The sequence below is a fragment of the Perissodus microlepis genome, chromosome 18 (genome assembly GCF_051167445.1).
Source record: "Perissodus microlepis isolate ML-2025 ecotype Zambia chromosome 18, ASM5116744v1, whole genome shotgun sequence".
Taxonomy (NCBI): Eukaryota; Metazoa; Chordata; class Actinopteri; order Cichliformes; family Cichlidae; genus Perissodus; species Perissodus microlepis.
The window spans coordinates 34,419,353-34,473,408 of record NC_140478.1 but is presented as its reverse complement, the minus strand read 5'-3'; the positions used below and the strand labels follow the sequence as shown (position 1 = coordinate 34,473,408).

At 39.9% G+C, this 54,056-nt stretch overlaps 6 protein-coding genes across 6 annotated transcripts; 1 reads left to right on the top strand and 5 right to left on the bottom strand.

The window, feature by feature from the left end:
- Positions 1-513: 513 nt before the first annotated feature.
- LOC146368739 (tripartite motif-containing protein 16-like) lies at positions 514-2,651 on the bottom strand. Its single transcript, XM_084911408.1, has one exon. It carries the CDS (start codon positions 2,614-2,616, stop codon positions 955-957), a length of 1,662 nt encoding a protein of 553 aa, XP_084767534.1. The 5' UTR covers positions 2,617-2,651; the 3' UTR covers positions 514-954.
- Positions 2,652-13,273: 10,622 nt separating this feature from the next.
- Positions 13,274-19,549, bottom strand: LOC146368738 (serine/threonine-protein kinase pim-2-like). The gene is made up of 11 exons (XM_084911412.1): positions 18,589-19,549; positions 17,919-17,993; positions 15,938-17,433; positions 15,316-15,552; positions 15,065-15,190; positions 14,847-14,941; positions 14,661-14,708; positions 14,358-14,576; positions 14,088-14,268; positions 13,831-14,001; positions 13,274-13,741 (listed from the first exon to the last, which is right to left on the bottom strand). Exons 3-11 carry the CDS (start codon positions 15,996-15,998, stop codon positions 13,650-13,652), a joined length of 1,230 nt encoding a protein of 409 aa, XP_084767538.1. The 5' UTR covers positions 15,999-17,433; positions 17,919-17,993; positions 18,589-19,549; the 3' UTR covers positions 13,274-13,649.
- A 6,133-nt stretch (positions 19,550-25,682) lies between these two features.
- LOC146368737 (tripartite motif-containing protein 16-like) lies at positions 25,683-27,830 on the bottom strand. Its single transcript, XM_084911407.1, has one exon. The coding sequence runs from the start codon at positions 27,783-27,785 to the stop codon at positions 26,124-26,126; it is 1,662 nt and encodes a 553-aa protein (XP_084767533.1). The 5' UTR covers positions 27,786-27,830; the 3' UTR covers positions 25,683-26,123.
- A 10,580-nt stretch (positions 27,831-38,410) lies between these two features.
- Positions 38,411-43,827, bottom strand: LOC146368736 (serine/threonine-protein kinase pim-2-like). The gene is made up of 11 exons (XM_084911413.1): positions 43,720-43,827; positions 43,050-43,124; positions 41,068-42,564; positions 40,446-40,682; positions 40,202-40,327; positions 39,984-40,078; positions 39,798-39,845; positions 39,495-39,713; positions 39,225-39,405; positions 38,968-39,138; positions 38,411-38,878 (listed from the first exon to the last, which is right to left on the bottom strand). The coding sequence occupies exons 3-11, from the start codon at positions 41,126-41,128 to the stop codon at positions 38,787-38,789; spliced, it is 1,230 nt and encodes a 409-aa protein (XP_084767539.1). The 5' UTR covers positions 41,129-42,564; positions 43,050-43,124; positions 43,720-43,827; the 3' UTR covers positions 38,411-38,786.
- LOC146368735 (uncharacterized) lies at positions 43,783-45,983 on the top strand. Its single transcript, XM_084911415.1, has 4 exons — positions 43,783-44,289; positions 44,559-44,646; positions 45,181-45,268; positions 45,369-45,983. The coding sequence occupies exons 1-4, from the start codon at positions 43,835-43,837 to the stop codon at positions 45,497-45,499; spliced, it is 762 nt and encodes a 253-aa protein (XP_084767541.1). The 5' UTR covers positions 43,783-43,834; the 3' UTR covers positions 45,500-45,983.
- A 2,503-nt stretch (positions 45,984-48,486) lies between these two features.
- Positions 48,487-50,625, bottom strand: LOC146368734 (tripartite motif-containing protein 16-like). Its single transcript, XM_084913339.1, has one exon. The coding sequence runs from the start codon at positions 50,576-50,578 to the stop codon at positions 48,917-48,919; it is 1,662 nt and encodes a 553-aa protein (XP_084769465.1). The 5' UTR covers positions 50,579-50,625; the 3' UTR covers positions 48,487-48,916.
- Positions 50,626-54,056: the final 3,431 nt, after the last annotated feature.

Sequence of the window (54,056 nt, the reverse complement as noted above, 5' to 3'; positions counted from 1 at the left end):
TTCCAACCAATGTCTGATAAGAGATGAGACACAGCAGCTGAGCAAATGATCATTTCATGCTGAAGACATCCTCAGACAGAATTAAATACATACATAAACACAGCCTGGTGCCAATAACACAGCTAATGACACTGCTGTATCACTGGCTTTACTGATTAAAGACCATATCTGAAGGAAATCTTTGAACACAACAGAAAGTGACCTTTTAAACCTGCGACACTGATGCTGCATTCAAGGACCATTAAAAACATCTGAAAGGACTTAAGAACATCAAGAAAATGTGACTTGTTTCTCTGTAATGAAGCTGTTTTAGTGAAGAAAGTTGAAAGGTCACAGAGCGACTGCTGAATCTTCTGCTCTAAACATGAACTCTGAACTTTGTGATGCTTCAGGAGGAAAACTGCTTCAGTTATTCTCTCAGATTAGTTTCATATTTTCTGCATCAGATTTGAGTGAGATCCTGGAATGAAGACAGAAGAAAAGACTTTGTTCAAAGTTTGATTTATAGTCAAACCTTCCAGTTTATTCACACAATAAAACATCAACACAATATATGAATTCATTCATTAAAATCACAGTTTTTCCTCATTTCTTTGATGATTTTGACAAAAACAAACACAAACACACACACATGGTCTGCCATACTCATAAAGAGAAATGTCGACATTTTTCAATACAAATATTCCAGAAACATTTAGAGGATAGAGAAGTTTACATTTTCATGTGGAGAAATATTTTAGTAAATCAAAATGATGATGAGCAGTGATAGCCTCCATAAACAGTCACAGGAAAGATCTCCTTTAAAAACTCAGAAACATCAAGAGAACAACTAGAAGATGTGGAGGTACCACCCATAATGTTTGACTGACAGCTGATCTCTGTGCAGAAATGATGGAGAGAAAATAAAATGAAACTAAAATACAGATTTAAACCCACAATATGAAAGACTTCAGTCTATTTCACTTTAATCAACTCAGCAGTGGCTCCAACACAATAAACCAACAGTCCAGCATAGAGCGGCTGAGTGAATGTGGTCTGGACTCTGTGGAGGAGAGTCATGGTTTCAGAGACGCTGTAGAAGGACAAAATACCTGCTCTGTGATCCAGGTACACTCCTACTCTGGAGGAACAAGGACCTGAGACAGGAGTTTCAATGTTGTTGTACCAAAATGTATAACTGTTGTTGTAAAAATTTAAAGACCAAGATTTGTTATTACATCCAAATACACATTCATTACCCCCTCCTTTTCTGCTGATATTCTTGTATGCGACTGCTACATAAACTTCTCCCCCTCTCCACTCCACCTCCCAGTAACAACGTCCAGTCAGACTCTCTCTACTCAGGACTGACCACGATCCAGTGAATCTGTCTGGATGATCAGAATAAGACTTTCCAAATAAATTGAATGTTGCTTTTCTGTTCCCCTCTGATAATAACAGGTGTTTGTTTGCTGTGTTTGGATCCAGTGTGATTTCACATGAATATTTTAAGAATCCTTCTCTGGTCTTTGGCTCTGATTGTGACAGTAAAACATCCACTTCAGTGACTGTCAGTGAGATGTTTGTCCATTCCTCTCTCAGAATGTCCTGTAGTTTATCTCTGACCTCTGACACAGCTGCTGTCACATCCTCAAAGTAGCTCAGAGGACGGATATTGATGCTGGATGAGTCTGTAGACTCACTGAGTGCTGACAGTGAGGGGTAGTTGTGTAGAAACTGGATGTGATCCTCTGTGTGTGAGAGCTGCTTCAGCTCAGCATCTTTCCTCTTCAGCTCAGTGATCTCCTGCTCCAGCTTCTCCTGAAGCTCTTTGACTCGACTCACTTCAGTTTCCTGCTGGGATCTGATCTGCTGCTTCACATCAGAGCTTCTTTTCTGGATGAGATGGATCAGCTCAGTGAAGATCTTCTCACTGTGCTCCACTGTTTGATCAGCAGACTGATTGATGGCCTCCACCTCCTGTTGAAGCAGCTTCACATCTTTCTCTCTGTCCTGGATTCTCTGCTGGATGTTTTGTCGACTCACCTCCAGCTCTCTCTGCCTCTCAGTCCTTTCTGCTGCAGCTGAGACTGTGTCGTGGCCTTTATGTTCATCCACAGGGCAGAGATAACAGATACTCTGCTGATCAGTACGGCAGAACATCTTCATCACCTCATCGTGACGAGAGCAGATGTTCTCCTGGAGCTTCTTGGAGGGCTCCACCAGCTTGTGTTTGTCAAATGCAGGACATTCATAATGAAGCTTAACATGTTTCTCACAGTAAGAGATCAAACACACCAGACAGGACTTGAAGGCTTTCATTTTTCTCCCAGTGCAGACATCACAGGCCACATCTTCAGGTCCAGCATAGCAGTGTTCAGCAGGAGCAGCTTGGAGTCCAGTCTTCTTCAGCTCCTCCACTAAATCTGCTAACATGGTGCTTTTCAACAGGACAGGCCTCGCTGTGAAAGTCTGTCTGCACTGAGGGCAGCTGTAGATTTTCTTCTTTTCCTCTTCATCCCAGAAGCTTTTAATACAGTTCATGCAGTAGCTGTGTCCACAGGGAATAGTCACCGGATCCTTCAGTAGATCCAAACAGACTGAACAGCAGAATTTTATTTGATCCATTTGATTCATGTGCTGTGCCGTTTCACCGTCTCTCAGTGACTGTGAGACAGTTTCACTTCCTCTGAACAGAAACAACCTCTGTGCTCTGAAGGGAAACAGATCTCTGCTCTTGTTCACCTCCTACAGGAAATGAGGCTCACCAGCAACTGCATTTACACCATGTTGTTTAGACCCATCCTGATACAGACACATCTGTGAAGGGAGGCACTAAAGAAATATTCTTACAGAGCGACCAAGAGCCAATCACATGATGCAGGGTGTGGTATGTTTGGTTACAGCATGTAGTAACAAGTCTGACACAGTTAAACTGGTGTAACTGGTTTAAACTGTTAAAATTAGTTTCAACTGGGACAGCCCAGTTTAACTTTTCTTGAGTTATGACAGTCAACACTCAGCGAGTTCATTTTATATTTGAAAAAGTTCAGCAAAGTTTAGGATGTTGTGATGAATAAAAATAAATCAAACTTTATATTTTGACATTTTCTAATCTTAGTTCATTCTCACACTTACAGAATGATGCATGGGAACAACTGACTCCACTAAATCAAACCTATGTTCAAATGAGATTATGATCATTAAATAGTAACAAATATTTAAATTTAGCAACAACAAATGCAGATCGGTCCACAGTGTTTAAAAAACAAACAAACAAACAAACATTATTTTGTAGTTTTTCCTGTGTACACAGTCACTGTGGATTTTCAATGAAAACATCAAGATGTGCTTGAAATTCAAACTTTCAAGTTTAATTAAAGGTTTTAGTAAAATTTTGCCTGAACTGTTTAGTAATTTTTCACAAAGTGTCCATGTCAGTAATTCATTCAAATGTATTTTGGTCTTAAACTGATCCAGTAAATGTAACTTTTTCTCACCTACTTAATCGAGTATTTTAGTTGTTTAACTGTCATTATAACTAAACTGAGCATCCAAAGCTTTTCTCACTGCAGTTTTGTTGTGCAGTTATAGCAGCACTTTGAATCAGCCACAGTTTTATAGAACTGTCTGTTGAATTGTTGTTTTGTTTGGTGCGATGGTTCATTTATTTAAATAATTGATGATAATTTGATATATTTGATTATTTATTACTGGTGCAAAGAATTCATTTCTTCATGGTGCAAATATATAGTAGACTCAGGAGTTTAACTCAGTTTTCTTGGCCTTTGTTTATCGTTTCATTTAAAATCTTAATGGGTAAAGATCATCATAATTACATATGAAATTATATGTACAAATTATATGTTCCATTACACTATTAACAGCACAGATTATACAGCAAACATCGGATTCATGGATGGAGCCAGAGGCTGAATGACTGTTCAGTCCTCTTTAGGAAACGATCTTCATATGACGACAAACACGACAACAATCAGCTGTCAAACTGTACAAGAAGTTCACAGTAATGTAAAAGAAGTTATATCACTTTATTTTTAAATGTACGCACTCAGGGTCAGGACTGAAGACACTGATCGAGAAAATACTCTAAATATAAATATTCACCTAAACATTCAGAATTATTCAATTGCATGAAAAGAAATATGAACTCTCTACAATACTGGCTTCTGATTGGTTGAAAAAGCAGGTGCTGAACTTCAGAAGAGCTAAAGCTGCAAAACTGTGTAAAACCAGAGTGGATGCTGCCCTCTGACCTTTCAGAAGTACGATCTTTTTATGAAGACACAGAGGCAGAGTTATTATTCATCACTTTAAAGATGATATTCGTTACATGTTCTTCACTCGTTGTCTAGTAAAGTCCAGAGAATGAGACACATGATTTCAAAACATACAGCTGCATGTTAGAGATCACAGAGTTCTTCAGTCTCATGAGAACTCATGGAGACTAAATGTCAGACACATCAACAGTAAATGTCGTTCCTCCCCCCGTGAGTTTGTGTCCTCCACACTTGTTTACACAAACATCTGAGGTTTGAACAGTGTGCAAAACCACATGTTACAAAGCTGCTGAGCTACTGAATACTGGAATATTTCATTCAATATCACCATCTGACCAAAGGACAAACACAGAGAGGATTAGAGCGCCAAACTTTGTTTCAAACTGTTTCAGATTTTAGAGGCAAAAAGCAGAATTTCTACCTGGACAAAGAAATCAAAGCAGGAGAAAAACAAGCTTTTTACATTTATTCAAAGGCATTATGTGAATGTACTCTGAGCCACAGCCTCCTAAAGTAAAGACATTTTATCATCTAAACCAGACAGAGTCATGTTTTCAGCAGTGTCTGTATCCTCCATATAGACCATGCCATGGTCCACCTAGGGTGAGCAGGTGTCTGACTTTATGTGGGACTACACAGCGCTCAGTCCTTGTTTCCCTGTGCCACACACACATTGAGCCAATGTCCAGTTTTTTTATTGACTCTAGTTTCTGTCGATCGGTAGGCCCACAAAAAAACCCTGTACAGGAAGTAGATTTCATCTCTCTGATAAAAGGAGTTCTAATCCCTGATCCTATGAGTCTGACCCAGTAGATAATATTTATATGATCATATTTATGCCTTTGTTGTTTCACAAAGGGTTAAAAACATTCACAGGTTGGACTGTGGTTCTCCTTTTAGCGTCTCTGCTGGAATTTGAACTGTGAACCTCTTAGATCCAAACTTCTGAACTGCTCATCTCACAGAGGACAAAAGGGAAGAACCCCGAATCTCTTCTTCACCTCACTTTTATACCTGCTCACCCTTTCTCCCCCGTTCCCTCAGTGGACATCACATCTTCACACTTGGGCCAATCAGGTTGTTGACATTTGATCATCTGATGTCCACCCACACCTCATCTCTCTCTCTCTCTCTCTCTCTCTCTTTCTCTCTCTCTCTCTCTGATTTACAAGATTTAACACAAAGTTTAAACTTTAAAATCACTTCATTACATTTTCTTTGTTATTCTTAACACAGAAAATTCACATTCAAAAACTTAACACAGAATAAAACAGAGTAGCCAGTAGTGGGACATGGTTCCAGCAACTCTGATGGTGACGGCCCGTTTGAAGCTGAAGCTCCGGCACATGTGTCAAAAAATCAACACACTGCTTCAGAAACGCTGTGCTGAGGCTTGGTTTAGAAATATGATATACACATAATTATAATGATATAACTTATAGTATATTATATATAAACGTACCAGTCTGCTGGTTAATTACATAATCAGGTGGAGGCAGTGACCTCACAACCTCCTATAAGCTTTAAGTTAAGGTTACTTTATTTATACCCACAGGTAAATTTGCTTTACAGAACAATGATAGCATTTGGCCTCCCTTCACAAACACACACACCTAATGAAACCTGACAAAACACATATTTAGTAATTAAACAAAGTGAATCAAATCAAAAACAATTCTTATTGAGTTCAGTGACAGCAGCAGGGACAAAGCTGTTTTTATAATGCTTTGTCCTGCATCTTGGAACTAGAAACCTCCGTCCTGAAGAAAGAAGCTAAATCCACCCCGTAGAGGATGGGAACCATTTTTAAGGATTGATTAAGCCATCTGTGGTACCTGTTTAGAGTACAGGGAGTCTAAACAGGCCTGTGACTCATCTATCAGACGACTGGACCATCTCACTAACTAATTCAGTCAATTTTTCTCTGTGACAGAGGTCTGACTGAACCATGCCACCAAACAAAAAGATAAAACAGACTCAATAAAAGAACAAGAAAACAAAGTTAAAATCTTTCGCTTGATGTGGAAATGAGAAAGTTTCCTGAGGCAGTAAAGGCACTGGTGACCCTTTTTACAGACCGATTTGCAATAAAAGTTCAGTTTTTCATTGATTATGGTCCCAAGATATTTCTATGATTGCACTTGCTCTATTTTCTGACCTTTAATTAAAGTGACTCTGTGCCCATTTTGTTGTTTCCTAAAATCAATAACCATATCTTTTGTTTTAGATATGTTCAATTGGAGATAAGACTCCTCCCACCACTGAACAAAGTCATCAATGATTGGACCGTGGTGAGTTTCACCCTCTTTCAGTAAGCTGACAATAACAAAGTCATCTGTAAATTTAATGATGGCCCTGTTTTCATATCTGCTCTGACACATGTTTGTAAAGAGAATGAATAATAAGGGCGATAAGAGACACCCTGGAGGAGAAGCTGTGGAGGAGAACACTGGGTCAGACAGAACCCCATTTATTCTCACTCTTTGTGACCTGTCAGTTAAAAGATCTAAAGTCCAGCAAACCAGGTTTTTCCTGATTTCAAACTCTTCTAAAAGTCTTTTCATTAAAATATGGGGCTGTATTGTATTAAAAGCTGAATAAAAATCAATGAAAAGAAGTCTTGCAAAAGTCCCTTTACTCTCTGCATGTTTAAGAATCAGATTTAGATTCAAAAGCGCGTCCTGCACTCCTCTGTTGGGCCTGTACACAAACTGCATTGGATCCAGCTGATATTCAATCTCTTCCATAATCACATTTCTGATGATTTTTTCAAAGACTTTCATGACAACTCAGGTGAGGCAACAGGCCTGAAGTCATTCAGGACGTTTGGACAACTAGATTTAGGGACATGAACGACGACAGCTTCCTTCCAAAGCGAGGGCACATTTTGTATTTGAAAGGATTTATTAAAAATAACCTGAAATTTAGGACTGAGCTCTTTAGCACAAGATTTAATTAGGCGGCACTAATGTTATCAGGGCCCTGGCTCTTGTTCACATTAACTGTATGAAAGGCCTTTTGGACATCGCTGAGTTCAGTGATGAAGTGTTGAGTATCTTTCAGTTTCTGTTTCAGTTCAGAAGAACTAAAACGAGCATAAAGCATATTCACATCTCTGTCTGACTTAAAACCGTCTACAATGATCTGACTGCTGCTCTGGGGATTTTGAAACCCTGATATGGTTTTCATACAAGTCCAGGAGGACCCAAAATTTTTTGCAGCAAATTTGCTTTCAAGAAGGTTTTTGTAGATCTGTTTTGCTTTCAAGAGCTTGATTTTCAAGTCTTTGGTGACTGCCTGAAAGTCAGTAACAGCCCCCTCTTTAAAAGCCTGTCTCTTTTTCCTTAAACAGGATTTGATGCATTTGGTGACCCATGGCTTATTGTTAGGGTACACTTTAGCACGCTTAAGGGGTATAATCATGTCTTTACAAAAAACTGCATATGAGCTAACATCCACCAAAGCATCAAGACTGAATAAAAACTTCCCAATCTGTAAATTTAAAACATTCCTGCAAGGTAAGCACAGATTCTTCTGACCACATGATTGATTGATGATAACATAATTTTTTCACCCCCCAAAAATTCATGTTCAAAGCAACATATCAGCCCAATATCACACAGAACTGTCACATGACATCAAACACAAGCTGTCAGCTCTGCAGAGTGGGCAATCATAATGAAGCAGTTCATTATAAGCTGCAGACTCAAGCTGCTCTTCATATATTTGTCCACCAGATGTCACCAAAGAGGACTGTGATGAAAGCTTCGAGTAATGAAGCGTTTTTCATTACAAGCTTGGCCAACTGACTACAATCTACAATAAACTAATATGGCTTTTCAATCCTCTCTTCAATCACTTGGTACCACCAGGAACCTTTAAATGGGCACTCAAGCTGCCTGGAGACTGTTTTGTCGTGCACATCAGAGAAACCACAGGTAAGACAATCTTATCCAAAAGGTCAGTGTAACAGTATTGTTTTCCACCAGCTTAACCAAACTTCCCACACTAACTGAAATTTCTTTTCCCAGGCAAACATTAAACAGCAGCAGCTGGAAAACTGGAAAACCTAAAGCCAAATAATCAATAAAACATAACAACGGCTTCAACCTAGTCTTTAATGATTTGGAAAAATGGTTATGACAGTCCAGGAAAAGGTGATTCAGGAATAGGTCAGTTCATACCGCTCTGTTGGTGCATCTGTTTATGTAGCTGTGTGTGTGCATAGATAAAAGACAGCATGCAGGCTGAGATGCAGGTGAAGGAAAAGGAGGCTGAACAACAGAAGAAGAGGATCAGGGAGCTGGAGCTGACACAGCAGCAGCTGGAAGTTGCCCTTAATATGGAGATCCAGGCTCGGCTGGAGGAGGAGAGGGCCAGACTGGAGCTTGAGCGGTAACAATGGATTTCTAACTCTTATTATGGCCCTTTATTATTTTATTTGTGATGGAGATCTGATATATCCATGAGAAGTATTAACATTTTCAGTTGCTTCTTCCCTTTTTCCCCTCCTTCAGGTTGCTGCAGGCTGAAGATGAATAGAGGAAACATTTCCAGCTCCTCCAGGAGCAGCAACATACAATGCAAAACCTCAGCCCCATACAGGAGCTGTCAGATGGCAGTCCCGATGAGGACACCCCCTCAGCCCTCAACTCTGCCTCTCAGGAGCTCCAGGATCTGCAGGCATCTCGCCAAAGAAGCCACCAGCGTCTGGAGGTGAACAAGTTTGTTTTGACTGGCTTTGTGAGCAGCATCTTATTTAGTGCTCTTCTAAAACAACACTGATGAGGATGCCTGCATGATTTTTGTTTCCAGGAGGTTCAGGAGAGGCTGAGGAATGCCAGTCAACATGTACGGCACTGGAACATCCAGCTGAACCGACTGATGACCCCCATTACTCCTGCAGGTGCCGTATTCACTTTGCCTCTTTGCAGCACAGACTTCTGGAACAGAGTGTTAGTATAGTTAATAACAGTGTAGACCATATAATCTGTCAGATAATTGCATTAAAATGCTACAAAAGGCACCAACCCCCAAACATGTCAAGAGATTCATTCAGTGACTTGAATGAAAGAATCTGACTCACCTCAAGTTAATTAAAATGAAAACTAAATCTTATTATGATTTAAACACGGAAATCTTAAAACGAAAAATAACCGCATGCACAGTTGTTACAGGCTGCAAACATGTTTTATACTGCTTTGAAGTCTGGGACAGCATCATAAGAGGCATAACTGATCTCACCGTAGTCCCATGAAGACTCAAGATGAGTGTTTTCACGACTGCCATCTTGGTGTTTTGAAATCAGGTATGATGAATGAAGGGAAGAACTGTCTGTTAAGGTTCTCAGTCGTTCAGGTCATCGTAGTCTAAGGAGCTTGGAAAGAAAAGCATCTGGACTTCTTTAAGTTTCTTGAAGAGCGTTTCACCTCTCATTCAAGAAGCTTCTTCAGTTCTCTGAAGAAATTCTGAACTGAAGAAGCTTCTCAGATGAGAGGTGAAACATCTTCAAGAAACTTAAAGAAGTCCAGATGCTTTTCTTTCCAAGCTCCTTAGACTGTAGTTAAACTTCACACACTGGACTTGTCAGTCACACGTCCTTCGCCAGTAGGCATTCCCAGAATGATCTTTCCCCTTCTGACGCTTAGAATGACCAAATATGTGCAAAATGGACAATTCAACATGCCACCATGTCAGTCTTTTATTAAATATGACATGAAACAAATGACTGAGCCATTAAATTTGTCACAAAGGTGTTCACCTAATTCCAGGCAAATGGAATAGACTTCTATGGGACCATAAGTCTTTTTGCACTTTGACATTTGTTTTACTTTTCAGATCTGTAACCTATAACTTTTATACTGTATGTGTTTTGATCATAGGAGTCTACGGGGACTTACTTACTTTTAGCACGTTTAGCAGTTGATGTTGGCTTCTTTTTCAGTACTGGAGCTTCCTGCTCATTGAAGACTTTTCTAAAAGGAAATGCTTAATCCAAAATGGCGTTTTAAGGGCTTGGATTAATGTCAATTTCAGCAAATATTCTTTCTTATGTTAAAAGAACATGGATCTCTGTCAGTGATAACTTCTGACTTTATAACTCAAATTTTAAGAGAGAGCTTCACTGCTAAGCTCTCATCTGTGTAGGTGTCACGGTTCGCTTGAGGACTCACACGCAGGACTCAGAGGCACAGTCAGTATTTATTACAGTTCCACCAGGTGTATATACAAACAGTGCAGGGGATAGTGCTATATACAAAGCGGTGACAGGGAAAAGGCTCCGGGGAAATCCAGGTAGGGAAAAGACACTTGCTCCTCTTCTGACTCTCTCTCCAAACACTCACACAAAAAGGGAATCCGCTCGGGGAATGCAGAGTCGGGTCCAGGGGATCTATGTACAGAAGGAAACACACGTTAGAGGTTTTGCACAGGGAAGCAAAAGAGAACTTGCTCAGAGCCGGGCTGCACTGACGCGAGTCACACACAACGATCCAGCGATGAGTAGAAGCCACTCCCTGGCTTAAATGCTGGCTGCACTGATGAGGCCCAGGTGTTTCCTCTTCAGAGGGGCGTGGGCCGAGGGCGTGAACCCACCATGAGTTCCGCCCTGGCGAGAGAGCGAGAGAGAGAGCAAGAGACAGAGAGAGAGCAAGAGAGAGAACACTACTAGTCAGCGGCCTGCTGATCCCCTGGCCGTGACAGTGGGGTTCAAATCCCTTATTCAGATTAAGATTTTATGTGACATTACATTGGCAAAAATTAAATTTACTTGAATAATGTGACTATTGGAGTAAGTACTTGAGTAATTTTTGAATAACTTTAATTTTGTAATGTGCATATTTTATGAATAATGATGTTTCAATACTTTAATCTACTGAATAAGTAAGAATTAGACTTAATAATCTTTTTACTTTAAAAAGGGAAATTGTGTACAATCTTTTATTCTCCAAAATGCACATAATAAAAATGTTTTGGGGAATGTATATGCTTTTTAAAAACCAATTGCTTCTTACCTGATGCATGCTATAACTTTCAGCAAAACTGAACTAAAATTTGTTAACAAGTTTACCAAATAAGAAATGTTTTGTGAATTTTCTTTGCAGAGCGACTGGAAAGCCGGCTGTTATCAAAGCCCACATGCCCTAAAAAGGAGGGCGCACTGGCCAGTAATGAGTTCATCACTAAGTTTAAGATAAGAGTTGATCAGAATAGAGGCGATGATGAAAGTCTGGAGCATCAGCTGGAGGCTGCCAACCTGTCTGATGAATCGTTCGAGGCCCAGACAGAAGTCAACGGACAAATATGATCACAGACATTTTAAAAACGCGAGTTGAGAGTTAAGGGGGAAAAATATTGTAATAAGTATATATTTGAATTGCACACTAAGATATAAAGTGATGGCAGCGAGCACAGTGTTGCAGGATTTAATTAAAAACACATCTGACTAAGACCAACTGAAATTTAGAGTTGTGTATAATAAAGTTTATTCATGATTAATAAAACAAATCTGTAATATTTTTCTTTCTCTTTTGTCCATTTGAATCTCGCTACAGCTTAAATAAAAGAAAAGAATGTGTTTTGAATAAATCAAACTCTATTCTCTCTTTTTCTTTCTTTCTTTTTTTCTTGGTGGGTTTTCTTTTGCAATCAAACGCAACATTATACAATTATATAGTATAGTAAGAAATATCCTTTAACTTAATTTAGTATTTGTTTTTTAATTTTTGTTTTTATTGTTTCCCCTTCAGTTTTGTGCTTATAACATGTTCTAATCTGACATATTATGCAGTAAATTATTTTTGCAATAACTTAACAGGCCATTGTGGGAGCCAACATTCACTTATCAAAGACATATTTGTATATTCTGTGGGCTGCTTTATGGTTGTGTCATTTAGAAACATAAGCCACAACAGACTTCCACCGGAGAGTACTTAAAAATGTATTTTTATGTAAAGATATTTTAATTAACTACTATATTAAGAGAGAACCTATTGTTACATGGATTAATTGTACAAACTGTAGAGAAATAAGTTTAAGCGTGCAACTTTTTATTCATTTTTAACTGTATTAATGTTTTTATGTTGATACAGCCGCCTCATATCTGTTTCCTCAGTGTTTTTTAAACCATGTACTCCATCTATGAGTAAGAACATGAATAAATTCCTTTCCAAATTTGTAGTTCTTTTTTCCAACTGTTTTTAGTATATATGTAACATTTCTTTACACACAAATGCAGGTATTCTTTTGCACCAAGACGTTAAAGAAATGCTAAGAAAAAATGAAAATACTACATTGCAACCTGTGTGTGTGTGTGTGTGTATATATATCTGTATCTATATAGATATAGATATATATGTGTATTCGTACCCTTTTTTCATCATCTAGTTTCCTGTGCCAGATCTTCTACTGATCCACTGAGGCAGACATGTAAAAAAACATGAACTAAAGCATATTTCTGTATATAAACAGGACTTTAAATCTTTATCAACAGCTACTTTAGAGGAAATTCTTCAATAAACTGCAACCAAAGGCTCAACTCAGAGGACAAAACCCAACCTGTTATAAATAGTGTGACAGCAAACTTTCTCTTGTGTAAAGTTACAAATAGGAGTAATTATCCACAGGAGCTTTTATACATAATGAAGTTATAATTCGTCCTGTAGAAATTGTACACTTAAGCTATATAGTTCCCGCTGTGATAACTCTTATTAACTTTTATGCTTTTACAACCCACTATGAGCAAACACTCAGCAACAGTGGGAAGGAAAAACTCCCTTCTTGAAGGAAAAAACCTCTGGTAGAACCAGGAAATCTGTCTAAACTAGTTGGGGGTTAGAGCAACAGATGCAAGTCTTCAGATCATTTGCAGTGTGACTGTCTTTGTGCACACTTTAACCTGATTCAGTTTTCTTATTTGTCAAAATGCACCATGGGTAAAAAAAAACAAAACAAAAAAACAAAACAAAATAGTAATGAAGGAGAATCCTCAGCAAAGATGAATTAAACAAGTTTTATTTTGATCAAATTTTACTTTAAGTAAAACACATCTTTATTTGATGACTTTAATGTCATCAAATAAAGACAGTTTTGATGGAGCTCCTGACCCAGCCCAAGCTCTCTATGAAGACGAGGAAAAACTCCCCAGGGGGCCAGATCGATGGGAAGAAACCTCGGGAAAGCCCATTCAAAGAGAGATCCCCTTTCCTGGGATGGCTGGGGGGGTTACAGGAACTCCAAAAAAGCTACATTTTTATTTATTTATTTTTTAAGATTGACCCATTCTATCTATTCCTGTCCAACAGAAAAAAGAAAGGAAGTTACTACAATGTATCATACTTATATGATAAGGTGTGAATTGTGTGTTTGTGTGTGTTATCTTAGCCAGGGGTGAAGCTGGAGCTCCTCCAGTGTTGGGCGCTTCTCCGGGACTATAGCTAAACATGCGTCCAAGAAATTCCGGCATTCTTGAAAGAAAGAAAAGATCAAAAAGATGAAGATGATAGTTCTAGTGATCCAAGGCATCAGTGAATCTGGAAGTGTGAAGTTTTCTTACCTGTGGACAGACGCTTCTTGATGCTCAGTTTCTTTGTGAGGAACCTCGCGGTACTAAAGTATCGTGCATGAAGCGCTTCATACAACACCACTCCCATTTGCCACACCGTGGTGGGTCCACACCTGTAGCAGCTCCTAATGTACCACTCGGGAGGGATGTGAAGAGGAGTGCCTAACAAACAGACACAATTGCAATTTCTTCTAAAACAAAAGACACAAATTGTTACATCTGTGAAAAGCAGGAGCAGAATATGTTACCATAGAAGATGCGATACAGAGATCGCTGTTTAACAAAGCAGCTCAGTCCAAAGTCAATGATGCGAACTCGAGGCACATCTGAGCCGGTCTCAATCAGAATGTTTTGTCCCTTGATGTCCCGATGAAAGATGTGTTTATCCTCAAGTTCCTTTACAGCATCAACTAGTTGCTTCAGAATGACCTGGAAAAGATGAAAAACACAATAATGAGTTAATGCTTTTCTGCCTTGATTGAATGCTGTACAGTCTAAGGCTCTCCCAGTCAACCTACCTTGGCCTTGTCCTCTGTTAAAGTTCTTCCATTTTCTGCTTTGTATTTTTGCAGGTCCACAGCGGGGACAGGTCTCTCCAGCACCAGGATCAGCTCTTTGCCAAGGTCGAACCACTCCAGCAAGGACACAGGTGCTGATATTCCCACTGACCCTTCTGCTTCACCTGCAAGTTTAACCATAATGGCCACTTCCACTGAGAGCTTCTTCCCGCTTTCATCCTGAAATATTACAACAAAGTGGATGATGAGGAACGCCGCATTCAATCCAGTAATGTAAAACTGATTCAAGTGTTGGACGCTTACCGCCACTTTGCAGTAGACTTTATTTTTGGGAATGTGTTTGATGGCAACCTAGAAGACACAGAGCATTGGTGAGCATTTCCTCAGTATGACATAATGAAAGGTGGAAACACAGCAGACGTCTCAGTTTACGATATTATCCATTATCTGCGTTACTGCCTGTCTTACTACCATCATCTGAACACTTACTGGAAAACGATCTTCTAGCCGGTAGCCAGCAAACACTGCTCCGCAGCCTCCTTCTCCGAGCTGGTGCTCCTCCACATATCTGGCTTGGAATTCACCTGAACAGACAAAACAACAAATCTTGTTTTATTATAGCTGTGACACAAATTACTCTCCTCTGTAGCCTAAATGTTCCTTTTGCCCTTCCCCTGAATATAAAACCCAAGCTGCTTGCTACTTACGTTTTTGGTCTGCCACTGATTTTTTGTCCTGGTCCACATTCCTTTTTTTTTTCTTGGGTGACTCTCTGTTGTCTCCCGCGGCCTTTCTTTTGCCATTTTTTGCGCACACCTGTTTGTTGTTCAAGTCTGGAGATGTGGAAAACACCAAAAGCACATCAGCTCACTGGATGATAGACACAAACACTAAACACTAATATCTTAAACCTAGCAACCACACTTAATCTACCCCCTTATTCAACTAATTAGCCTACCTTTACCAGAGTCCAACGAGGAGGATGCTTGCTCCTTGTCACCGCTCATATGGTCGAGAAGTTTAGCCTTCTTTGCTTTCTTTGTTGTGCCCTCTTCATCTTGCACAACCTTGCGCTTCACTCCTCTGACCACATCTGAGCTGGTGGAAGGACCAGCCTGCTCAGCGACCCTCCTCCTTTTTATTGGGGTCTTCTTTTCAGGACTGGCCTTTCTTTTAGCAGTCCTCCTCTTACAATCTATAAACGACAACAACACAGTGGTGAAAAAGAGTCCCCGACATCAGGACTGGAAGCAGTTTGGCAAAGAATTTGAAATTGCTTTTGCTTAAATTATCACAAGTTTATTCTTGGGATAAAAAAACTGACCAGTGCGAATTGATACTAGGTTTACTAAGTCTTAGATCTTGATGACACTTGTTGGTCTGTTTTTACTGTTGAGTCCAAGAATAAACTTATTACATTATTTTACCAAAAGACCGGTAACCTTTCTTTGATTAGACATCTTGTATTAAAGCTATTTTCAATCAAACATATGATTCAATTGCTCCAAAAATGATTCACACAGTGTCAACATTTCTAGGATTTGGATTTTACCAGGATTTGATTTTATTATTTTACTTACCTTGATCTCCTGAATCTTTCTTATCGGCTGGAGTGGTAATTTTTCTTGTTTCCTTTTTCATTGTAATTTCGGAGAACTTTTAAACTCGGAAATGTAAACCGTAATGAGTTAATATTGAGTTAATATTCCTTCAAATGTGCGCCCTTCAAATGCTTGACTTTTCTAACTGAATTCTGTTAGTGAGCTTTATAAGTAAACTCTGGAAACTACGGCAACACAACATAGAATCTTGCCTTTCAGTGACTTCACTGACTGCCAGTAGTTCAAAGTAGTTTACAGAAAAACACTGGCAGACAAAGCCATAATATTTCATATAATTCAATCATTTCATATCAATTAAACAGTTTCTTTCATTATCTTTCATCGTTTGTATAAAGACCTCATGTATGGATGACAGTATGAAGATTTGTGGTTGACCACACACTAATAAACACAGTGTCAGCTACATTGTCATCTGATTTAAAGTATTTATTATGTACATTTAACTGTCATGGTACTGAGTCTGTGACCCAGTGTTTTGTGTTTGTTCATTTATATTCATTGATTATTCTTATGTATGTTTTTGGTTCTCTTTATTGTTTTCTTCTTGTGTTATATTCTTAGGCTTTAGGTTTCTGTTACTTTGCCTTGCCCCTGTGTCCCACGTGTCATGTCTAGTCACTCTTGTTTCCATGTTCCCCAATTTCTCCCCAGTCAGTCATGTCTCTGTGTCAACTCTGTGTCTTTGTAAAAGTCTCTTGTTTGCTGTTTTACTTTGATAGTCTTGTGTGCTATGTTAGTGTTTTCATGTCTGTGAAGGTTCTCAGTCATCTAGGTCATCGTAGTCTAAGGAGTTTGGAAAGAAAGCGTCTGGACTTGAAGTTGCTTGAAGATGTTTCACCTTCTTGGAAGAAAAGAACTTAAACTTTGCTTGAACGTCTTCAAGCAACTTAAAGAAGTCCAGACGTTTTCTTTCTAAGCTCCTTAGACTATGTTAGTGTTTTCAGTTTTCCTTCCCCATGGTCTTGTTGTTTGTGATTTCTCGCAGCTGTGCTCTCATCCAGTGTCTTATTCCCTCATTTATCCCTCTGTGTATTTAAGCCCATTGTTTTCCTCTGTTTGCTGTTGGGTTGTCTGTGTATCATCCATGACAATTAAATTAAATAGCAAATGCAACTACAATTTCAATGAGATTCATTCCTGGCATTCTACTGCGGTGGCTGAAAGTAGACACCAAGCATTATCACTGTAACTGATGTAAATATTGGACTTGGAGGGGATTCATCTGATAGACTGATGCAAACATTACTGTGAGGAAAATTTTGAATCTCCCAATTTTCTTTTTTTCTGAAAGAAAGAAAGTTGGTTACTGTATCACATTTGTATGGCAAGATGTGAATTCAGTATGCGTGTGTGTTTGTGTCAGAGAGGAGTTTATCTGAGCCAGGGGTAAAGCAGGAGGTCCTCCAGCATTGGGCACTTCTCCAGGACTTTGTTAAAACTTGTTTTCAAGACGTCTGAAATGAAAGAAGGACAAGAGATATCGAGATGATAATTCCAGTGATCCAAGCGATCACATTGATTTTCTGCAAAGTTTTCTTTTTGAGAGTCATTCGGCTGGGCAGGGGGTATAACACATCTGCAATGCAGCAACATCTGCTCTCTGGGCCTGTGTGAGAGTGTTATCTCAATGGCGGGAATGAGGATGTTGGAATTTGGCATCTCAGGCACCAACTCATCTCTTTCCTTAACCGGGCTCACCAGAGATTGGTTTCAGCCTCTCTCCATGCTTTAAGGAGGTTGAGTTGATAAATCTGACTGGCCCCTCCCCTGTCTGACCATATCTCTTCATAGTCAACACCAATGTTCTCACCGTGTGACCATGAACGGTCCTTACCACTTGGCAAGTAATTTCGAGCTAGAAGAAGGGAGTAAGACAAGCACTTTATGTCCCTGTTAAAATACAATTACATTTTATCAAATATCACTAAGCAGTCCTTACCTTTAAATACAGCCTGGTTTCTTTCTCTTTCTTTCTATATCTCTGAGTGAAGTTAGCTCTCATTCTTTTCTCTTCCTGTGAAATACAGCAAGTGGAGCTTTAGCTAGCAACACACTGTGACACAGTTAGTGTTTGTTGAGGTGATAGAAATGCTGCATTTGAAATTACCTGCCACAACATTTTACTCCCTTTTATGTTCACTCCTTTTTTTCTGAAGTACCGCAAATTATGGGCACGTGGGGTTGTTCTGGTGTTGTGCTAAAAATAAATAAATCAAAACTACGGTACATGGTTTGCTCTTTCATCTCTACTGATTAAAACGCGACTGCCTTTCATGTGTCACTGTTTAGGCTCAAATCTCATTGTTTGAAGGCCTGCAGTGACGTGAAATATTAACTTCCCCCAAATGCGTTAAACCCAAAGTAACGAGTTTGTTTTGAAAATATACGGAGAGGAAACTACAGATATTTGTTTAAAAATGTAGGGAGTAAAAATTAAGTACAGCAAGGAAGTTTTTTTTTACTTTTTTACTTCCTACCTCTGGAGCCAATTAAGCTAAATTTAAGAAGCGCATGTCTGTGTATACTTAAAAGCTCTTATAGTTATTTTCACTTTGTAGACAAATTAAAGCACAGAAAAGAAAAACACGATACATTAGAGCATGACATACTTTGACCTGAGGTGGCGCTGCAGCGTGAAAGAGCCTGAACGTCAACCGGAAGAAGACGAGAATAAACTCCGTATAAACAACATGGCGTCTCCCTGTGAGGTGTCATGCCGAGCAGATGTCAGAGTTGAGTTCAAGCAAAGTTGACTCTTTCGGTGATTACAGTTTGTCCGGGCGGGCTGTGCGTCTTATTTCATCCGCAGACACGTCGCTGGATGAGGAACAGCTCATGTTGGCATCAGTGGCAGTCAGGATGGCAGCATCTTCCAGAGGGAAGGTCAGGTCGCTGGTCTCTCTGAGCAGGACGCTGTCCACCAACAAGCCCGGTTCCACGGCTGGAGATTACCCTCCTCCGGCTGAAGCCCCCGCTTCTCCCCCGAACAGCGAGCCTCAGCGGAGACCCAAAAAAGACCCCAGCGGCTGCTCCGTGCTCCTCTTCCCCGGTCAGGGCAGCCAGTTTGTGGGCATGGGCAGAGGACTTTTGAAATACCCCAACGTTAAAGAAATGTTCACCGTAGCCCAGAAGATCCTGGGTTACGACCTGCTGTCTCTGTGTCTGGAGGGCCCCGAGGACGAGCTTTCTTCATACATTCTTATATAGTTCTATACTGTGTATTGTGTATTTTGTTGTACAGTTATTTTATTTTTTTAACTTTAATTTATATATTTTATCTTATTCTTTCCCAGTTAAATTTACCCCTTTTTAATTTTCATATTTATTTCCTATCTTATTCATAGCCTTTTCTTTTTTTCTTTAGGTCACGAGCAGTTGTCTAAGCATTTCACTGCATATCGTACTGTGTGTGACTGTGTACGTGACAAATAAAATTTGAATTTGAATTTGAGCTGCAGAAAACGGTTCACTGTCAGCCGGCGGTGTTTGTCACCTCCCTGGCTGCTGTGGAGAGACTCAACCAAGAAAACCCCAAAGTAAGTGCCAGATAAATGTCTGGAAAAAGGACAATAACTGCAGGTCCTGCCTTCTTAAATGTGGCCATTTTATCTTTTTAATAAAAAAAAAAAAAATACTGCTACAGTAATATTAATTTATATTTAAAATGTGCGCACATTATGTATGAAGGTGTGGATGAATGATGCTTGTTGTAAGAAGTCTGTGAAGGTTCTCAGTCATCCAGGTCATCGTAGTCAAAGGAGCTTGCAAAGAAAAGCGTCTGGACTTCTTTAAGTTACTTGAAGACGTTTCACCTCTCATCCGAGAAGCTTCTTCAGTTCTAAGGTCAAATGGTGGAGAGTCCCAGATATAAACCTAGTGGGAGTATCCCCCCACAGAGGGACAAAAGGACCCCCTGATGATCCTCTAATCGCCTGAGCCAAGGTGTGAAAGCGGGTGTGGGTCCCAATCAGCCAGAGTTTCGGGTGTGTTCATTGTGAAACCTGGCCCCACCTTATCATGCGAATTCCTGAGGTCAGATGGCCCAGGATGTGAGTGGGCGTTAAGGCGTCTGGGAAGGGATCTCAAAACTGGATTATAGATGGCAGAGAGTTGGTGTCGTAAACCCCCGCCTCTGTTCAAAGATGGTCGCTCACAGTGGACATAGATGGCTTCTTTCACTCCTCTTTCAAACCATCTGTCCTCTCTGTCCAAAATGTGAACATTGGCATCCTCGAAAGAGTGTCCTTTATCCTTAAGATGCAGATGGACTGCTGAGTCTTGTCCTGTGGAGGTGGCTCTTCTGTGTTGTGCCATGCGCTTGTGAAGTGGCTGTTTGGTCTCTCCAATGTAGAGGTCTGGGCATTTCTCGCTGCACTGTACAGCATACACCACATTGTTAAATCTGTGTTTTGGCGTTTTGTCTTTCGGGTGAACCAGTTTTTGTCTGAGCGTGTTGCTGGGTCTGAAATGCACCGGGATGTCATGCTTGGAGAAAACTCTCCTAAGTTTTTCTGATACACCGGCTACATAGGGGATGACAATGTTGTTGCGTCTGTCCTTCTTATCCTCCCTCGCTGGTGTCTGGTCTTCTTTTCTGTGCCTCTTTGCTGACTTTAAGAACGCCCATTTAGGATAGCCGCACGTTTTGAGTGCTTCCTTTACATGTGTGTGTTCCTTCTTTTTTCCTTCAGGCTTAGAGGGAACATGTTCTGCCCGGTGGTGTAGGGTCCTAATTACTCCAAGTTTGTGTTCCAAAGGGTGATGGGAGTCAAAGAGGAGGTACTGGTCCGTGTGTGTGGGCTTCCGGTAAACTTCGATGTTGAGTTTGCCGTTCTCTTCAATGTGCACAGCGCAGTCCAGGAAAGGCAAACAGTTGTCCTTTGTGTCTTCCCTGGTGAACTTGATGTTTTTATCCACAGCGTTAATGTGCGCAGTGAAGGATTCCACTTCTTGTGTCTTGATTTTGACCCAGGTGTCGTCCACATATCTGTACCAGTGGCTGGGTACTCTTCCTTTGAAAGAGCCAAGAGCCTTCCTTTCCACTTCCTCCATGTAAAGGTTGGCTACAATAGGTGACACGGGGGAGCCCATGGCACAGCCATGTTTTTGTCTGTAAAAGCCTTCGTTGTATTTGAAATATGTAGTGGTGAGGCAGAGGTCTAACAGTGTGCAAATCTGATCGGGTGTGAAGTTGGTCCTGTCCTCCAAGGAGCTGTCTTCTTGTAGTCGTTTTCTGACAGTCTCCACGGCCTCCGTGGTGGGTATGCAAGTGAAGAGAGAGACTACATCAAAGGACACCATGGTTTCATCTGGGTCCAGGGTAAGTTTCTGGACCTTGTCAGTGAAGTCGGTGGAGTTCTTGATGTGGTGTGGGGTGTTCCCCACAAGGGGAGCAAGGATGGTAGCAAGGTGTTTAGCAATGTTATAAGTGGCTGAGTTTATGCTACTGACTATGGGTCTGAGTGGGACAGCTTCCTTGTGGATTTTAGGAAGTCCGTAGATGCAGGGTATGGCATCCCCTGGGTAAAGGCGGTGATATGTAAGGCGGTCAATAATTTTGTCCTTTTCAAAGTCTTGAAGGCAAGCTATAACTTTCTTTTTGTAGCTGCTTGTGGGGTCTCGCTTTAAGGCTTCGTAGGTATTATTGTCACTGAGGAGAGTAGTGATCTTTGTATGGTAATCTGTAGTGTTTAGGACCACGGTGCATCTTCCCTTATCAGCTGGTAAAACAGTGATGTTGTGGTCTTTGCTCAGGGAAGCGACGGCCTTCTTTTCCTGTATTGTGAGGTTGGATGGAGGGACTTTGGCACTGGAGAGCGTGGCTGAGACTTTCATCCTGATTTGCTCTGCTTCTGTCTGTGATAATTTATTAATCCGTATGGCAGATTCTGTGGCTGTGATGAGGTCCACTATGGGCAACTGTTGTGGAGAAATGGCAAAATTGAGTCCTTTGGCTAATACTCTCTTTTCAGGTTCAGTGAGAATCCTGTCTGAAAAGAAGTCCAGACGCTTTTCTTTGCAAGCTCCTTTGACTTGTTGTAAGAAAGCATTTTGAGTGCCCAGTAGAAGAGCATCTTTCAAATGCAAAGTTTCTCATTTCAACTTTAATTACTGCACCTGATTAAGGCGACAGAGTAAATAAGGCTTCCAACAGTGGTTATTTCTTATTATCACATCTTGTTTTTATTGTTTTTATCAGTAGATTGTTGTTTCACTCCCACCAAAAACATCACCGTAAATAATCTTCTGATTCTGAATGACCATTTAAAAAAATAAACAAATTGTTCTGAGTTAATTTCAGTTACGGATGTATCAGTGACATAAATGATATATCGGTCATAATCGGGAGGCTGTTACATTTTTATTTTTATTTTTTTTGACTTGTTTCCTGCTGTACACAGGCCATTGAGATGTGTGTCGCTGCTGCAGGTTTCAGTGTCGGAGAATTTGCTGCTCTTGTCTTTTCTGGGGCGATGAACTTTGCAGAAGGTAGAAAGATTTCTTTTTTGGGTTTTTTTGTGCATTTGTAAAAGGTGTTTTAATCACAACTTTGGTTAATATTCTGTATTTACTCCTTATGCTGCATAAGGAGTAAATGCAGCTCAACTCCCAGTCCTACTGGGACTGGGAGTTGAGCTTGACTCCCAGTCCTACTGCCAGTTTCTGGAAGACACCTTCTTCAAGCAGTGGTACAGGAAGAAGTCTGCATCCTTCAAGAAAAACATGATTTTCATGCAGGACAATGCTCCATCACACGCGTCCAAGTACTCCACAGCGTGGCTGGCAAGAAAGGGTATAAAAGAAGAAAAACTAATGACATGGCCACCTTGTTCACCTGATCTGAACCCCATTGAGAACCTGTGGTCCATCATCAAATGTGAGATTTACAAGGAGGGAAAACAGTACACCTCTCTGAACAGTGTCTGGGAGGCTGTGGTTGCTGCTGCACGCAATGTTGATGGTGAACAGATCAAAACACTGACAGAATCCATGGATGGCAGGCTTTTGAGTGTCCTTGCAAAGAAAGGTGGCTATATTGGTCGCTGATTTGTTTTTGTTTTGTTTTTGAATGTCAGAAATGTATATTTGTGAATGTGGAGATGTTATATTGGTTTCACTGGTAAAAATAAATCATTGAAATGGGTATATATTTGTTTTTTGTTAAGTTGCCTAATAATTATGCACAGTAATAGTCACCTGCACACACAGATATCCCCCTAAAATAGCTAAAACTAAAAACAAACTAAAAACTACTTCCAAAAACATTCAGCTTTGATATTAATGAGTTTTTTGGGTTCATTGAGAACATGGTTGTTGTTCAATAATAAAATTATTCCTCAAAAATACAACTTGCCTAATAATTCTGCACTCCCTGTATACTGACTAACCAGCAGCAACACTCTGACTCAGTGTTTCCATCTGTGTTTACTTCCATCTTTACAGTCAGGCAGAAACATCTCACAGCAGCTGGAAAAACCAGTGAGCACACTTTAGAGGAAAAAAGTGAAAGTTTATGTTCAACTGTAAAATATTCTCTGTAATGTAAATTGTTCTGCTCTCTGACAAACCATCAGAGGTGCAGCACGTGTATCATTTGGTGTTTGAAGCAGAAACAAAAGCAAAGAGTTAAAGGAAGACACATTTGAAGAAGAAGGAAAATGAAAACAAGACGTCACTGAGCAACAACCTGACAGAACGAGAGCCAACAGTTTACTATCAGAACTGAGGCTGATCATTAACAGGGAGCAGCAGGTAACAAGGTCATCAGCAGTGGAGGAAAGTATGGAAGTAATACTCAGCTTCATATTTGAAGATACTCGAGTATCTTAGCTGCAGGTCTGGAACAATGGTTTTATTTCCTTTCCCATTAAACATCTCACACAGCCCCTCATCTGTGACCCTTAGCAAACCCACTGGATATCTACCTGTACATAAAGGAGATCAGATCAGTTCCATCTAGACCAGCTGTAACAGGAAAATGCTGCTTACACTTTGATGCATCACTTTCAGTTTGTCATATAAGACAATATATCAGATTGAGGCATTATTTTCCTGCAGTGAGTAAATCTACTTTGTACTTTACTCTTTTCTTTTAGGTAAAGGGTCTAAACAGTACTTGTACACTGTGGAAATCCCATAAGAACGTCTCCTGAACTCTGAAAAATAACAAAACAAAGACTAAAAGGAGGTCATGGGTGCTGATGATGATGATGATGATGAGGAGGACGAGCATGCATTTAAAAAGGTGACTGATGTCCTAGAATACAACAGAACAGTGTCTCTACAAACTTATGAAAACATGACAGTCTTGCATTAGTTTGTATTCTTATGATTTCAAAAAACGAGGGAAAAATCTCCTTGAAATCCACAATTCCTTTTTGTTATTTCTTAGTGTGTGACGTATTTTATTGGCTTTATGATTGGTGCAAACAGTTTCCTGATTCATAATGGAAATAGATTTTAGACACAGGAGGAACACGCAGTGATCAGCAGGAGCAGCTTGGAGTCCAGTCTTCTTCACACTGAGGAGGGACATATATGCAGGAACAGTTGTCATAACTGTTACAACCACCAGATGGCGAAAGAGTCCCACTGCAACTTTAAGCCATGAAGGATGTGTCTTGATGTTTGCTTGTGATAAATCTGCTTTATGTGAGTCTTTTTCAGAGAGTAACAGTAATATGTCTGATTATATGTCTTTAATCAGTAAAGTCTCGCTTTGCTAGAAATCAATCAATAAATAATAAAATTGTAAACATGCAGCTGTATGTTAGAAGTCAAAGGGTCCTTAAGTCTTCTGTAAATTGACGGGGATCAAATGAAGGACACAAGTATCTGTTCTTACTCTAATAAATGCTGCTTTAATATCCAACAGACTATTTTCCTTCCTCATCAGCAGTAAACAGCTCGACTGCGTCTGTGCATTTGTGTCCTCCATACTTGTTTACACAGACATCTCAGGCTTGATGCCACGATGCAGTGTAGAAACCTGACAACCCTCTGACTCATGTTCAAATGTTCAAGGACATTTCTCAGGATCATGTATGACCCCTTTTTGACATTTGGACTTTCGTTAATAATATTTGTGTTTCTGAGTCATTTTTGTGGAGACTTCTGTCCAACGTAGTGTCCAAATGAAGCCTGAAGCTTTTCTTCACCCTCTTCTCAGATGGTCAGCAACAAAACTCTGTTCCAACCAATGTCTGATAAGAGATGAGACATAGCAGCTGAGCAAATGATCATTTCATGCTGAAGACATCCTCAGACAGAATTAAATACATACATAAACACAGCCTGGTGCCAATAACACAGCTAATGACACTGCTGTATCACTGGCTTTACTGATTAAAGACCATATCTGAAGGAAATCTTTGAACACAACAGAAAGTGACCTTTTAAACCTGCGACACTGATGCTGCATTCAAGGACCATTAAAAACATCTGAAAGGACTTAAGAACATCAAGAAAATGTGACTTGTTTCTCTGTAATGAAGCTGTTTTAGTGAAGAAAGTTGAAAGGTCACAGAGCGACTGCTGAATCTTCTGCTCTAAACATGAACTCTGAACTTTGTGATGCTTCAGGAGGAAAACTGCTTCAGTTATTCTCTCAGATTAGTTTCATATTTTCTGCATCAGATTTGAGTGAGATCCTGGAATGAAGACAGAAGAAAAGACTTTGTTCAAAGTTTGATTTATAGTCAAACCTTCCAGTTTATTCACACAATAAAACATCAACACAATATATGAATTCATTCATTAAAATCACAGTTTTTCCTCATTTCTTTGATGATTTTGACAAAAACAAACACAAACACACACACATGGTCTGCCATACTCATAAAGAGAAATGTCGACATTTTTCAATACAAATATTCCAGAAACATTTAGAGGATAGAGAAGTTTACATTTTCATGTGGAGAAATATTTTAGTAAATCAAAATGATGATGAGCAGTGATAGCCTCCATAAACAGTCACAGGAAAGATCTCCTTTAAAAACTCAGAAACATCAAGAGAACAACTAGAAGATGTGGAGGTACCACCCATAATGTTTGACTGACAGCTGATCTCTGTGCAGAAATGATGGAGAGAAAATAAAATGAAACTAAAATACAGATTTAAACCCACAATATGAAAGACTTCAGTCTATTTCACTTTAATCAACTCAGCAGTGGCTCCAACACAATAAACCAACAGTCCAGCATAGAGCGGCTGAGTGAATGTGGTCTGGACTCTGTGGAGGAGAGTCATGGTTTCAGAGACGCTGTAGAAGGACAAAATACCTGCTCTGTGATCCAGGTACACTCCTACTCTGGAGGAACAAGGACCTGAGACAGGAGTTTCAATGTTGTTGTACCAAAATGTATAACTGTTGTTGTAAAAATTTAAAGACCAAGATTTGTTATTACATCCAAATACACATTCATTACCCCCTCCTTTTCTGCTGATATTCTTGTATGCGACTGCTACATAAACTCCTCTCCCTCTCCACTCCACCTCCCAGTAACAACGTCCAGTCAGACTCTCTCTACTCAGGACTGACCACGATCCAGTGAATCTGTCTGGATGATCAGAATAAGACTTTCCAAATAAATTGAATGTTGCTTTTCTGTTCCCCTCTGATAATAACAGCTGTTTGTTTGCTGTGTTTGGATCCAGTGTGATTTCACATGAATATTTTAAGAATCCTTCTCTGGTCTTTGGCTCTGATTGTGACAGTAAAACATCCACTTCAGTGACTGTCAGTGAGATGTTTGTCCATTCCTCTCTCAGAATGTCCTGTAGTTTATCTCTGACCTCTGACACAGCTGCTGTCACATCCTCAAAGTAGCTCAGAGGACGGATATTGATGCTGGATGAGTCTGTAGACTCACTGAGTGCTGACAGTGAGGGGTAGTTGTGTAGAAACTGGATGTGATCCTCTGTGTGTGAGAGCTGCTTCAGCTCAGCATCTTTCCTCTTCAGCTCAGTGATCTCCTGCTCCAGCTTCTCCTGAAGCTCTTTGACTCGACTCACTTCAGTTTCCTGCTGGGATCTGATCTGCTGCTTCACATCAGAGCTTCTTTTCTGGATGAGATGGATCAGCTCAGTGAAGATCTTCTCACTGTGCTCCACTGTTTGATCAGCAGACTGATTGATGGCCTCCACCTCCTGTTGAAGCAGCTTCACATCTTTCTCTCTGTCCTGGATTCTCTGCTGGATGTTTTGTCGACTCACCTCCAGCTCTCTCTGCCTCTCAGTCCTTTCTGCTGCAGCTGAGACTGTGTCGTGGCCTTTATGTTCATCCACAGGGCAGAGATAACAGATACTCTGCTGATCAGTACGGCAGAACATCTTCATCACCTCATCGTGACGAGAGCAGATGTTCTCCTGGAGCTTCTTGGAGGGCTCCACCAGCTTGTGTTTGTCAAATGCAGGACATTCATAATGAAGCTTAACATGTTTCTCACAGTAAGAGATCAAACACACCAGACAGGACTTGAAGGCTTTCATTTTTCTCCCAGTGCAGACATCACAGGCCACATCTTCAGGTCCAGCATAGCAGTGTTCAGCAGGAGCAGCTTGGAGTCCAGTCTTCTTCAGCTCCTCCACTAAATCTGCTAACATGGTGCTTTTCAACAGGACAGGCCTCGGTGTGAAAGTCTGTCTGCACTGAGGGCAGCTGTAGATTTTCTTCTTTTCCTCTTCATCCCAGAAGCTTTTAATACAGTTCATGCAGTAGCTGTGTCCACAGGGAATAGTCACCGGATCCTTCAGTAGATCCAAACAGACTGAACAGCAGAATTTTGTTTGATCCATTTGATTCATGTGCTGTGCCGTTTCACCGTCTCTCAGTGACTGTCAGACAGTTTCACTTCCTCTGAACAGAAACAACCTCTGTGCTCTGAAGGGAAACAGATCTCTGCTGTTGTTCACCTCCTACAGGAAATGAGGCTCACCAGCAACTGCATTTACACCATGTTGTTTAGACCCATCCTGATACAGACACATCTGTGAAGGGAGGCACTAAAGAAATATTCTTACAGAGCGACCAAGAGCCAATCACATGATGCAGGGTGTGGTATGTTTGGTTACAGCATGTAGTAACAAGTCTGACACAGTTAAACTGGTGTAACTGGTTTAAACTGTTAAAATTAGTTTCAACTGGGACAGCCCAGTTTAACTTTTCTTGAGTTATGACAGTCAACACTCAGCGAGTTCATTTTATATTTGAAAAAGTTCAGCAAAGTTTAGGATGTTGTGATGAATAAAAATAAATCAAACTTTATATTTTGACATTTTCTAATCTTAGTTCATTCTCACACTTACAGAATGATGCATGGGAACAACTGACTCCACTAAATCAAACCTATGTTCAAATGAGATTATGATCATTAAATAGTAACAAATATTTAAATTTAGCAACAACAAATGCAGATCGGTCCACAGTGTTTAAAAAAACAAACAAACAAACAAACATTATTTTGTAGTTTTTCCTGTGTACACAGTCACTGTGGATTTTCAATGAAAACATCAAGATGTGCTTGAAATTCAAACTTTCAAGTTTAATTAAAGGTTTTAGTAAAATTTTGCCTGAACTGTTTAGTAATTTTTCACAAAGTGTCCATGTCAGTAATTCATTCAAATGTATTTTGGTCTTAAACTGATCCAGTAAATGTAACTTTTTCTCACCTACTTAATCGAGTATTTTAGTTGTTTAACTGTCATTATAACTAAACTGAGCATCCAAAGCTTTTCTCACTGCAGTTTTGTTGTGCAGTTATAGCAGCACTTTGAATCAGCCACAGTTTTATAGAACTGTCTGTTGAATTGTTGTTTTGTTTGGTGCGATGGTTCATTTATTTAAATAATTGATGATAATTTGATATATTTGATTATTTATTACTGGTGCAAAGAATTCATTTCTTCATGGTGCAAATATATAGTAGACTCAGGAGTTTAACTCAGTTTTCTTGGCCTTTGTTTATCGTTTCATTTAAAATCTTAATGGGTAAAGATCATCATAATTACATATGAAATTATATGTACAAATTATATGTTCCATTACACTATTAACAGCACAGATTATACAGCAAACATCGGATTCATGGATGGAGCCAGAGGCTGAATGACTGTTCAGTCCTCTTTAGGAAACGATCTTCATATGACGACAAACACGACAACAATCAGCTGTCAAACTGTACAAGAAGTTCACAGTAATGTAAAAGAAGTTATATCACTTTATTTTTAAATGTACGCACTCAGGGTCAGGACTGAAGACACTGATCGAGAAAATACTCTAAATATAAATATTCACCTAAACATTCAGAATTATTCAATTGCATGAAAAGAAATATGAACTCTCTACAATACTGGCTTCTGATTGGTTGAAAAAGCAGGTGCTGAACTTCAGAAGAGCTAAAGCTGCAAAACTGTGTAAAACCAGAGTGGATGCTGCCCTCTGACCTTTCAGAAGTACGATCTTTTTATGAAGACACAGAGGCAGAGTTATTATTCATCACTTTAAAGATGATATTCGTTACATGTTCTTCACTCGTTGTCTAGTAAAGTCCAGAGAATGAGACACATGATTTCAAAACATACAGCTGCATGTTAGAGATCACAGAGTTCTTCAGTCTCATGAGAACTCATGGAGACTAAATGTCAGACACATCAACAGTAAATGTCGTTCCTCCCCCCGTGAGTTTGTGTCCTCCACACTTGTTTACACAAACATCTGAGGTTTGAACAGTGTGCAAAACCACATGTTACAAAGCTGCTGAGCTACTGAATACTGGAATATTTCATTCAATATCACCATCTGACCAAAGGACAAACACAGAGAGGATTAGAGCGCCAAACTTTGTTTCAAACTGTTTCAGATTTTAGAGGCAAAAAGCAGAATTTCTACCTGGACAAAGAAATCAAAGCAGGAGAAAAACAAGCTTTTTACATTTATTCAAAGGCATTATGTGAATGTACTCTGAGCCACAGCCTCCTAAAGTAAAGACATTTTATCATCTAAACCAGACAGAGTCATGTTTTCAGCAGTGTCTGTATCCTCCATATAGACCATGCCATGGTCCACCTAGGGTGAGCAGGTGTCTGACTTTATGTGGGACTACACAGCGCTCAGTCCTTGTTTCCCTGTGCCACACACACATTGAGCCAATGTCCAGTTTTTTTATTGACTCTAGTTTCTGTCGATCGGTAGGCCCACAAAAAAACCCTGTACAGGAAGTAGATTTCATCTCTCTGATAAAAGGAGTTCTAATCCCTGATCCTATGAGTCTGACCCAGTAGATAATATTTATATGATCATATTTATGCCTTTGTTGTTTCACAAAGGGTTAAAAACATTCACAGGTTGGACTGTGGTTCTCCTTTTAGCGTCTCTGCTGGAATTTGAACTGTGAACCTCTTAGATCCAAACTTCTGAACTGCTCATCTCACAGAGGACAAAAGGGAAGAACCCCGAATCTCTTCTTCACCTCACTTTTATACCTGCTCACCCTTTCTCCCCCGTTCCCTCAGTGGACATCACATCTTCACACTTGGGCCAATCAGGTTGTTGACATTTGATCATCTGATGTCCACCCACACCTCATCTCTCTCTCTCTCTGATTTACAAGATTTAACACAAAGTTTAAACTTTAAAATCACTTCATTACATTTTCTTTGTTATTCTTAACACAGAAAATTCACATTCAAAAACTTAACACAGAATAAAACAGAGTAGCCAGTAGTGGGACATGGTTCCAGCAACTCTGATGGTGACGGCCCGTTTGAAGCTGAAGCTCCGGCACATGTGTCAAAAAATCAACACACTGCTTCAGAAACGCTGTGCTGAGGCTTGGTTTAGAAATATGATATACACATAATTATAATGATATAACTTATAGTATATTATATATAAACGTACCAGTCTGCTGGTTAATTACATAATCAGGTGGAGGCAGTGACCTCACAACCTCCTATAAGCTTTAAGTTAAGGTTACTTTATTTATACCCACAGGTAAATTTGCTTTACAGAACAATGATAGCATTTGGCCTCCCTTCACAAACACACACACCTAATGAAACCTGACAAAACACATATTTAGTAATTAAACAAAGTGAATCAAATCAAAAACAATTCTTATTGAGTTCAGTGACAGCAGCAGGGACAAAGCTGTTTTTATAATGCTTTGTCCTGCATCTTGGAACTAGAAACCTCCGTCCTGAAGAAAGAAGCTAAATCCACCCCGTAGAGGATGGGAACCATTTTTAAGGATTGATTAAGCCATCTGTGGTACCTGTTTAGAGTACAGGGAGTCTAAACAGGCCTGTGACTCATCTATCAGACGACTGGACCATCTCACTAACTAATTCAGTCAATTTTTCTCTGTGACAGAGGTCTGACTGAACCATGCCACCAAACAAAAAGATAAAACAGACTCAATAAAAGAACAAGAAAACAAAGTTAAAATCTTTCGCTTGATGTGGAAATGAGCAAGTTTCCTGAGGCAGTAAAGGCACTGGTGACCCTTTTTACAGACCGATTTGCAATAAAAGTTCCGTTTTTCATTGATTATGGTCCCAAGATATTTCTATGATTGCACTTGCTCTATTTTCTGACCTTTAATTAAAGTGACTCTGTGCCCATTTTGTTGTTTCCTAAAATCAATAACCATATCTTTTGTTTTAGATATGTTCAATTGGAGATAAGACTCCTCCCACCACTGAACAAAGTCATCAATGATTGGACCGTGGTGAGTTTCACCCTCTTTCAGTAAGCTGACAATAACAAAGTCATCTGTAAATTTAATGATGACCCTGTTTTCATATCTGCTCTGACACATGTTTGTAAAGAGAATGAATAATAAGGGCGATAAGAGACACCCTGGAGGAGAAGCTGTGGAGGAGAACACTGGGTCAGACAGAACCCCATTTATTCTCACTCTTTGTGACCTGTCAGTTAAAAGATCTAAAGTCCAGCAAACCAGGTTTTTCCTGATTTCAAACTCTTCTAAAAGTCTTTTCATTAAAATATGGGGCTGTATTGTATTAAAAGCTGAATAAAAATCAATGAAAAGAAGTCTTGCAAAAGTCCCTTTACTCTCTACATGTTTAAGAATCAGATTTAGAGTCAAAAGCGCGTCCTGCACTCCTCTGTTGGGCCTGTACACAAACTGCATTGGATCCAGCTGATATTCAATCTCTTCCATAATCACATTTCTGATGATTTTTTCAAAGACTTTCATGACAACTCAGGTGAGGCAACAGGCCTGAAGTCATTCAGGACGTTTGGACGACTAGATTTAGGGACATGAACGACGACAGCTTCCTTCCAAAGCGAGGGCACATTTTGTATTTGAAAGGATTTATTAAAAATAACCTGAAATTTAGGACTGAGTTCTTTAGCACAAGATTTAATTAGGCGGCACTAATGTTATCAGGGCCCTGGCTCTTGTTCACATTAACTGTATGAAAGGCCTTTTGGACATCGCTGAGTTCAGTGATGAAGTGTTGAGTATCTTTCAGTTTCTGTTTCAGTTCAGAAGAACTAAAACGAGCATAAAGCATATTCACATCTCTGTCTGACTTAAAACCGTCTACAATGATCTGACTGCTGCTCTGGGGATTTTGAAACCCTGATATGGTTTTCATACAAGTCCAGGAGGACCCAAAATTTTTTGCAGCAAATTTGCTTTCAAGAAGGTTTTTGTAGATCTGTTTTGCTTTCAAGAGCTCGATTTTCAAGTCTTTGGTGACTGCCTGAAAGTCAGTAACAGCCCCCTCTTTAAAAGCCTGTCTCTTTTTCCTTAAACAGGATTTGATGCATTTGGTGACCCATGGCTTATTGTTAGGGTACACTTTAGCACGCTTAAGGGGTATAATCATGTCTTTACAAAAAACTGCATATGAGCTAACATCCACCAAAGCATCAAGACTGAATAAAAACTTCCCAATCTGTAAATTTAAAACATTCCTGCAAGGTAAGCACAGATTCTTCTGACCACATGATTGATTGATGATAACATAATTTTTTCACCCCCCAAAAATTCATGTTCAAAGCAACATATCAGCCCGATATCACACAGAACTGTCACATGACATCAAACACAAGCTGTCAGCTCTGCAGAGTGGGCAATCATAATGAAGCAGTTCATTATAAGCTGCAGACTCAAGCTGCTCTTCATATATTTGTCCACCAGATGTCACCAAAGAGGACTGTGATGAAAGCTTCGAGTAATGAAGCGTTTTTCATTACAAGCTTGGCCAACTGACTACAATCTACAATAAACTAATATGGCTTTTCAATCCTCTCTTCAATCACTTGGTACCACCAGGAACCTTTAAATGGGCACTCAAGCTGCCTGGAGACTGTTTTGTCGTGCACATCAGAGAAACCACAGGTAAGACAATCTTATCCAAAAGGTCAGTGTAACAGTATTGTTTTCCACCAGCTTAACCAAACTTCCCACACTAACTGAAATTTCTTTTCCCAGGCAAACATTAAACAGCAGCAGCTGGAAAACTGGAAAACCTAAAGCCAAATAATCAATAAAACATAACAACGGCTTCAACCTAGTCTTTAATGATTTGGAAAAATGGTTATGACAGTCCAGGAAAAGGTGATTCAGGAATAGGTCAGTTCATACCGCTCTGTTGGTGCATCTGTTTATGTAGCTGTGTGTGTGCATAGATAAAAGACAGCATGCAGGCTGAGATGCAGGTGAAGGAAAAGGAGGCTGAACAACAGAAGAAGAGGATCAGGGAGCTGGAGCTGACACAGCAGCAGCTGGAAGTTGCCCTTAATATGGAGATCCAGGCTCGGCTGGAGGAGGAGAGGGCCAGACTGGAGCTTGAGCGGTAACAATGGATTTCTAACTCTTATTATGGCCCTTTATTATTTTATTTGTGATGGAGATCTGATATATCCATGAGAAGTATTAACATTTTCAGTTGCTTCTTCCCTTTTTCCCCTCCTTCAGGTTGCTGCAGGCTGAAGATGAATAGAGGAAACATTTCCAGCTCCTCCAGGAGCAGCAACGTACAATGCAAAACCTCAGCCCCATACAGGAGCTGTCAGATGGCAGTCCCGATGAGGACACCCCCTCAGCCCTCAACTCTGCCTCTCAGGAGCTCCAGGATCTGCAGGCATCTCGCCAAAGAAGCCACCAGCGTCTGGAGGTGAACAAGTTTGTTTTGACTGGCTTTGTGAGCAGCATCTTATTTAGTGCTCTTCTAAAACAACACTGATGAGGATGCCTGCATGATTTTTGTTTCCAGGAGGTTCAGGAGAGGCTGAGGAATGCCAGTCAACATGTACGGCACTGGAACATCCAGCTGAACCGACTGATGACCCCCATTACTCCTGCAGGTGCCGTATTCACTTTGCCTCTTTGCAGCACAGACTTCTGGAACAGAGTGTTAGTATAGTTAATAACAGTGTAGACCATATAATCTGTCAGATAATTGCATTAAAATGCTACAAAAGGCACCTACCCCCAAACATGTCAAGAGATTCATTCAGTGACTTGAATGAAAGAATCTGACTCACCTCAAGTTAATTAAAATTAAAACTAAATCTTATTATGATTTAAACACGGAAATCTTAAAACGAAAAATAACCGCATGCACAGTTGTTACAGGCTGCAAACATGTTTTATACTGCTTTGAAGTCTGGGACAGCATCATAAGAGGCATAACTGATCTCACCGTAGTCCCATGAAGACTCAAGATGAGTGTTTTCACGACTGCCATCTTGGTGTTTTGAAATCAGGCATGATGAATGAAGGGAAGAACTGTCTGTTAAGGTTCTCAGTCGTTCAGGTCATCGTAGTCTAAGGAGCTTGGAAAGAAAAGCATCTGGACTTCTTTAAGTTTCTTGAAGAGCGTTTCACCTCTCATTCAAGAAGCTTCTTCAGTTCTCTGAAGAAATTCTGAACTGAAGAAGCTTCTCAGATGAGAGGTGAAACATCTTCAAGAAACTTAAAGAAGTCCAGATGCTTTTCTTTCCAAGCTCCTTAGACTGTAGTTAAACTTCACACACTGGACTTGTCAGTCACACGTCCTTCGCCAGTAGGCATTCCCAGAATGATCTTTCCCCTTCTGACGCTTAGAATGACCAAATATGTGCAAAATGGACAATTCAACATGCCACCATGTCAGTCTTTTATTAAATATGACATGAAACAAATGACTGAGCCATTAAATTTGTCACAAAGGTGTTCACCTAATTCCAGGCAAATGGAATAGACTTCTATGGGACCATAAGTCTTTTTGCACTTTGACATTTGTTTTACTTTTCAGATCTGTAACCTATAACTTTTATACTGTATGTGTTTTGATCATAGGAGTCTACGGGGACTTACTTACTTTTAGCACGTTTAGCAGTTGATGTTGGCTTCTTTTTCAGTACTGGAGCTTCCTGCTCATTGAAGACTTTTCTAAAAGGAAATGCTTAATCCAAAATGGCGTTTTAAGGGCTTGGATTAATGTCAATTTCAGCAAATATTCTTTCTTATGTTAAAAGAACATGGATCTCTGTCAGTGATAACTTCTGACTTTATAACTCAAATTTTAAGAGAGAGCTTCACTGCTAAGCTCTCATCTGTGTGGGTGTCACGGTTCGCTTCAGGACTCACACTCAGGACTCAGAGGCACAGTCAGTATTTATTACAGTTCCACCAGGTGTATATACAAACAGTGCAGGGGATAGTGCTATATACAAAGCGGTGACAGGGAAAAGGCTCCGGGGAAATCCAGGTAGGGAAAAGACACTTGCTCCTCTTCTGACTCTCTCTCCAAACACTCACACAAAAAGGGAATCCGCTCGGGGAATGCAGAGTCGGGTCCAGGGGATCTATGTACAGAAGGAAACACACGTTAGAGGTTTTGCACAGGGAAGCAAAAGAGAACTTGCTCAGAGCCGGGCTGCACTGACGCGAGTCACACACAACGATCCAGCGATGAGTAGAAGCCACTCCCTGGCTTAAATGCTGGCTGCACTGATGAGGCCCAGGTGTTTCCTCTTCAGAGGGGCGTGGGCCGAGGGCGTGAACCCACCATGAGTTCCGCCCTGGCGAGAGAGCGAGAGAGAGAGCAAGAGAGAGAGAGAGAGAGCAAGAGAGAGAACACTACTAGTCAGCGGCCTGCTGATCCCCTGGCCGTGACAGTGGGGTTCAAATCCCTTATTCAGATTAAGATTTTATGTGACATTACATTGGCAAAAATTAAATGTACTTGAATAATGTGAGTATTGGAGTAAGTACTTGAGTAATTTTTGAATAACTTTAATTTTGTAATGTGCATATTTTATGAATAATGATGTTTCAATACTTTAATCTACTGAATAAGTAAGAATTAGACTTAATAATCTTTTTACTTTAAAAAGGGAAATTGTGTACAATCTTTTATTCTCCAAAATGCACATAATAAAAATGTTTTGGGGAATGTATATGCTTTTTAAAAACCAATTGCTTCTTACCTGATGCATGCTATAACTTTCAGCAAAACTGAACTAAAATTTGTTAACAAGCTTACCAAATAAGAAATGTTTTGTGAATTTTCTTTGCAGAGCGACTGGAAAGCCGGCTGTTATCAAAGCCCACATGCCCTAAAAAGGAGGGCGCGCTGGCTAGTGATGAGTTCATCACTAAGTTTAAGATAAGAGTTGATCAGAATAGAGGCGATGATGAAAGTCTGGAGCATCAGCTGGAGGCTGCCAACCTGTCTGATGAATCGTTCGAGGCCCAGACAGAAGTCAACGGACAAATATGATCACAGACATTTTAAAAACGCGAGTTGAGAGTTAAGGGGGAAAAATATTGTAATAAGTATATATTTGAATTGCACACTAAGATATAAAGTGATGGCAGCGAGCACAGTGTTGCAGGATTTAATTAAAAACACATCTGACTAAGACCAACTGAAATTTAGAGTTGTGTATAATAAAGTTTATTCATGATTAATAAAACAAATCTGTAATATTTTTCTTTCTCTTTTGTCCATTTGAATCTCGCTACAGCTTAAATAAAAGAAAAGAATGTGTTTTGAATAAATCAAACTCTATTCTCTCTTTTTCTTTCTTTCTTTTTTTCTTGGTGGGTTTTCTTTTGCAATCAAACGCAACATTATACAATTATATAGTATAGTAAGAAATATCCTTTAACTTAATTTAGTATTTGTTTTTTAATTTTTGTTTTTATTGTTTCCCCTTCAGTTTTGTGCTTATAACATGTTCTAATCTGACATATTATGCAGTAAATTATTTTTGCAATAACTTAACAGGCCATTGTGGGAGCCAACATTCACTTATCAAAGACATATTTGTATATTCTGTGGGCTGCTTTATGGTTGTGTCATTTAGAAACATAAGCCACAACAGACTTCCACCGGAGAGTACTTAAAAATGTATTTTTATGTAAAGATATTTTAATTAACTACTATATTAAGAGAGAACCTATTGTTACATGGATTAATTGTACAAACTGTAGAGAAATAAGTTTAAGCGTGCAACTTTTTATTCATTTTTAACTGTATTAATGTTTTTATGTTGATACAGCCGCCTCATATCTGTTTCCTCAGTGTTTTTAAACCATGTACTCCATCTATGAGTAAGAACATGAATAAATTCCTTTCCAAATTTGTAGTTCTTTTTTCCAACTGTTTTTAGTATATATGTAACATTTCTTTACACACAAATGCAGGTATTCTTTTGCACCAAGACGTTAAAGAAATGCTAAGAAAAAATAAAAATACTACATTGCAACCTGTGTGTGTGTGTGTGTATATATCTGTATCTATATAGATATAGATATATATGTGTATTCGTACCCTTTTTTCATCATCTAGTTTCCTGTGCCAGATCTTCTACTGATCCACTGAGGCAGACATGTAAAAAAACATGAACTAAAGCATATTTCTGTATATAAACAGGACTTTAAATCTTTATCAACAGCTACTTTAGAGGAAATTCTTCAATAAACTGCAACCAAAGGCTCAACTCAGAGGACAAAATCCAACCTGTTATAAATAGTGTGACAGCAAACTTTCTCTTGTGTAAAGTTACAAATAGGAGTAATTATCCACAGGAGCTTTTATACATAATGAAGTTATAATTCGTCCTGTAGAAATTGTACACTTAAGCTATATAGTTCCCGCTGTGATAACTCTTATTAACTTTTATGCTTTTACAACCCACTATGAGCAAACACTCAGCAACAGTGGGAAGGAAAAACTCCCTTCTTGAAGGAAAAAACCTCTGGTAGAACCAGGAAATCTGTCTAAACTAGTTGGGGGTTAGAGCAACAGATGCAAGTCTTCAGATCATTTGCAGTGTGACTGTCTTTGTGCACACTTTAACCTGATTCAGTTTTCTTATTTGTCAAAATGCACCATGGGTAAAAAAAAACAAAACAAAAAAACAAAACAAAATAGTAATGAAGGAGAATCCTCAGCAAAGATGAATTAAACAAGTTTTATTTTGATCAAATTTTACTTTAAGTAAAACACATCTTTATTTGATGACTTTAATGTCATCAAATAAAGACAGTTTTGATGGAGCTCCTGACCCAGCCCAAGCTCTCTATGAAGACGAGGAAAAACTCCCCAGGGGGCCAGATCAATGGGAAGAAACCTCGGGAAAGCCCATTCAAAGAGAGATCCCCTTTCCTGGGATGGCTGGGGGGGTTACAGGAACTCCAAAAAAGCTACATTTTTATTTATTTATTTTTTAAGATTGACCCATTCTATCTATTCCTGTCCAACAGAAAAAAGAAAGGAAGTTACTACAATGTATCATACTTATATGATAAGGTGTGAATTGTGTGTTTGTGTGTGTTATCTTAGCCAGGGGTGAAGCTGGAGCTCCTCCAGTGTTGGGCGCTTCTCCGGGACTATAGCTAAACATGCGTCCAAGAAATTCCGGCATTCTTGAAAGAAAGAAAAGATCAAAAAGATGAAGATGATAGTTCTAGTGATCCAAGGCATCAGTGAATCTGGAAGTGTGAAGTTTTCTTACCTGTGGACAGACGCTTCTTGATGCTCAGTTTCTTTGTGAGGAACCTCGCGGTACTAAAGTATCGTGCATGAAGCGCTTCATACAACACCACTCCCATTTGCCACACCGTGGTGGGTCCACACCTGTAGCAGCTCCTAATGTACCACTCGGGAGGGATGTGAAGAGGAGTGCCTAACAAACAGACACAATTGCAATTTCTTCTAAAACAAAAGACACAAATTGTTACATCTGTGAAAAGCAGGAGCAGAATATGTTACCATAGAAGATGCGATACAGAGATCGCTGCTTAACAAAGCAGCTCAGTCCAAAGTCAATGATGCGAACTCGAGGCACATCTGAGCCGGTCTCAATCAGAATGTTTTGTCCCTTGATGTCCCGATGAAAGATGTGTTTATCCTCAAGTTCCTTTACAGCATCAACTAGTTGCTTCAGAATGACCTGGAAAAGATGAAAAACACAATAATGAGTTAATGCTTTTCTGCCTTGATTGAATGCTGTACAGTCTAAGGTTCTCCCAGTCAACCTACCTTGGCCTTGTCCTCTGTTAAAGTTCTTCCATTTTCTTCTTTGTATTTTTGCAGGTCCACAGCGGGGACAGGTCTCTCCAGCACCAGGATCAGCTCTTTGCCAAGGTCGAACCACTCCAGCAAGGACACAGGTGCTGATATTCCCACTGACCCTTCTGCTTCACCTGCAAGTTTAACCATAATGGCCACTTCCACTGAGAGCTTCTTCCCGCTTTCATCCTGAAATATTACAACAAAGTGGATGATGAGGAACGCCGCATTCAATCCAGTAATGTAAAACTAATTCAAGTGTTGGACGCTTACCGCCACTTTGCAGTAGACTTTATTTTTGGGAATGTGTTTGATGGCAACCTAGAAGACACAGAGCATTGGTGAGCATTTCCTCAGTATGACATAATGAAAGGTGGAAACACAGCAGACGTCTCAGTTTACGATATTATCCATTATCTGCGTTACTGCCTGTCTTACTACCATCATCTGAACACTTACTGGAAAACGATCTTCTAGCCGGTAGCCAGCAAACACTGCTCCGCAGCCTCCTTCTCCGAGCTGGTGCTCCTCCACATATCTGGCTTGGAATTCACCTGAACAGACAAAACAACAAATCTTGTTTTATTACAGCTGTGACACAAATTACTCTCCTCTGTAGCCTAAATGTTCCTTTTGCCCTTCCCCTGAATATAAAACCCAAGCTGCTTGCTACTTACGTTTTTGGTCTGCCACTGATTTTTTGTCCTGGTCCACATTCCTTTTTTTTTTCTTGGGTGACTCTCTGTTGTCTCCCGCGGCCTTTCTTTTGCCATTTTTTGCGCACACCTGTTTGTTGTTCAAGTCTGGAGATGTGGAAAACACCAAAAGCACATCAGCTCACTGGATGATAGACACAAACACTAATATCTTAAACCTAGCAACCACACTTAATCTACCCCCTTATTCAACTAATTAGCCTACCTTTACCAGAGTCCAACGAGGAGGATGCTTGCTCCTTGTCACCGCTCATATGGTCGAGAAGTTTAGCCTTCTTTGCTTTCTTTGTTGTGCCCTCTTCATCTTGCACAACCTTGCGCTTCACTCCTCTGACCACATCTGAGCTGGTGGAAGGACCAGCCTGCTCAGCGACCCTCCTCCTTTTTATTGGGGTCTTCTTTTCAGGACTGGCCTTTCTTTTAGCAGTCCTGCTCTTACAATCTATAAACGACAACAACACAGTGGTGAAAAAGAGTCCCCGACATCAGGACTGGAAGCAGTTTGGCAAAGAATTTGAAATTGCTTTTGCTTAAATTATCACAAGTTTATTCTTGGGATAAAAAAACTGACCAGTGCGAATTGATACTAGGTTTACTAAGTCTTAGATCTTGATGACACTTGTTGGTCTGTTTTTACTGTTGAGTCCAGGAATAAACTTATTACATTATTTTACCAAAAGACCGGTAACCTTTCTTTGATTAGACATCTTGTATTAAAGCTATTTTCAATCAAACATATGATTCAATTGCTCCAAAAATGATTCACACAGTGTCAACATTTCTAGGATTTGGATTTTACCAGGATTTGATTTTATTATTTTACTTACCTTGATCTCCTGAATCTTTCTTATCGGCTGGAGTGGTAATTTTTCTTGTTTCCTTTTTCATTGTAATTTCGGAGAACTTTTAAACTCGAAAATGTAAACCGTAATGAGTTAATATTGAGTTAATATTCCTTCAAATGTGCGCCCTTCAAATGCTTGACTTTTCTAACTGAATTCTGTAAGTGAGCTTTATAAGTAAACTCTGGAAACTACGGCAACACAACATAGAATCTTGCCTTTCAGTGACTTCACTGACTGCCAGTAGTTCAAAGTAGTTTACAGAAAAACACTGGCAGACAAAGCCATAATATTTCATATAATTCAATCATTTCACATCAATTAAACAGTTTCTTTCATTATCTTTCATCGTTTGTATAAAGACCTCATGTATGGATGACAGTATGAAGATTTGTGGTTGACCACACACTAATAAACACAGTGTCAGCTACATTGTCATCTGATTTAAAGTATTTATTATTGTACATTTAACTGTCATGGTACTGAGTCTGTGACCCAGTGTTTTGTGTTTGTTCATTTATATTCATTGATTATTCTTATGTATGTTTTTGGTTCTCTTTATTGTTTTCTTCTTGTGTTATATTCTTAGGCTTTAGGTTTCTGTTACTTTGCCTTGCCCCTGTGTCCCACGTGTCATGTCTAGTCACTCTTGTTTCCATGTTCCCCAATTTCTCCCCAGTCAGTCATGTCTCTGTGTCAACTCTGTGTCTTTGTAAAAGTCTCTTGTTTGCTGTTTTACTTTGATGGTCTTGTGTGCTATGTTAGTGTTTTCATGTCTGTGAAGGTTCTCAGTCATCTAGGTCATCGTAGTCTAAGGAGTTTGGAAAGAAAGCGTCTGGACTTGAAGTTGCTTGAAGATGTTTCACCTTCTTGGATGAAAAGAACTTAAACTTTGCTTGAACGTCTTCAAGCAACTTAAAGAAGTCCAGACGTTTTCTTTCTAAGCTCCTTAGACTATGTTAGTGTTTTCAGTTTTCCTTCCCCATGGTCTTGTTGTTTGTGATTTCTCGCAGCTGTGCTCTCATCCTGTGTCTTATTCCCTCATTTATCCCTCTGTGTATTTAAGCCCATTGTTTTCCTCTGTTTGCTGTTGGGTTGTCTGTGTATCATCCATGACAATTAAATTAAATAGCAAATGCAACTACAATTTCAATGAGATTCATTCCTGGCATTCTACTGCGGTGGCTGAAAGTAGACACCAAGCATTATCACTGTAACTGATGTAAATATTGGACTTGGAGGGGATTCATCTGATAGACTGATGCAAACATTACTGTGAGGAAAATTTTGAATCTCCCAATTTTCTTTTTTTCTGAAAGAAAGAAAGTTGGTTACTGTATCACATTTGTATGGCAAGATGTGAATTCAGTATGCGTGTGTGTTTGTGTCAGAGAGGAGTTTATCTGAGCCAGGGGTAAAGCAGGAGGTCCTCCAGCATTGGGCACTTCTCCAGGACTTTGTTAAAACTTGTTTTCAAGACGTCTGAAATGAAAGAAGGACAAGAGATATCGAGATGATAATTCCAGTGATCCAAGCGATCACATTGATTTTCTGCAAAGTTTTCTTTTTGAGAGTCATTCGGCTGGGCAGGGGGTATAACACATCTGCAATGCAGCAACATCTGCTCTCTGGGCCTGTGTGAGAGTGTTATCTCAATGGCAGGAATGAGGATGTTGGAATTTGGCATCTCAGGCACCAACTCATCTCTTTCCTTAACCGGGCTCACCAGAGATTGGTTTCAGCCTCTCTCCATGCTTTAAGGAGGTTGAGTTGATAAATCTGACTGGCCCCTCCCCTGTCTGACCATATCTCTTCATAGTCAACACCAATGTTCTCACCGTGTGACCATGAACGGTCCTTACCACTTGGCAAGTAATTTCGAGCTAGAAGAAGGGAGTAAGACAAGCACTTTATGTCCCTGTTAAAATACAATTACATTTTATCAAATATCACTAAGCAGTCCTTACCTTTAAATACAGCCTGGTTTCTTTCTCTTTCTTTCTATATCTCTGAGTGAAGTTAGCTCTCATTCTTTTCTCTTCCTGTGAAATACAGCAAGTGGAGCTTTAGCTAGCAACACACTGTGACACAGTTAGTGTTTGTTGAGGTGATAGAAATGCTGCATTTGAAATTACCTGCCACAACATTTTACTCCCTTTTATGTTCACTCCTTTTTTTCTGAAGTACCGCAAATTATGGGCACGTGGGGTTGTTCTGGTGTTGTGCTAAAAATAAATAAATCAAAACTACGGTACATGGTTTGCTCTTTCATCTCTACTGATTAAAACGCGACTGCCTTTCATGTGTCACTGTTTAGGCTCAAATCTCATTGTTTGAAGGCCTGCAGTGACGTGAAATATTAACTTCCCCCAAATGCGTTAAACCCAAAGTAACGAGTTTGTTTTGAAAATATACGGAGAGGAAACTACAGATATTTGTTTAAAAATGTAGGGAGTAAAAATTAAGTACAGTAAGGAAGTTTTTTTTTACTTTTTTACTTCCTACCTCTGGAGCCAATTAAGCTAAATTTAAGAAGCGCATGTCTGTGTATACTTAAAAGCTCTTATAGTTATTTTCACTTTGTAGACAAATTAAAGCACAGAAAAGAAAAACACGATACATTAGAGCATGACATACTTTGACCTGAGGTGGCGCTGCAGCGTGAAAGAGCCTGAACGTCAACCGGAAGAAGACGAGAATAAACTCCGTATAAACAACATGGCGTCTCTCTGGGAGGTGTCATGCCGAGCAGATGTCAGAGTTGAGTTCAAGCAAAGTTGACTCTTTCGGTGATTACAGTTTGTCCGGGCGGGCTGTGCGTCTTATTTCATCCGCAGACACGTCGTTGGATGAGGAACAGCTCATGTTGGCATCAGTGGCAGTCAGGATGGCAGCATCTTCCAGAGGGAAGGTCAGGTCGCTGGTCTCTCTGAGCAGGACGCTGTCCACCAACAAGCCCGGTTCCACGGCTGGAGATTACCCTCCTCCGGCTGAAGCCCCCGCTTCTCCCCCGAACAGCGAGCCTCAGCGGAGACCCAAAAAAGACCCCAGCGGCTGCTCCGTGCTCCTCTTCCCCGGTCAGGGCAGCCAGTTTGTGGGCATGGGCAGAGGACTTTTGAAATACCCCAACGTTAAAGAAATGTTCACCGTAGCCCAGAAGATCCTGGGTTACGACCTGCTGTCTCTGTGTCTGGAGGGCCCCGAGGACGAGCTTTCTTCATACATTCTTATATAGTTCTATACTGTGTATTGTGTATTTTGTTGTACAGTTATTTTATTTTTTTAACTTTAATTTATATATTTTATCTTATTCTTTCCCAGTTAAATTTACCCCTTTTTAATTTTCATATTTATTTCCTATCTTATTCATAGCCTTTTCTTTTTTTCTTTAGGTCACGAGCAGTTGTCTAAGCATTTCACTGCATATTGTACTGTGTGTGACTGTGTACGTGACAAATAAAATTTGAATTTGAATTTGAGCTGCAGAAAACTGTTCACTGTCAGCCGGCGGTGTTTGTCACCTCCCTGGCTGCTGTGGAGAGACTCAACCAAGAAAACCCCAAAGTAAGTGCCAGATAAATGTCTGGAAAAAGGACAATAACTGCAGGTCCTGCCTTCTTAAATGTGGCCATTTTATCTTTTTAATAAAAAAAAAAAATACTGCCACAGTAATATTAATTTATATTTAAAATATGCGCACATTATGTATGAAGGTGTGGATGAATGATGCTTGTTGTAAGAAAGCATTTTGAGTGCCCAGTAGAAGAGCATCTTTCAAATGCAAAGTTTCTCATTTCAACTTTAATTACTGCACCTGATTAAGGCGACAGAGTAAATAAGGCTTCCAACAGTGGTTATTTCTTATTATCACATCTTGTTTTTATTGTTTTTATCAGTAGATTGTTGTTTCACTCCCACCAAAAACATCACCGTAAATAATCTTCTGATTCTGAATGACCATTTAAAAAAATAAACAAATTGTTCTGAGTTAATTTCAGTTACGGATGTATCAGTGACATAAATGATATATCGGTCATAATCGGGAGGCTGTTACATTTTTATTTTTATTTTTTTTGACTTGTTTCCTGCTGTACACAGGCCATTGAGATGTGTGTCGCTGCTGCAGGTTTCAGTGTCGGAGAATTTGCTGCTCTTGTCTTTTCTGGGGCGATGAACTTTGCAGAAGGTAGAAAGATTTCTTTTTTGGGTTTTTTTGTGCATTTGTAAAAGGTGTTTTAATCACAACTTTGGTTAATATTCTGTATTTACTCCTTATGCTGCATAAGGAGTAAATGCAGCTCAACTCCCAGTCCTACTGGGACTGGACTCAACTCCCAGTCCTACTGCCAGTTTCTGGAAGACACCTTCTTCAAGCAGTGGTACAGGAAGAAGTCTGCATCCTTCAAGAAAAACATGATTTTCATGCAGGACAATGCTCCATCACACGCGTCCAAGTACTCCACAGCGTGGCTGGCAAGAAAGGGTATAAAAGAAGAAAAACTAATGACATGGCCACCTTGTTCACCTGATCTGGACCCCATTGAGAACCTGTGGTCCATCATCAAATGTGAGATTTACAAGGAGGGAAAACAGTACACCTCTCTGAACAGTGTCTGGGAGGCTGTGGTTGCTGCTGCACGCAATGTTGATGGTGAACAGATCAAAACACTGACAGAATCCATGGATGGCAGGCTTTTGAGTGTCCTTGCAAAGAAAGGTGGCTATATTGGTCGCTGATTTGTTTTTGTTTTGTTTTTGAATGTCAGAAATGTATATTTGTGAATGTGGAGATGTTATATTGGTTTCACTGGTAAAAATAAATCATTGAAATGGGTATATATTTGTATTTTGTTAAGTTGCCTAATAATTATGCACAGTAATAGTCACCTGCACACACAGATATCCCCCTAAAATAGCTAAAACTAAGAACAAACTAAAAACTACTTCCAAAAACATTCAGCTTTGATATTAATGAGTTTTTTTGGGTTCATTGAGAACATGGTTGTTGTTCAATAATAAAATTATTCCTCAAAAATACAACTTGCCTAATAATTCTGCACTCCCTATATACTGACTAACCAGCAGCAACACTCTGACTCAGTGTTTCCATCTGTGTTTATTTCCATCTTTACAGTCAGGCAGAAACATCTCACAGCAGCTGGAAAAACCAGTGAGCACACTTTAGAGGAAAAAAGTGAAAGTTTATGTTCAACTGTAAAATATTCTCTGTAATGTAAATTGTTCTGCTCTCTGACAAACCATCAGAGGTGCAGCACGTGTATCATTTGGTGTTTGAAGCAGAAACAAAAGCAAAGAGTTAAAGGAAGACACATTTGAAGAAGAAGGAAAATGAAAACAAGACGTCACTGAGCAACAACCTGACAGAACGAGAGCCAACAGTTTACTATCAGAACTGAGGCTGATCATTAACAGGGAGCAGCAGGTAACAAGGTCATCAGCAGTGGAGGAAAGTACGGAAGTAATACTCAGCTTCATATTTGAAGATACTCGAGTATCTTAGCTGCAGGTCTGGAACAATGGTTTTATTTCCTTTCCCATTAAACATCTCACACAGCCCCTCATCTGTGACCCTTAGCAAACCCACTGGATATCTACCTGTACATAAAGGAGATCAGATCAGTTCCATCTAGACCAGCTGTAACAGGAAAATGCTGCTTACACTTTGATGCATCACTTTCAGTTTGTCATATAAGACAATATATCAGATTGAGGCATTATTTTCCTGCAGTGAGTAAATCTACTTTGTACTTTACTCTTTTCTTTTAGGTAAAGGGTCTAAACAGTACTTGTACACTGTGGAAATCCCATAAGAACGTCTCCTGAACTCTGAAAAATAACAAAACAAAGACTAAAAGGAGGTCATGGGTGCTGATGATGATGATGATGATGAGGAGGAGGAGCATGCATTTAAAAAGTGACTGATGTCCTAGAATACAACAGAACAGTGTCTCTACAAACTTATGAAAACATGACAGTCTTGCATTAGTTTGTATTCTTATGATTTCAAAAAACGAGGGAAAAATCTCCTTGAAATCCACAATTCCTTTTTGTTATTTCTTAGTGTGTGACGTATTTTATTGCCTTTATGATTGGTGCAAACAGTTTCCTGATTCATAATGGAAATAGATTTTAGACACAGGAGGAACACGCAGTGATCAGCAGGAGCAGCTTGGAGTCCAGTCTTCTTCACACTGAGGAGGGACATATATGCAGGAAGAGTTGTCATAACTGTTACAACCACCAGATGGCGAAAGAGTCCCACTGCAACTTTAAGCCATGAAGGATGTGTCTTGATGTTTGCTTGTGATAAATCTGCTTTATGTGAGTCTTTTTCAGAGAGTAACAGTAATATGTCTGATTATATGTCTTTAATCAGTAAAGTCTCGCTTTGCTAGAAATCAATAAATAAATAATAAAATTGTAAACATGCAGCTGTATGTTAGAAGTCAAAGGGTCCTTAAGTCTTCTGTAAATTGACGGGGATCAAATGAAGGACACAAGTATCTGTTCTTACTCTAATAAATGCTGCTTTAATATCCAACAGACTATTTTCCTTCCTCATCAGCAGTAAACAGCTCGACTGCGTCTGTGCATTTGTGTCCTCCATACTTGTTTACACAGACATCTCAGGCTTGATGCCACGATGCAGTGTAGAAACCTGACAACCCTCTGACTCATGTTCAAATGTTCAAGGACATTTTTCAGGATCATGTATGACCCCTTTTTGACATTTGGACTTTCATTAATAATATTTGTGTTTCTGAGTCATTTTTGTGGAGACTTCTGTCCAACGTAGTGTCCAAATGAAGCCTGAAGCTTTTCTTCACCCTCTTGTCAGATGGTCAGCAACAAAACTCTGTTCCAACCAATGTCTGATAAGAGATGAGACACAGCAGCTGAGCAAATGATCATTTCATGCTGAAGACATCCTCAGACAGAATTAAATACATACATAAACACAGCCTGGTGCCAATAACACAGCTAATGACACTGCTGTATCACTGGCTTTACTGATTAAAGACCATATCTGAAGGAAATCTTTGAACACAACAGAAAGTGACCTTTTAAACCTGCGACACTGATGCTGCATTCAAGGACCATTAAAAACATCTGAAAGGACTTAAGAACATCAAGAAAATGTGACTTGTTTCTCTGTAATGAAGCTGTTTTAGTGAAGAAAGTTGAAAGGTCACAGAGCGACTGCTGAATCTTCTGCTCTAAACATGAACTCTGAACTTTGTGATGCTTCAGGAGGAAAACTGCTTCAGTTATTCTCTCAGATTAGTTTCATATTTTCTGCATCAGATTTGAGTGAGATCCTGGAATGAAGACAGAAGAAAAGACTTTGTTCAAAGTTTGATTTATAGTCAAACCTTCCAGTTTATTCACACAATAAAACATCAACACAATATATGAATTCATTCATTAAAATCACAGTTTTTCCTCATTTGTTTGATGATTTTGACAAAAACAAACACAAACACACACACATGGTCTGCCATACTCATAAAGAGAAATGTCGACATTTTTCAATACAAATATTCCAGAAACATTTAGAGGATAGAGAAGTTTACATTTTCATGTGGAGAAATATTTTAGTAAATCAAAATGATGATGAGCAGTGATAGCCTCCATAAACAGTCACAGGAAAGATCTCCTTTAAAAACTCAGAAACATCAAGAGAACAACTAGAAGATGTGGAGGTACCACCCATAATGTTTGACTGACAGCTGATCTCTGTGCAGAAATGATGGAGAGAAAATGAAATGAAACTAAAACACAGATTTAAACCCACAATATGAAAGACTTCAGTCTATTTCACTTTAATCAACTCAGCAGTGGCTCCAACACAATAAACCAACAGTCCAGCATAGAGCGGCTGAGTGAATGTGGTCTGGACTCTGTGGAGGAGAGTCATGGTTTCAGAGACGCTGTAGAAGGACAAAATACCTGCTCTGTGATCCAGGTACACTCCTACTCTGGAGGAACGAGGACCTGAGACAGGAGTTTGGATGTTGTTGTACCAAAATGTATAACTGTTGTTGATACAATCTAATGACCAAGATTTGTCATTACGTCCAAATCCACATTCATCACCCCCTCCTTCTCTGCTGATATTCTTGTATGCGACTGCTACATAAACTCCTCCCCCTCTCCACTCCACCTCCCAGTAACAACGTCCAGTCAGACTCTCTCTACTCAGGATCTGCCACAATCCAGTGAATCTGTCTGGATGATCAGAATAAGACTTTCCAAATAAATTGAATGTTGCTTTTCTGTTCCCCTCTGATAATAACAGGTGTTTGTTTGCTGTGTTTGGATCCAGTGTGATTTCACATGAATATTTTAAGAATCCTTCTCTGGTCTTTGGCTCTGATTGTGACAGTAAAACATCCACTTCAGTGACTGTCAGTGAGATGTTTGTCCATTCCTCTCTCAGAATGTCCTGTAGTTTATCTCTGACCTCTGACACAGCTGCTGTCACATCCTCAAAGTAGCTCAGAGGACGGATATTGATGCTGGATGAGTCTGTAGACTCACTGAGTGCTGACAGTGAGGGGTAGTTGTGTAGAAACTGGATGTGATCCTCTGTGTGTGAGAGCTGCTTCAGCTCAGCATCTTTCCTCTTCAGCTCAGTGATCTCCTGCTCCAGCTTCTCCTGAAGCTCTTTGACTCGACTCACTTCAGTTTCCTGCTGGGATCTGATCTGCTGCTTCACATCAGAGCTTCTTTTCTGGATGAGATGGATCAGCTCAGTGAAGATCTTCTCACTCTGCTCCACTGTTTGATCAGCAGACTGATTGATGGCCTCCACCTCCTGTTGAAGCAGCTTCACATCTTTCTCTCTGTCCTGGATTCTCTGCTGGATGTTTTGTCGACTCACCTCCAGCTCTCTCTGCCTCTCAGTCCTTTCTGCTGCAGCTGAGACTGTGTCGTGGCCTTTATGTTCATCCACAGGGCAGAGATAACAGATACTCTGCTGATCAGTACGGCAGAACATCTTCATCACCTCATCATGATGAGAGCAGATGTTCTCCTGGAGCTTCTTGGAGGGCTCCACCAGCTTGTGTCTCTTTAATTGAACCACATCATAATGAGGCTGAAGGTGTTTCTCACAGTAAGAGACCAAACACACCAGACAGGATTTCACAGCTTTTAGCTTCATGCCAGTGCAGAAATCACAGGCCACATCTTCAGGTCCAGCATAGCAGTGATCAGCAGGAGCAGCTTGGAGTCCAGTCTTCTTCAGCTCCTCCACTAAATCTGCTAACATGGTGTTTTTCACCAGGACAGGCCTCGCTGTGAAAGTCTGTCTGCATTGAGGGCAGCTGTAGATTTTCTTCTCTTCCTCTTCATCCCAGAAGCTTTTAATACAGTTCATGCAGTAGCTGTGTCCACAGGGAATAGTCACCGGATCCTTCAGTAGATCCAAACAGACTGAACAGCAGAATTTTGTTTGGTCCATTTGATTCATGTGCTGTGCCGTTTCACCGTCTCTCAGTGGCTGTCAGACAGTTTCACTTCCTCTGAACAGAAACAACCTCTGTGCTCTGAAGGGAAACAGATCTCTGCTCTTGTTCACCTCCTACAGGAAATGAGGCTCACCAGCAACTGCATTTACACCATGTTGTTTAGACCCATCCTGATACAGACACATCTGTGAAGGGAGGCGCTAAAGAAATATTCTTACAGAGCAACCAAGAGCCAATCACATGATGCAGGGTGTGGTATGTGTGATTACAACATGCAGTAACAAGTCTGACCCAGGTAAACTGGTTTAACTGGTTTAAACTGTTAAAATTAGTTTCAACTGGGACAGCCCAGTTAAACTTTTCTTGAGTTATGACAGTCAACACTCAGCGAGTTCATTTTATATTTCAAAAAGTTCAGCAAAGTTTAGGATGCTGTAATGAATAAAAATAAATCAAACTTTATATTTTGACATTTTCTAATCTTAGTTCATTCTCACACTTACAGAATGATGCATGGGAACAACTGACTCCACTAAATCAAACCTATGTTCAAATGAGATTATGATCATTAAATAGTAACAAATATTTACATTTAGCAACAACAAATGCAGATCGGTCCACAGTGTTTAAAAAACAAACAAACAAACATTATTTTGTAGTTTTTCCTGTGTACACAGTCACAGTGGAGTTCAAATGAAAACTTTCAAGTTTAATTCAAGGTTTTAGTAAAATTTTGCCTGAACTGTTTAGTAATTTTAAAATTCACAAAGTGTCCATGTCAGTAATTCATTCAAATGTATTTTGGTCTTAAACTGATCCAGTAAATGTAACTTTTTCTCACCTACTTAATCGAGTATTTTAGTTGTTTAACTGTCATTATAACTAAACTGAACATCCAAAGCTTTTCTCACTGCAGTTTTGTTGTGCAGTTATAGCAGCACTTTGAATCATCCACAGTTTTATAGAACTGTCTGTTGAATTGTTGTTTTGTTTGGTGCGATGCTTGCTTTTATTTAAACATTGATGATAATTTGATATATTTGATTATTTATTACTGGTGCAAACAATTCATTTATTCATGGTGCAAATATATAGTAGACTCAGGAGTTTAACTCAGTTTTCTTGGCCTTTGTTTATCGTTCATTTAAAATCTTAATGGGTAAATCAGAATCAGAATCAGAATACTTCATTAATCCCGAAGGAAATTAGGGTTACAGCAGGCAGCACGCTAATGGCGCATGCACACTTACAAAGAAACCTTCTGACCAACTTTACACAAACATCACATTGGGGAGACATGTCAGAAAGGTAGGCTGATAGGAAAAAAACAACAAAAATACATAACATGAGATAAGAGGAGGAGAAAAAAACCTCCACTCAGACTGAGCTCCTAGTGGGAGAACAGTTTGATAACAGAAAAAACACCTCAGCACAAAAAGCACATGACTATCAATACACCATAGAAACACAAGACAAGCAACAGGGGCGGGTAAAGGGTGAATGAGAGCCGGTGTAGACAGCGCATCCGGTCCTGCAGCATGTCTGCGCTGGTCCAGTCGACTGCCATCTGCCCCAGTAGGGCACAAGCATCGAAGGCGTTTGGAAAGGGAGGGGGGATCAGTGTGTGCATATCAGTGTATGTGTGTGTGTGTGTGTGTGTGTGTGTGTGTGTGTGTGTGTGTGTGTGTGTGTGTGTGTGTCCAGAGTTCAGCGGAGACAGTGTCCTTCGCCCTGCTAGGCTAAGTAAACAGTCTTCCAGCCAACCCAGGTGGCCTTGCATGGAAAGGGGGGAACAGTCTAAACAGTCGTTATCAGGGTGTTTTGTTCAGCTCCAGCCTTGAGACTGCAGCTGGCGCCGAAGGGGTCTCCGCATGAAGTGATGATGGTTTTTATTTTAGTGCGAACAACTCATATGAATTTCAAAGCTGTTCTAACAGTCCAACACTGGTCTCTCAATCTCCCGTTGGAGAGCCGCGAGCTTCTCCATGATGTTATCCAAACTTACGTTTCGTGATGTTGTCATTCTTTTTGCTCAAAGAGCAGGTTCTGAGAACTCATGACCGCAGTGCACTTCCCCAAGATGTGATCAATTTGCGCTCAAAGGTGTTAGTCGAGCTAGCCCCTCCAGATGTAATCCAGTTTTCCACTCAGAGGTCTTGTTCTGAGTATTCACGGCAGCCGTGCGTTCTCCAAGATCTTCTCCGTGCTGCACTCAATGAGCCCATTTTGAGAAACTCACACCTCGTCCCATCATTTCAATCCCAGCGGGCAGCCTTGTGGGGGTTTGAACAGCCGGTTCCGCTTCCTTAATTCTTCGATAAGCCAGGGCCAAGCCAGCTCCGATCAGCAAGAACCCTGTTATCATGGTTCCGAATAGGTAGATATCTTCAGCAGTCAGGCTCAGCCGAGCCCAGACTTCTCGTTGAGAAGGGGTGTCAATTGCATTCAGAGACCAGTTGATCAAATCCATAATTCCTCTTTTAGGTTTTAGAGAACAGACTGTGAGAGAGTTTTCCAGGGAAAAGTAAGTAAAAACACAAGACAAGACAAGGACATAAGAAGCTAAGTAGGGAAGATAAGGAGAGGAGAGGAGAAAAGTGCGACCGCCTTCGCTGAGAGCCCTGTAAGTCTCTCTAAAGATCATCATAATTACATATGAAATTATATGTACAAATTATATGTTCCATTACACTATTAACAGCACAGATTATACAGCAAACATCAGATTCATGGATGGAGCCAGAGGCTGAATGACTGTTCAGTCCTCTTTAGGAAACAATCTTCATATGACGACAAACACGACAACAATCAGCTGTCAAACTGTACAAGAAGTTCACAGTAATGTAAAAGAAGTTATATCACTTTATTTTTAAATGTACGCACTCAGGGTCAGGACTGAAGACACTGATCGAGAAAATACTCTAAATATAAATATTCACCTAAACATTCAAAATTATTCAATTGCATGAAAAGAAATATGAACTCTCTACAATACTGGCTTCTGATTGGCTGAAAAAGCAGGTGCTGAACTTCAGAAGAGCTAAAGCTGCAAAACTGTGTAAAACCAGAGTGGATGCTGCCCTCTGACCTTTCAGAAGTACGATCTTTTTATGAAGACAGAGGCAGAGTTATTATTCATCACTTTAAAGATGATATTCGTTATCTGTTCTTCACTCGTTGTCTAGTAAAGTCCAGAGCAGGGGTCCCCAAACTTTTTCCTTCTCTGATGGGGGGCCAGGGTCAGTTTGTAACAGAAAAAGTGTGACGATCGCAGGTTTGCCGAAATGTAAACATTTATTGTTTTCCAGAAAGCCACACATAACCAAATATTAATAACCCTTTCCGAGATCAAATAACCCTCTCTGGGTTCTTAACAGAAAAAATTAACTTAGGAAATACTTAATAACACTATTTATGACATCAATAAATAATCAAATAACCCTCTCTGGGTTCTTCACAGAAAGAAAGTTTCTGTTGTGC

Coding starts and splice junctions, on each gene's coding strand:
- LOC146368737 (XM_084911407.1), bottom strand. CDS start 27,785: ATGAATCAAATGGATCAAACAAAATTCTGCTGTTCAGTCTGTTTGGAT.
- LOC146368734 (XM_084913339.1), bottom strand. CDS start 50,578: ATGAATCAAATGGACCAAACAAAATTCTGCTGTTCAGTCTGTTTGGAT.
- LOC146368736 (XM_084911413.1), bottom strand. CDS start 41,128: ATGAAAAAGGAAACAAGAAAAATTACCACTCCAGCCGATAAGAAAGAT. Junction 39,846..39,983: donor GGCTAGAAGATCGTTTTCCA/GTAAGTGTTCAG, acceptor TGTGTCTTCTAG/GTTGCCATCAAACACATTCC. Junction 39,406..39,494: donor TAACAGAGGACAAGGCCAAG/GTAGGTTGACTG, acceptor CATCTTTTCCAG/GTCATTCTGAAGCAACTAGT.
- LOC146368735 (XM_084911415.1), top strand. CDS start 43,835: ATGTCAGAGTTGAGTTCAAGCAAAGTTGACTCTTTCGGTGATTACAGT. Junction 44,647..45,180: donor TCAACCAAGAAAACCCCAAA/GTAAGTGCCAGA, acceptor TGCTGTACACAG/GCCATTGAGATGTGTGTCGC. Junction 45,269..45,368: donor GGCGATGAACTTTGCAGAAG/GTAGAAAGATTT, acceptor ATGCTGCATAAG/GAGTAAATGCAGCTCAACTC.
- LOC146368738 (XM_084911412.1), bottom strand. CDS start 15,998: ATGAAAAAGGAAACAAGAAAAATTACCACTCCAGCCGATAAGAAAGAT. Junction 14,942..15,064: donor ATCAGTGGCAGACCAAAAAC/GTAAGTAGCAAG, acceptor TTGTCTGTTCAG/GTGAATTCCAAGCCAGATAT. Junction 14,709..14,846: donor GGCTAGAAGATCGTTTTCCA/GTAAGTGTTCAG, acceptor TGTGTCTTCTAG/GTTGCCATCAAACACATTCC.
- LOC146368739 (XM_084911408.1), bottom strand. CDS start 2,616: ATGAATCAAATGGATCAAATAAAATTCTGCTGTTCAGTCTGTTTGGAT.